Consider the following 64,631-nt stretch of genomic DNA (forward strand, 5'->3'; position numbering starts at 1 on the left):
TCAATAAGCTAAAACTTTATAATATTTAACTGCAGTCATAGACCTGATAAGATTTATAGGGCAAAACAAATCTATCACAAATCATGAGAGACCTAACTTAAACACTGAAAGAATATAAAAAGGAAGAAAAAAGGGTTACCATCAAGATAAATGTGTAATGTACAGTAAGAAAAACGATATATAACAAAAACTCATGCAAAAGATAAAAAAAAGTGTCCTAAAAGTTCAGATGAAAAATTAAATGTGGTAGTCATTATATTTAGGTAAACAACAATAGAAAAAAATGTTATTCAGACTTCAAGAAAGGTTAGACACACCTCAGGACTAGACAGACACGTCGTTTTCGAGCTAAGACAGCCCTGTTATTGCTGGTTCTTATGGAACTTGGTATTTACCAAGTGACATATAGCAATCACAAATTCTGTCGGTCCGTCTGTCGGTCTGTCTGTCGGTCCTGGTTTTGCTACTTTAGGCACTTCCAGGTAAGCTAGGACAATGAAATTTGGCAGGTGTATCAGGGACTGGACCAGATTAAATTAGAAATAGTCATTTTCCCGATTTGACCATCTGGGGGGAGTCGGGGTGATTTTTCAGTAATTCTGAAAAATTAGAAAAAACGAAGTATTTTTTAACTTAAGAACGGGTGATCGAATCTCAATTAAATTTGATATTTAGAAGGATATTGTGTCTCAGAACTCTTATTTTTAAATCCCGACTGGATCTGGTGACATTGGGGGGGGGGAGTTGGGAGGGGGAAACCTAAAATCTTGGAAAACACTTAGAGTGGAGGGATCGCAATGAAACTTGATGGGAAAAATAAGCACAAGTCCTAGATACATGATTGACATAACCGGGATGGATCCGTTCTCTTTGGGGTAGTTGGGGGGGTTAATTTTGAAAAATTAGAAAAAATTAGGTATTTTTAACTTACGAACGGGTGATCGCATCTCAATAAAATTTGATATTTAGAAGGATATCGTGTCTCAAAGCTCTTATTTTAAATCCCTACCGGATCTGGTGACATTGGGGGGAGTTTGGGGTGGGGGAACCTAAAATCATGGAAAATGTTTAGATTTGAGGGATTGGGATGAAACTTGGTTGGAAAAATAAGCAGAAGTCTTAGATACGTGATTTACATAATTGGAACGGATCCGCTCTATTGGGGGGGGGGATAATTCTGATTTTTTTTTCAACTTTTGGTAGTTGGTGTATCTATTATTTGTTTCCGGTGTATTTGATGGTAAGACCAATTCGGTTCCAGTGGTAAGAAATTTTTTTCAACTTTTGGTAGTTGGTGTATCTATTATTTGTTTCCGGTGTATTTGATGGTAAGACCAATTTGGTTCCAGTGGTAAGACATGTAGGGGACTTGTATTCTTCAAGCAATGTTGAGAAGGTGCTGAAATAAACAAAAGACACTCTTTGCATCCAGGCGACCAATAACAAAATCTGTAATTATTTCGGAATGGCTAAGGGTATGAACTTGAAACTTTTAGAGCCATTAATAACACTAATGCTACTATTGCAGCTGCAAGTTGTGACTGCGACTGTGACGATTGAAACAAAATTTACTATATTTTACTGTAGTAAATTATCATAAGTTGCATTTAAGCCAGATCCACCAGCATCTCTCTTTAAAGCCAGGTTCTTTAACAAAAATTTTTCAATCTCAATGGTTTCCGGAAACAATTTATTAAAATGACAAAATGCTCTGGGAAATTTAAAATGCGTTTAAAAATAGCTGACGTGAAACTTTTGGGTTTTTTCTTTAGGGTTGATGAAATAGATTCTTGATGTTGTACAAATCTAATTTTTAATTTTGGTACATAGGTCCAACTATAAGTACAACATAGGTACAACTACATAGTTAAATTTGGTAAACCACATAGTTTCTTCCGCAAGTACATGGGATATGAGAAGCTCCGATTTGAACTCCACAGGACCAAGTTCCACTGAAGCTCGATCTTTAAAGTAAATTTTGTTTAGAAATAAGTTACTGAAGATTATGAATATGATTTTTGAAAAAGGGAAAGTGCCTAGCGATTTTTGGGAAGCCTTAATTAAACCACTGTTTAATTAGAAAAGTGATAAGAATGAGTGTCGTAATTATTGAGGCATTATTCTGGTATCTGTAGGTAGCAAATTACTTAGTAATATGATACTTTTTAGACTTAGAGATGCTGTAGACAAAGTTTCAAGAGAAGAACAGTGCAGTAAAAGAAAAGGTAGAGGATGAGTTGACAAAATTTTCACTCTTATGTTAATAATTGAGAAGTGCTTTAGTAATCAAACACCTTCGGTCGTTAGTTTTATAGATTATGAACAAGCGTTCGATTCAGTTCAGAGAAGATGTTTAGCAAAGGTCTTATCCTTATACGGTATACCAGACAAATACATTAAAGTGATTAGTGCTATGTACGAGAATAATACTGCTGTAGTTAGGGTAGGAAATGAGGTTAAAAGCTGGTTTTGAAGTAAATCAGGAGTTAAGCTGGGTTGTGTTCTATCTTCTTTATATGGATCTTTTTTATGGACTTTTGGTGTGGTTTACGCGAAGCGCTACACTAACAGCAAGTATATATATATATATATATATATATATATATATATATATATATATATATATATATATATATATATATATATATATATATATATATATATATATATATATATATATATATATATATATATATATCTGGTATATTTAATCTGTGCTTATAACTAGTGATAAAATATTCTCTGTTTTTCTTCTATTCCTGGCACGCCCCTAGGACAGCTTGCCTTTATATGTTCATGGGTAGGCTAGAAGGTTTAGTTGAATGACTTTGCGTATCATTTATTATATATATATGAACGCATTTTGTTGAGTTCTATTTTTATTGGCCAGTTTAGTGAAAGCACCTTGGAATTCTTTTTTCTACCCTGTTTTTCTAGTAGTTTGTTTGCAGTCTGAGCTCCTCCAGCACAAAATATGCATGGCAACTAGCTGGATTTATTGCTCAAAGATCAGTCTTAGCAGTTCTAAATTCAGCCACTGTGCGTTCCATCTCATATTAAATTCTTTCTCAGCCACTCTTAATCAAAATAATGTCTTGAATGTTTTTCAAGCATTCTCCGATATTTTTTTTCGCTTCGTCATCTGGTCAGCTTGGGTTTTCCAGTTTCTCAATCTAATGCTTTTTGAAACTTTAATCTCCATTTCAGTCTTCTTTCAGTTACTTTATATACATCTTATCCCCATGTAAATTTTCACCCCCTTCTACATTTCTTTCATTTTGGTTCTTTTTTCCCTTTTTTTTAACTTAAGTTAATTAATGGTTCTTGTATTACTTTCACCAATTACTTTGGAAAATTGTTCCGTAGTTATTTCCAATGATTTAAAAACAAACCTACTTACTTTTATCTTTTTCATCTTTCACTGGACATAGTTCATTTTGTAATTTCTTCAATTCTATTTTCAAAATATTCTCTCTACCTAGGGTTTCTTCGAGTTGGCTCTCAGCTTTTGCCAATTGCATTAAATCACTTTCATTTTTAATTAAAGAAATTTCTAATGAAGACTTCAGTTGACTGGCTTCTGTTTGACTTTGTTCCAACGCAAGAACTGTGGCAGCGTTTTTTTCCTCAAGTGAGGAAATTTCTTCTGCGTGCTGGCTACTGAAAGATAAGATCGTTGTGCAATCTTTAGAATTCAGAAATGTTCAAATGGACAGAAATTAATAAGTTCAGCAGTAAAAAACATGAACATATTATTATTTAAAGTAGTAAAACCAGGTAAATGCCGAGAATCTTAAAGTAAGAGACGGAAGATGATTAACAATTAAGAGACCTTCATAGCCACGAAACAACCGAAAAGCGAGCATTCTTATCATTTTTTTATATCTCTGGGGAGGGGGGGGGGAATTGATATCTGTTAGTCCAAGGACATTAAAAGATTTTGGGAGTAGCACAAAATGGTTTTATAATATCAAACAGGGATAATGCAAATGATTTCGAACTATTTAGGAAATGCAAACCCAGCCCTCGTTATAGCTCGTTTCAATCAATTGGAACTAGGTCTCATTATCGACAGCTAAATAAAAACCTTCTCTTTCAAAAAGAATATACACAAACCTCGTTCTTGCTCGAACACAACTATTGGAATTTAAGGTTAGTGCTTTAGATTAGAAACCTACCTTAAGTCCTGCATTTCACTTCTTTGATTGTCATCTGCTCCTTTGTAGAAATAATAAATGATTATAGCAATCACGCACTTTAGCAAGACTGTAGCAATCACGCATTTTTCTGATGTGTTGCGTCTTCGTTTAATGTAACACCTTAGAAAAAATTGTTGTAATAATTTTATATAGCAAAACAGAGTGTTTCGGTGATTTAACTTTTGAACAATGTAATATACTAAATTACTTCATAAAGCCTCAATGTTATCATTCTGATGTGTATGGCTTTAAACATTGGAAATATATCAATTAACATAAACATATGATTATATTGAGAAATGTACAAGGAATATTCTATGAAAGCTGATAAACATATAAAAAGTGTTTTATTAGGAAGTGTTTTCAACTTTATTACATTCATTTCAGAGGTAGCGCAGCACAGTCTTATTTATTTTGTTCTTTTTTTCTCAGCCACTTTGTATAGGGCGACTGGTCGTAGAAACTTTGGAGGGGGCTCATTCGACTAGAAATTGAAAGTTCTAGTGCCTCTAAGGTTCGAAAATGATTGGTGAGTAACTGACCCCTTTCAATTCACCCTTTTTTGTTTCCCAGGCACCCACAACCGTTTGTTTATGCACAAAACGTTTGTGCATTTGAAATTATTTTTTTCAAAGGAAAAAATATTTTTTAGTCAATGAAACAAATTCTCTTTCAAGAAGAATAGCTTTTACTTACTGTCAGCGACAAAATAGATGCAATTGATTGCATTAAGCTATTTTTCATAGAAAGAGTATTAGAAAGCAGGATATGACGCTAGGTTAAAAAAATAAAAAATAAAATGACTTAAATAAAACTAGCCTTCTCCAACTTCATTATCCTATTTTTCTGTACTTCCGACTTCAGAATTCCTTTCTTATTCTGCATTACACAGGAGGGTTTGTTTTTTGTTTTGTTTTTCTTATCTTTCGTACGTGAAAACTTCTGTTTGAAAAAAAAAAATTCGTTTTTTTATTTACCTTGCGTTTTCAAATTATTTTCATAGGCAACGCTCAAGCGTTGCCTATAGAAAAGAGCCATAAAGCTTAAGTGTATTACTCTTTATTTATTTTTTTTCCAAGTCACTTCATATGAAAGTTGTGATGAAAAAACATTATTTTGAAAAAGGGAACGTTTAAAAACTTGAATCTTTGGCAATTGAAAACGAAAAGATATTAATTAATAAACTTAAAAAAAAAAATATTTTCCATGAATACTTAAGACTCTTATTAAACTTAATACCATTAGAAACAAATTTGTATACAAATTCAAAATAAAATGACCAGAAGGAATACACGAAGCACAAAACAAGCAGAAATTAAATAAACAATCATAGTAAACATTCATATAACAGGTATTTCGATATTTATGTTTAATATTCAATATAAATGAATGAATACATCTTAAATCGAGCTGAACTTAAATTGAATATTCAAATAAAATTAAAACGAAGAAAAATCACTACACTCAAGTGTATAATTACTGAATCCTTCCCTAGCTGTCTAAGTCTAAAATCTACTGCGTCATTGTTGCTTTACTGAAAACTATATGGGTCTTGAACAACTCTTGAAAAGAACTAATAAAATTAAACGGCATATTTGATATACAGAGTATATTACTTAATGAAAACTCAGCAGTTGAAGATATTTTTCACCGTAATTTTATTTTAATTTTCAGTATTGTAAGTACAAAATAAAACATTTGCAATATGAGTTGTTTCCAGTGAAGTGCAAATAACGCAATAGGCTTTATACTTTTGCAGTTAATGAAGGAGCCAGTAGCCAAACTCTTACTTTTAGTGACTTTTGTTTGTTTTAAGTTTTAGTATTCATTTACATTGAATAATTTATATAAATATGGAAATACCTATTGTATGATTGGTTTCTATAATTGTTTATTTGATTCCTGTTCGTTTTGTGTTTCATTTATTCCTTAATAGTAATTTCTGGTCATTTTTAGCTTGAATGATTATAAAAATTTGATTCCACAAGTCTTAAGTTTAATATGGCTCTTTACTATTCTCTGAAAAACCTCTTTTTTGGAAAGTTTTTTTTTGTTTTAACCTAAATCAAAACACACTACATGCGTCCAGGTTATCAACAAGACGTATCTGCAAGATCTTAGGAACAGGTACGGGTATCAATTCGAAACTTTCAAGACCATTACTACTACAACTGCTTCTGTGTTCTTCAAGAACTTACGACTGTGAATAAGATTACTTTCATGGCTACTACCTGCATTCTTGACTACTTTAAACTTCGACTACTTCGACAACGTGACTGCTACTGCGGCTACTTGCAGCAGTGATCAATTAAAAGTTGAAAATTTTAAATTAAAGTTGGGTTGTTCCTTTCTTTAACAGACCGTATTTTCAGTATTTGTCCTCCGAAATTTATAGGGGAGTTGTTGTTTTTTTTACAGAGGAGTATTAATAAGTAACAATTATGCAAGTTGGTTAATTAACCAGGCTCTTTCAAGAAAAAGAAAACAATTTCAGGAGGTTTCTAGGGAAGTGTAAGGCTTCTAAGAGACAACTGGAGCGAAGGATGTTTTTTGTACTTCATCTTATGTTCCAGGACTGAGCGAAGAACTAAAACGAATTTCACAAACTACTGCTTTAAAAGTTGCTTTAAAAAGAAGTAATATTTTAAATAGTTTTTAAGTTCTAAAAGGAAAGATCTTTAGAAGAGCATTAAAGTGGAGTCTCTCTGATCCCATGTATTTACAAAAGCTATGTACAAAGTATGTACAAACGAAAATTTAAAATTAAATTAGCAAAACATCAAGAATCTATTTCGCCGACCCTAAAGAAAAACCCAAACCTGAAAGTTTAACGTCAGCTTTTAATTTTCCAGTTCATTTAATGATTTTCGAAAATATTTCCCTGATTTCTAGGGTTCGGGGCTTAAAACAAATATTTATGGAAACCTTTGAGATGGAAAAAATCTTGTTCAAGAACCTGGCCTTGAAAAGAAAAGCAGGTGATTGGGGTTAAATTCAACTTATGATAATTTACACAATGATAATCACAATGTGATCCTATAGGTAAGAAAGACTATTTATTAAACTAAAAAAAAAATACTAGAAATAGTATTTTTATACTACAAATAGATTTCTTTTAACAGCAATAACCTTTTTGTTATTTTAACTGATAATGAACGTTCACATAAAAATCAAGTCAGTGGCCAGGAAATTAGGAAGTTGAAGAGATATACATCTGTAAATCCTTTGAAGAAAATAAGAGTGTTAAGCAGTATGTAATTAATTTTTTCATTTTTTATACTTATTGATGTTCTATTTATATATATTATTTTAGTTTATCTGCTAAAGACAATCACTCTGTATGTGACAAAAATATCCAGAGATTTCTTTTGGCGTTTCACTGTCAAATTAAAAAATTGTCACTATTGAATTGCTATTTATGCGTCTAATAAGCTACTTTAAATTTGAAAAATCGTCACTATGTTTTCCATTACGGGTAGAAAACAAATTACTTGTGAATAATTTTGATGTTTTAGATACTGTTGCAAAATTCAAAGTTCAATAAATCATCTCATTCAATAAAAAGTGGAATAAGCTATGTTTGTCAGATAGTAGGTATCATCGATCAGTGCAAATCTAGGAATATTGTATCAGCGAATGGATACATCAGTGAATGAATTTAAGCAGCAAAGCGCTATAATTCAGTCTGAAGTGGCTAGCCTACATAAAGAACACTAGCTAACAAAATCAAAATTGATTTGATTTCTGCTTTTAATAGCATTATCCCAAACACACAAATTAAACCCTAGAGATATTAGAGATGCGCTCCGCCTAAAATCAACCCACGGTATTCCCCCTGTCTTAATAAAATTTGGTACTGTATCTGCCAGAGACTTCAATTGAAATCATACGTTTACCTGAGTCAGCCCAAATTATTAGTTAGCCCGCAGTACACAAAACGAGAAATGTTGGCACAAAGCCAACTAGAAATCAAGATGGATAAAATTAGAAACGATGGTCAATCAGACGTGAAGCTACGCCGTTTGAAATTGATTACTAGAAATAAATACTATTGTTGCAATTTTGAAACAGGCAGAACTGAAAAATTAAAGAACCGTGAGACTCTGGGGAAAAAAAGAAGCAAGGAGGTAATTTAGAAAGTGGAACGGCAAATAATGTAGCTAGAGAGAGAAGGGCTTCCCAGGTGTCTCTGGAGAGCGCTAAATCGCAGATCTCGTTTAGTAGTGCACATAGCATTTTCGACGGTAGAAATGAGTTGACTCCATCCGCCACAGGGCACAAAACTCTTTGCCGGCTGCTTCCAGTCAGGCCTCTAAAGGGTTGGATGAGGAGGATATTAGCCCTAATGACCCAACATATAGTGGAAGGAACACTAGACCCTTTTTTCGCGACCGTATAAACTCATTTAGTAATGAAAGGCAACATTTTGTGCCAAGAACTCAGGGATTTAATCAGAGAGAAAATAGTGAAAAAGGAAACTGGAACTAGGAATTAGCGGGCCAGGGTGAAAAAAAAGATATAAATATTGTGCTTAGGAACATTCAAGGTTTTGCAGAAGACAAAATACATGGTATATTGAGTTTAAGTAGTTGCAAGTGGGAATTGATATCAGTGGTTGAGACTTGGTTGGAAAGTCCTACATTTATAGAAGAATACCTATATTTTGGTGTCCACAGAAAAAAATCAAGAAATGGTAGAACGTATCGAAGTGTTGCTCTTCTATTATCAAAGAAATTTTTTACGGAGAGTAAATTTTCAAACCTGAAAAGTGCGTCATGTAATCAGTACTTCCACTTTCCCCGAATTCTCGGGGATTTCCCTGAAAATCTAGAAAAATTCCCGAAAAAAATGACGTTCCCCGAATCCCCGAAAACTCCCCGAATTTCTTTCTTTTCCCTTGATCTACCCAAAAATAGAGTTATTGGAAGGCTCACTGTTCGTTCCACAATTTTAATACTGTTTTGCATCTTTATACTATGGTACGCTGGTGAACGTATAATATTGAAAACTCCATTTTGCAGACCAAAATGGGAATAAAACAATTGGATGCGGATTCCTCCTCTTTTATTGTGAATATAGGAATGGCAAAATTGATGTCATATGTTAAGGCTGATGCAACTGCCAAAGAAGAATCTACAATTATCTCTAGACTTCCAATTTAATAGTAAGCCAATTTTGTCACTCTCTCTTAATTTTTCTAGCTGTTTATCGTTTTTAAATCGCCGAAACCTATTTTGGTTTCGGAACACCAAAAACAAAATACTTTGAAGTGATTTTCATTGCTTTATTTTATATGATAATAGACGAAATATCTGATGATTTTATCTCTATTCTGCATTTAAGGTTCTTTGTAAATATGGCAGTCATCAGATAGTTCATGGTAACAGACTGTAACTAAGGAGCAACGTGGCGCTCTGGTTTGGGACGAAAGTTATTTTTTTTGGAACTGGTTTTTAATAAGTTTTTGATTATTAAGACTGTTTCTTTTTGCAAACAAGTTTGAATCAAGGTTTTAGTCACTTTGTGTGGTCGTTGTTAGATTTTACTAATATTGCATACTGCCAAAAATTATTTAATTAAATTTAGGTTTATCAAGGGAACCTGTCCGTATTACCACAAAAGCCAAATGGGAGGTGAAAATCTTCATTTCGTAATAACAAGGAGGGATTTAAAATCCTAACTACTTTAGGCTGTCGAAATGATATTTCAGTATTGTGCTGTCGCAATGGGGCTGAAAAGCAAAATATTCACTTCTTTTTACTGTCAAAAATATGTTTTCGAATCAAACAGTTGGTGGTAACGAACTATAGTAAGGAGCGACCCGGCTCAATAGTAACCAAAACTCTAAAAAATGGAATTTTGGTATAATAATAATTAATTTATTTCTTACCCACAACAACACTATAAAAGTATTAAAATGTGGAGCAAAAACAATTAAATACACACAAAAAAATCAAAACATACAAAAAATGAAAAGTAATGACAATAGTAATTTTTACGTCAATACAAAAAATTAAATAAACACACAAAATAACGAACTATGAAAAAAAAATGAACATTAGATACACACAAAAAATGAAATTCAAAAAACACAAAGAGAAAAACAAATACATACACAAAGTCAACGAAAAAAAACGGATAAGACGGTGGTGAGGGGAATGGCGAGCAGAAGCTGTACTGGAGAGTTGTCTGTGAAGAATCTCCAACTTTAAAGTTATGTCAGGAACTGAGAATTTTTTAACAAGAGTCCGGTTTTTTGTCCAAGGTGGAAGATACAGAAGAAATTTGCAAAATTCGAAATAATTTATCCGAATTCTTTTTAAATTACCATTATTAAGAAGGGGGAAAAGACCTGAAGCATAAAGGACAGAATGATCACAGAAAGCAGAATAAAGTTTAGCCAGCGCACGTCTATTATACTTCCCTCTATTTGCAACAATTTTTGCATAACCAATCTGAATCTTTTTACTTATATCACAAACAGTACGCTGACGTAAGCTCGAAAGATTGTTAGTAATAGAGATACCAAGCTAACGAATACAATCAACAAGCGGGATAGTGAAGTTATTACAGTGAAGGGGAGTAGCAGTAATACAGTTATAGGGAAGAAACTCACATTTATCTATATTAATTGAAAGGCCAATATCAGAGAAAGCATCAGAAACTATAGAGACCATATTGGAAAGACCCTTTTTGGAACGGTTAATCAGAAGCAAGTCGTCAGCATACGCAAGATAAGAAACATCCGCAAGACCAGAAAGGTATGTACCTGAAATCTTAGCCAGCACACTAGAAATACAAATCTTAAAAAGCGTAGGGGACAGAACACCACCTTGCCTAACACCTCTTCGCATTCTTATAATAGTGTCTGGTGCAGATCCTAATTGAAGAAACGAATTTGAATACCAAAACCTAAGAAGCATTATAATAGAGAGATTGACCCCGGAATTATACAAGGAAAAAATAAGCTGACTATGGACCACACTATCAAACGCTTTCGAAAGATCCAAAGCACAAATATAAAGACCATTTCCCTTGGAAGAATTATCAGCCAATAGAGAAGACAGAATCTTATGCGCAAGCTGACAACCCAACCCAATCCCGAAAACCAAATTGGTTCTCATCCTCAATAATATTTTTAGTCAAAAATGGTAGAAGGATATACTCAAAAACCTTACTAATATTACAAGATGCAGTAATAGGTCGATAGCAAGAACAATCAATCGGTGACTTTCCCCTTTTTAAAATTGGCGAAACAGTGCCACACAGAAAACTCTCAGGTACGTATGAAGTACATAGACACATTTGAAAAAGAAGCTGAAAGTGAGATATAAGGGGGGTGCATTCAATCGGCGTATGTATCTTAGAAATACCATCCTTATCTATTGAATTAGATTTTAAACTTTTAACAGCATTAATTACGGAAGAAAAAGATATGGGCACTATATGGCGTTGCGAAAACGTTGTACTAAAGAAGGGGGTAAGAAGGCGAGTATACACAGAATGCACTGAATAATTAATCACTGAAAAAATTGAAGAATAATGTTTATACCAAGCTGAAGTTGGAAGGCAATTACTTGTCATAGTTTCATCATTTATCTTGTCAGAATTGATCACTTTTCGCCAATCCTCCCTACTTACAGGGAGATCCATACCGCGGTAACGGGCCGACCTAAGATAGCGTTTATAATTGGTTTTAGTTTTACGTTTGATATCAGCGACACATCCAGAACTTGGCCGACCACATTCATTCCATATCTATAGCCAAAATTTTGCTTTATTTTTTATCGACTTTAAACAAGGGGCCATTGACCAGATAGGTTTTTGTGTTCTTTTACGAATACGTTGTCGAGGTACAGCAGCTTCTTCTGCCCTTTTCATACACATCACAAGTTGGTTATAATAACAGTCAATATCGGCTTTACCATTCGTAGGTACCTGGCGCTGAAGAAGATGATATGGAACACGTATGGTAGAAAGAAGGGTTGTCAAGGTAGAGATGTAGTACGGTATATTGGCTTTGCTCCAATTACTTTTTTCAAACCACTTCGATTTTTCTCGCGAGCAATTGGTTTCTGATAGATCAATATCCATCGTAAATGTCGCTGAAATTGGCATGTGGTCGGTATCTTGCTCGTTAACATGAACAGAAGCAGAAGAAGAGATGATACCAGGAGAGCAAATAATATGGTCAATATCACTTGTGCTTCCAGAATGATGAACATATGACAACTTGTGGGATTTGGGCACAACGTGGTGATTTGGGCACAATCACACCATCAGATTCAGCGTATTAGAGAACCCTACTGTAGAAGTTTCAAGCTCCTATCTACAAAAATGTGGAATTTTATATTTTTTGCCACAAGGCAGATCACGGATGCGTGTTTATCTGTTTGTTTGTTTGTTTTTTTTTGTTTTTTTTTTCCAGGGGTGATCGTATCGACCCAGTTGTCCTAGAATGTTGCGACAGGGCTCATTCTAACGGAAATGAAAAGTTCTAATGTCCTTTTAAAGTGACCAAACAAATTGGAGGGCACCTAGGCCCCCTCCCATGCTAATTATTTTCGCAAAGTCAACAAATCAAAATTTTGAGATAGCCATTTTATTCAATTTAGTCAAAAAACCTTATAACCTTGTCTTTGGGGACGAATTACTCCCCCACAGTCCCCGTGGGAGGAGTTACAAGTTCAAAACTTTGACCAGTGCTTACATATACTAATGGTTATTGGGAAGTGTACAGGCGTTTTCAGGAGGATTTTTTTGGTTGGAGGCAGGGGTTGAGAAGAAGGGGATTTGCTGGGGGAACTTTCCATCGAGGAATTTGTCATGGGGGAAGAAAATTTCCATGAAGGGAGCACAGGATTTACTAGCATTACTTAAAAAAAACAATGAAAAAATAAATATGAAAAAAGTAAGCAGCAGCATTAAAACTTAAAACGAAGAGAAATTATTACCCATATGAGGGGCTCACCTCCTCCTAATACCTCGCGCTTTACGCTAAAGTATTTTTAGTAATTTCAACTATTTATTCTGCGGCGTCTGTGATTCAGGGGTCATTCTTAATGAATTGGAACAAAATTTAAGCTTTAGTGTAAAGAGCGAGGTACTGACGAGGGTACGAACCCCCTCATATATGTAATAAAAACATTAGAATACAAAATGTTTTTACGTAGGCTAATTTATAAGTTACGTATATCTTTTACTTATAAAAAAATTCGTAAAGTTCTAGTTGCCTTTTTAATTAACCAAAGGTCAAAGGTTGCCGAAGGTCAATTTAAACCCTTAAGGCTTCTACAAATCACTACCTGCCTGAAAGTTTAAGCCTAGAAAAATACTATCTTTTCTTTCTCACCTTCTGAAAAATAAAACCTTAAAAGTACCCCCCACTCCTGTTATTGACCTGTTTAGAGCTATGGATTCTTATTGAAGTTCGTACTCCCACTCTAGACTAAATAATTTGACTAAGTAATGCTAGGGGGTAAGTAAGGATGATTATTTAATGCTAACTGGCTAGACTAATTAATGCTGAGGGGATTTGTTACTCATGACTATTATGACAAAAACAAGGAACACGGAAGGTACAAAGACATAAACTCAAATTAGAAGAATTAAAAATATGACGATGTAGCAAAAACTAACAACAGATCAAATCAAAATTAGCTGAATTAAAAAGTTAAAAGCCAAAAGATATGATCCCATAAGCAAGCCACTCAGCAATACCCACAACTAACAAAGAACAATGCTCTTGTGCAATACTGTACAAGCATCACTCTGAAAAGGGAAATTGCTGCGCTTGCAAAACACTTGTCTTGTTTTTGTCTAGTATTTTGTTGTCGTGTCAAACCCTATTCGTTTTCTTCATTTTTTTGTTTTTATTCTTTGTTGTGGCAAACCAATGCTGTTTGCAAGATTATCTTCTATAACCTGTAACACATATAGATAAAGGTGGTGGCAGTGGGGAACAAGTTGCTTGGATAGACATTCTCTAGACTTATGTGCTATCTGTACAAATTAACAAAATAAACTACCCCAAATCAAGATCATAAGTTTGTCTTATTTTAAAAAAATGGGTATTCTGTGATAGAGAAAGGTGTCTGTGAAGAAATAAGACACAAAAGCTAAACATATTGAAAATAAATGCTTATATGATCAATACTATAGGAAAAGTATAGGAAACTAAAGGAGAAGAGCGCTAACTCGACTTTACTCACATTTTTGTGATCATTCTGTACTCTTCTGTTCTGGTATTAGGCCACTATTGTTGACTAGTGATCTAAAACGTATTCGCATTAATTATTACCGGTACTGCAAATTTCTTTTATATCTACCATGTTCTTACCGGAATACAAAACTGGTTAAAAAGTATTGTGCGACAGATATTACTGGTGCTTTCGAAAAATTATCTGACAAGCGAGCTATTGAAGCACTTTATAGGCTAGGATGTTTTCATTGCCTTATCCGTCTTTTTTTGAATGTGATTAAATTTGTTTCTTGTTTTGCTTTTGCTGTTTTTCTTTTGTATTTACTTTACTTAACCTCTGTTTTGTGAAGTGGGTGATAAATAAATTATTATTATTATAATGATATTCATAAATACTTGAACCTTCTTGGCATTAGTTGGAAGTTTGACATTAATTCGACACTAGGGAGAAAAACGAGAAGGGAAAAGGGAGATAAAGGTCATTATAGTTTTTTGTGTGGAGGAGGTTTTTCCAAAGAGATGGACAAGTGTATTTCTCATGGGCTCTCATTTGAGTTTCCAACTTTGACTGGTGCATTGTAATGTATCAATGATTGCAAAATAGGAAGACAATTGATGGTCATACATAAATTCCATGAGCTATGACACTACTAAAAACTAAAAAATAAAGACCCTAAAAATTCTATCCAGTACTAAAAACACTTCTGCATTCATTTTAGTCTCATCATAAATTCTGCCAATTCACGAACTTGGGACGAAGGGTAGGGGGTAAAATTTTTCAAGCTATTTTTAATGAAAAAATTGAGGGTAGGGGAATATTTGTTTTCTTTTACTTTTAATGAAAACATTTTTTATCAAAATCTAGGGAGAAATCCTTCCTTTAATTGGCACCCCTGATAACTATCTTGTCATAAACATTCTTATGGTGATCATTTTTAATATAATTGATGTCGATTTTCCTTGGTTCTCTGTTTTCCATTTATTTTCCTCCTGTAATACAGTCGATTCTGTTTACTTTTACATTTGTAATTACTTTCTGCATACTGAAGAATAAACAGTCAGTATAAAGTCTTATGCTTCAGTTTATCCATCAAAGAATGTAAAATTGCATGTTTTTACTTAAATTTGGGTAACCTGTAAATAGTGCTTTGGACGATAATATTTATCTGAATACTGGTGGAAATAGATTTTTTTTCCTATTGATTTAGTTGAACATATGTGGTTCGTTTGATATTTGGCTGTGTCTCTAAACTTTGGAAAAAAACTTGTATATAGGAAACCCGTTTATTTTCATGTGTAAGATATACTAAAAGTGTAAAACCAACTAATCAAGTCCAACCGGCTTAATTGGTTGAGTCCGTGGCCAATCATAGAGTCGGGAATTCGAGCCCTACACTTGAAGTTTTGTTGTTAGTCCAAGGTTCAAATAACGGGAATAAAATTCCTTTTTGGGTGAAAGTTGTATTTGTGGATCAAATATTGGAATTCAACTGTCTTATTTGTGCTAATTGGTTGTGCAGACGGTCGAGCCGAGGTCATAACCGAAATATATGTAAATTTGTCCTTAATTTTTTCACTGGATTAAATTATTTGAGTTTCTTTCTTCTTCACAATTTTTATTTTTACTTTGCACTCGAAGAAGGTGGGTCATCTTTTCTTTTTGTAAATGAGTATTTCCAGTTTTACTTTTGATAAGTTACTTTATCTTGTCTCATGGATGGAGGATCGGTATGAAACTTTCGGTCAATGTTTCTTTTTTGGAGGGAGGAGGACAGTGCAATTTTGAATTTTGTTTAGGAGGGGGGACTCAAATCTTCACAAAAGTGTATGTGCTACAGTTTTTTCTGTTTTATGCATGTTGTCCAATATGATTTGCGGCTAGTTGAGAGTAAACTTTTCAACAATTTTCAATTTTCCACTGAAATTGAGGATAGCGCAAAAAAAGGAAATACTTTACAATTTTACATACAAAAAAGGACAATTATATCAAAGGGAATTTTTAGCGTTCAGTTCGAATTCTTCAAGAAAATATCAAATTTCTATTAAATTTCTCTGGAATATTTGATTGGAATAATTTCATTGGAATATTTCAATATTCTTCTCAGCAAACGTTGGCCAAAATACGGAATTTGGGAAATAGGTAATTTGGCGGAAACTATCAGGTAATTTACTTCTTTTTTTGGGGGGCGGGGTATGGCATTAAAAAATGTAAATCTTGCTTAACACACCGCTAATTCAAGCATTTGTTTTTAAATTCATGTTTCATTTCATACATCAAACCAAAAAGACTCCCAGAATCAAGGCTTCAACCAAATTAAGTAAAATATTGAAAAGAAGTATTATTTTAAATGGTCAGTAATGTCTCGATTTTATGTGCCACTTACACGTTATTCATCTTATTCCAAGCAGAGTGAAAGCCATAAACATTTTTGGAAGCAGTCAAGTGAAAACTTCCTCAATCATGTATATCTTAAAAAAAATTGATACTTTCTTACACAATCATGCACATCTTAAAAGAGAAAAATTGTTACTTTCTTTTTCAGTGGAAAATAGTTTCAGACGCAACTGTAGGGTTTTTGGTTGTAGTGGGCGCCAAATTAAAAAAAAAGGAACTGTGGGTGAAAAAATCTGTAAAATGTAAGCTAAATTATATGATACCAAATAGCTTATGGAAGCTTAATGGAAGTGTTGCTTTCCATTGAAGGCGCAGTTGTCTTTGAGAATCATCAGATTGTTAATTTTGAATTTTTATAGACGAAAAAAGTTGTCAAAATTCACTAATAATTTTATTCATTGGCTCAACGTGACAACACTGTCAAAAAAGTGGCACTGCTCTAAAAACTTCATAACTTTGAAACAGCCAAAAGAAAAATCAAGGAAATCACAGTTTTAAAGCATACTCTTAAACAGGCCCAAGTGAAGAGGGACAAAAATTATTTTGTTTGGATGTCCATCTATTTTTAGGAAAAAGTTAGTCAATTCTGTTATATTCAGTTTTTTGTGTTAATTTCAATATTTTTTCTTTCCTTCAGTTCGCAAGGAGTGAATTGTTCACGAAGACAAGGCACTGGCACTTCAACTGCAAAATCTAGAAAGTAAGTGATTTCAATTAACACCTAAAAATAATTATTATCTTTGTATTTTAGATTTTGTATTTATTAGGTTGGAATTGCCAGCTTGTTTATTGAGCTTTCTATTAGGAAAAGAAGAAAGTTATATTAGCCTTTCTTTGTGTATGTTCCCATTTCGTATTGGAGTGACTCTTGAGTGTTATGCTCAAGAGTTACTCAAGTAATGCTTACGTCTCATGCGATAGAGATACTCTGGAAAGCAAATGGGAGCAATTATAGCAGAAATGAAATAATTATATACTATTAATGCAACACTTGTATGTCTGTGTTTAGTATTTATTTGTCAAAGCCTTAGAAATGAATAATTTCCAACTTTTTTCTGTTTCACTATTATTTGACAAATCATAAGTGCTTTGATGGAAAGCCTAGGAAACCTTTTAAAGCGTTTAACCAATGTTTTATTCGCCATTATAGCTGTCTCAAGGTCAGGCTTCCCTGTATTATAAATGCTTTTCCATTTTTCAAACTCATCCCTTGGATATAAAAATTGGTGAGTTGTAACGTAGCAAAAAGTGGATTTGATTATCTCCTAAGCAAATGAATAAAGCCTATACCCAAATTTCATATTCAAAAATGAAGCTATCCTAAGGGCTGATGAACTTATCCTCCAAGGAATTTCGCGTTTCGGTTTTTCTTTGGTGAAACCCTCATTAGTTGGATCCCTCCTTCTAGATAAATTGAGCATCCCTTGAGTTCTTTCTTTTATGACGCTATTGCCACTCAACTACTTCTTGGGAGTTTTCTATCCGTGCGCCACTGTTTTTCAAGACAACAAAACAAAGACAGAGGCACGCAGCTTGCTATGAGGAGTAGATGCCCTGGTGAGAGAATTCAGATGTATCCATTGTTCCATATTCAGCTGTTGGAGGTGATATCTCATCAACGTCGTCTGAATCCTACGAGTGATACTTTATTTCGCATGCAGGCAATGATCCGCGTGGTGCAGGCATCGATCTCTTGATTTTTTGTCTTCAGCTGGGAGTACTATGGGTAGTTGGAGGGTAAATCGTCAGGAGCTTGCCGTGTCTTCCCGCCTCCCCAGATTTCTCCGGGAACCCATATGAAGGCGGATCGACTATGATTGAGCTTTTAAAGCAAGACTGATGACACCTCTTCCTAACTAAATAATCAGCAACACCCGTGTTCATACCTCCCTATCCTTACAGACTCAGGATTGCGAGGTTCAGCGTGCTAATCACTCGGCTAGTACTGCTCAAACGAGCAAAGGCTTAGCGAATATACTTACCTAGCAGTTTTGTTAATCACTTTTGACGTACCGGACACCTGATGTATCTGGCCTTTCAAGGTATACTAGGTATAGGTTGACCATAATAAGTTTGAAGGCTAAAAATAGTAAGGACTTTTTTTACAGGTCATTTAGAGTTTTGATAATTTTTGGCGGTTTTAGGTCTACACGTTTTTTTTTCATCACCTTCCTCAGTATCATCGGACATTTTTGTCTAAATTTGTATCTAGCGCAATATGGCGTGACCCACTTATTTCTTTCCGCTTTTTGGGCTATATGGTAAAACTGTTATTAGGATCTGATTTTTGTTCACCCTTAGAACGTGTCAAAGCAACCGAAGTCGTTGCTAGACATACTGAGCGTCACATATGCCAAGTTACATAATGGGTAATACACATACTAACCAATGCATATAAAGTAATTGTGAATCAGATCCTTTTAGAACGTTTAGTACCCCCTCCTATTTTTCAATAATATTTTTCGTTAGTATTTTCTTGTGTATCCAATTCCTTTCCTACTTGTCCTCACTTCTACATCGTTCTTCGTTGTGTTCATCCCTATTGGTGAGTTATCATTGTTCTAATGTCAGTTGTGGGAGTTGTCATTGTAATCACTACTGTTGGAGAAGCTATTAGTCAGTAGTTCTACGATATGATATATCTATATTAGCCTCGAATAGATTGTAGATGAGAAGGCTTTTCTTTGTCGTTTTTTGTTGGTTAGTATTTATTATTTTATTTATTTTTTCTGATTTTTATTCCCCTGCTTCTGAAATAGAATTCGCTTATTCACTACAACAGCTGGAGTTAACATGAGCTTGTCAGTGTCAAAAAAAGAAGACACAAAAGTAGGATAAAAAAAAACAAATAAATAGCAACACACAAATTTGAAGCAACAAGTGCTGCTTCAAGGTCAATAGATTAAAATGCGTCATAAAATTTTTTTATATCAAGAGTCACTTTGCACGGTTCATGATTATAATAGTGACCATTCATACAGAATTTATCATTTAAAAATATAAATGGTTGGCATATTCCAAAACACTCACTGCCAAATACCTGAAATAAACTACATCAAACAATAAATATCAAATAGTTGTCAAGGTAATATTATTAAAATGCTGAGTAAAATAAAGGATAAATGATTTGCAATATCTCCTCAGTACTAGAGGTTGCCTAAGTCAATATCGGTGGACAGTTCTTTTTTATTTGTCTGGGTCTAGTTAAGGGTCCATCAGTAGGGGTTCTCTCACTGCCGGGTAATAGATCATGATGAGTTGAGGAATTCAAACAATTCAGTAGAAATCGTTATTTAAAATTATGTCTGTGACTTCAAGTGAATTCAAATGGAGTTGTTTCAGTGCATCATCATATGTTGAGTTTTTTGTGTCCAAGTATAATTTTTATAGCTCTTTATTTGTATCTTCTCAAGTTTATCTGATTTATCTTTCGTCAAATCCTGTTGCCAAGATGGACATGCATGCTCAAGAGAAGTTCTAACGTAGTTGCAGTATACTGACTTTAAAACCTCAATTGGCATACCAAATCTCTTCAGGCTGGTACATGAATGTAAAAATGAGCCGTCTTTTTATGACACTTGGTATTAACCAAGTGACATATAGTGATCGCAAATTCTGTCGGTCGGTCAGTCTGTCTTGGTTTTGCTAGTTTGGGCACTTCCAGATAAGCTAGGACGATGAAATTTGGCAGCCGTATCACGGACCAGACAAGATTAAATTATAAATAGTAGTTTCCCTGATTCGACCATCTGGGGAGGGAGTGGGGGGACGGTTAATTTGGAAAAATTTGAAAAAAAGAGGTATTTTTAACTTACGAACCGGTGATCGGATCTTAATGAAATTCGATATTTAGAAGGATATCGTGTCACAAAGCTCTTATTTTAAATCCTGACAGGATCCGGTGACATTGGGGGGGGGGGAGCTGGAGGGGGAAACCTAAAATATTGGAAAACGCTTAGAGTGGAGGGATCGGATGAAACTTGGTGGAAAAACTAGGCAGAAGTCCTAAATACGTGATTGACTAAGCTGGAACGGATCTGCTCTCTTTGGGGGAGTTGGGGGGAGGGTTAATTCTGAAAAAGTAGAAAAAATTAGGTATTTTTAATTTACGAAGGAGTGATCGGATCATATTGAAATTATTTATTTAGTAGCACCTAGTAACTCAGATCTCTCATCTTAAATACAGACCGGATCCAGTGTCATTGGAGGGAGTTTGGGGGGACCGGAAATCTTGGAAAAGGCTTAGAGTGGAGGGATCGGGATGAAACTTGGTGGGAAAAATAAGAAACAAATCCCAAATATGTGATGGACACAACCGGAATGGATCTACTCTTATTGGGGGAGTTGGGGAGAGGGGATTAATTCTGAAAAATTAGAAAAAATGAGGTGTTTTTAACTTCCGAAGGGGTGGTCGGATCGTAATGAAGTTTCATATTTAGAAGGACCTCTTATGTCAGATTTATTATTTGAATTCTTGACCGGATCCAGTTTCATTGGGGGCAGTTTGGGGGGGGGGGGCGGAAATCTTGGAAAATACCTAGAGTGGAGAGGTCAGGATGAAACTTGGTGGGAAGAATAAGCCCAAGTCCAAGATACGTGACTGACACAACCAGACTGGATCTGCTCTCTTTGGTGGAGTTGGATCTTGTGAATTTAGAAGGATCTTGTGGATTAAAACTCATATTTTAAATTGTGACCAGATCCGGTAACATTTGGGGGAGTTAGGGGTTAACTAGAAATCTTGGAAAACGTGAAAACTGAGGTTTCTTTATCTTACGAATGGTGATCCGATCTTAATGAAACTTGATACATAGAAAGTTCTTATTTCTCGGATGTTCTATTTTCATTTTGAATTGGAACCGGGGACATAGGGGTTGGAGGGGGGAAACAGAAATCTTGGAAACCAGAAATCTTGGAAAACACTTAGAGTGGAGAGATCGGGATGAAACTTGATGGGAAGAATAAGCACAAGTTTTACATACGTGATTGACATAATTGTAATGGATCTTCTCTTTGGGGGAGTTGGGAGGAGGGGGTGTTGATTCGGAAAAATGATAAAAATTGAGGTATTTTTAACTTAAGAACGGGTGACCTGATCTTAATGAAATTTGATATTTAGATGGAACCCATGTCTCAGAGCTCTTATTTTATATCCCAACCAGATCTGGTGACTTTGGGGGGATTTGGAGGGGGAAACCAGAAATCTTGGAAAAGGCTTAGAGTGGATAGATCGGGATGAAACTTGGTGTGTAGAATAAACAAATGCTGTAGATACGTTATTAACGTAACAGAACTAAATCCACTCTAATTGGGGGAGTTAAGGAGGAGGTCCAGTCTTTTGGAGAGTTTGGTGCTTTTGGATGTGCTAGGACTGTGAAAATCGGTAGGCGTGTCATGATTGTTTTCCCTGATTCGACCATCTGGGGGGATTGAAAGGACATTCAAAAGGATAAAGGATAAAGATCCTCCAGAGCCATTTCTGGCGCATAGGGCGTCGAATCAACGTTTCAGTTGCTGGGTGTTTTTTACAGGGACAAGTAGCAAGCTTGTCCCCCAACCTTGCAGCGGCGGGGATCGAACCCTGTGCCTCATATTCCCAAGGAAGAACATCAATCCACTGTGCTACAACAGGTTTAAAGGAGAAGAAAAATGAAAAAAAATGAGAAAACATTTGAATGGGTAATCGGATCTTAATGAATTTTGATATTTAAAAGGACCTTGTGTCTCAGAGCTTTTAATTTAAATCCCGACCGGCATTAAGCCTCTGATTTTCCTTTTAAATCAATATATTGATTCTTAGAATTTTGCTAGAGTTCATGCCATATGAGCTCTTGGCTCTTCCGATCTCGTCACAAGTGCCATATGAGCTCCTAGTTCTTGTTTAGTCAGATAGTCAACGTGCGACTTCCATTTTAAATCTTCGTTCAAAGATATTCCAAATATTTTAACTGTTTTCTTTGTCGGCAGTTGGGAATTACCAATTCCCTAAAAGTAGGCAGTAGGGAAATACCAATTTTGGTTGAAAACAACACCATTTTTGAAACATATACTCACCGTGTTTTGATTTTGGACATCCAACAATTAAACTTAGTTTTGAAATCGATGAAATAAGAAATTTTGGAGAAGTTGAGTTTGGTTCATGCTAGTGAAATAAGACAAAATTATGATGAAAATATAATAATTTAGGAACAAATTTGGGCTATATATTTGTATATTAGGGAGGGGGGGGGGTAAAGCACAGCATATATTAAATACGTAACCTAAACCAACCTAATCTAACATAACCTAACCAAACTACCAACTAAATGTTTAAATAAAATATACCTACAATGTATTTTCCAACCGAGCCAAAGCTAATTGTCTGGTATAAAGAAGTTGCTTGATCAGTTTCTTGACTCGTGTTCGCGTCATTCGTGATCCGAATTCTAGAGTGTTTCTCGTCTAATACAAGAACATTAAAGTATACATAATAAGCATTATTTTTAAAAAATATATTAATAGTGCATACATTGTAATCCCTTAACTTATTTATCATTATTATTATTATTTTTCATTAATGTTATTATTATTATTTAAGGAGCCAAGGAGCAGCTAAAGGGATAAAAAGAAAAAAAAAACCTAACGTATACTGTTTTATGAGGGCCAGTGATTCCCTCTCCCTCCAAAAATAGACCAAATTCCAACTCGATCCCGAGTCGTGAGACAAAACTAGCTACTATATTAAACTACGGAAAAAATTTAACATCTTTTAATCAAACGCGTTGACTGTATACTTTCTCTAGCGTAATATACTCGCTTGCCTTCAGGCCTTAGGGGTAAAAAAGAGACGTCGGCTCTTTTGTAAGCATCCAAAAACGAACAGACTCTGACTGTAATAGTCCCCGAAGAAACTCTTATCTTTCAATAGCAGTACATGACAGTTTTAAGATTAACGATTTGTCTGAGGTTACAGTGACCTTTAAAATTATGGAAAAGTTTTGGGCAAAAAACGGACTTATTTCTTGCTTTTCACTACCCCTTACCCCATCCGCCCTGAAAATTTTTCTAACATTAGTGTCCCAAATTTTCTTTACATATTTAATTTGATAATCTGAAAAAATACTTACACAAAATAGTTAAATTGGAATGTAACAAGGTTCATCCAGGCTCTTATCGAGTCAAATTGTTATAAATATATTAAAAGTCGAAATACTAATTCCGCAGAGAAAGACTGAAATATGAAAAAATATACGTTAAGTAAGGAAAGCTCCTTGATAAACCCTGAATATGATATTCTAAATGAACAGAAATTAAGTTTAAAAACATTTTTTTTTCCAAATATTACAACCCATGGTGCTTATTGGCGAGATTTTTTTTATTGTTTGTTTGATGATAAGATACTCTGTCATTCTTCTCTTTTTCTCAATTAAAAAGAAGAAGAATGGAAATGGTCTTTAATAGAAAGAATAGCAAATACAGACAAATTACAAGAAAAAGAGGAAGAGTAGGGGGGCTGCAGGTCTGTTTTTGTAATAATATACATACCTTTCATTCTCCGTAAAGCTTTGTTATGTTTCTGCCCTGTCATATGTGAGAGCAGGGAGGTAATACCACTCATTTGGGTATTGCATACATTACGCGCAAAATAATTCTTAATCGGCATTCTTGAAAAATAGGATGATGGTGACCGTCCAAAAAACGTACTTGTTCATCCTGTCGCTTGTCACAAAATTCTGCTCCCTAAGAGATAAAACAAAACTGAAGGATTAACGACTAGCAAGAAGAACAAAAAAACTTAATTAAAATATATATTTAGAAGCCCCAAAAATAGAAAAAAAAACGAAGAACAGAAATCCCAAAAATAATTATGTCTCAATAAAATTTATGCAATTAAAAACTTAAACTTTTAAAATGACGTTCCCTTAAAAAAAAAACTAAACTGAGAGAAATCTTAAAGCCCCTGAAAGCAACTTTAAAACAGTTATAAATACAAGCTTACATAGTGCTTATAAATAAATACATAAATACATACTTACATAGTACTTACATAAATAAATACATACTTACATAGTACTTACATAAATAAATACATAAATACATACTTACATAGTACTTACATAAATAAATACATAAATACATACTTACATAGTACTTACATACATAAATACATAAACACATACTTACATAGTACTTACATAAATAAATACATAAATACATACTTACATAGTACTTACATAAATAAATACATAAATACATACTTACATAGTATTTGCATAAATAAATACATAAATACATACTTACATAGTACTTACATAAATAAATACATAAATACATACTTACATAGTACTTACATAAATAAATACATAAATTCATACTTACATAAATAAATACATGCTTACATAGTACTTACATAAATAAATACATAAATACATGCTTACATAGTACTTACATAAATAAATACATAAATACATGCTTACATAGTACTTACATAAATAAATACATAAATACATGTTTACATCATTCCTTATTGCAGATTTCTCCACTTTTGAGCATTTCTTACGCTTGCCCTTTTACCCACTTATATGTTAGTATTAAGTGCTATTTGAACATTTCAAAGCATTTCCCTGTTTTCTATAGAGTTTCCTTCAATTGATCCATTGGTCTTAAATATTACTTAAATTTTGAACAAGGAGAATCCTTGAAGGGGTGATATTTGACGGAGTTAAATGTAATACAGTCCCCAGATAGAATTTGAGAAACCAAATTACACCAATAAGAAATAGAAGAAGCAGATAATTTAACCTAAGAAGAGTGCATTTAGTTCTTGAATGGACTGTTAAAGTAAAAGAAAAGCTACTATAAATAACTGATCATTCTGATAACACGTATATGAAGATAGTAAAGGATAGCTTGACCACCTCCCGCCAATTCAGTCTAAGGACCTCCAATAACATTCAAAGACCTCCAACAACCTGCCCTAAATCACCTGAAAGAAGAGTTCAGAAGAGGAAACAGAAGAAGAAAGAAGAAAAAAGAGGAAACAGAAGAAAAAGAAGACAATATCTAGCATCTAGCATTCAGTCAATGCAGTCGCATTTCGCTAGCTCTGATAATTGGTGACGTGTGATTATTGGCACAAGTATTTTGGATGCTCGGATATTTGGATATTTTTTAAGGATAATTGTAGTCAGTGTATCTGATTTGATCTGAATTGAATGAATTCATTTTTTTGCTCGACTAAGTGAAAAGCATAGTGAGAGCATACAGATTTAAAAACGAAACTGGACGGATTGTTTGGCTCATAATTAAGGAAGACGATTTGGCACGAGATTACGACTAAACGGTCTTAACGATTTTACGATTTTCGGATTTTAATTATCGGAAGAAGAGTTGGAGTATTTTCGGGCCGACAAGAACAATTTTTGGCGGTCTTTCACAATATGGTGGGGGAAGACGCACCACAGTCAGTGCTTGATCAGATTAACGCAAAACTCGGCTTATTGCCACAAGTGATGACTGACGTGAGCTTCATAAAAGGACAGTTGACACAAATAATGCAGAAAACCAAAGGCTTAGTCAAGAACTTGTAGTAACGAGGAAAGAGCTTAGTGAAGCAAACCGCCGTATTTGGTATATAAAAACCGAAGCGAAGAGAATAAACTTGATTATTTACAACTTAGGACAGAGAGACCCACCACTACCTACGCTTAAAGAAGAAGTGTTGTTGTATCTGAATACCCGAATTTCGTCTTTGGAGCTCCATCGTAGCGAGGTAAAGGATGTTTTCCGGATGAGGTCTGGAGCAATTTTGCTGAAATTACAGTGTGCGGACACCCGAAACTTTATTCTGAAAAGCGGCCGTGCCTTTCGGAATGACGGAGTGTTTATGACCCCGGACTACACATTGGAGGAAAGGAATGCACGAAGCCACTTAAAAATAGTCATGAACCAACCAATTGAAGAGGGAAAACCCGTCAGATTACGGGGGACAAAACTTTTTGTCGATGGAACTCTCTTGGTTTATGATGAAGAGAGTAAAAAAGTGAAAGAGGTCACCCGAAATAATGTAACAACGCCTAGGTCCCCCCGTGGTCGAAGTGACTCTCAGAGCTCAATGGATAGTGCCTCCTCAGCCCAGACAGTAGTAAACGCGGCAATCACCGCCGAAATTCACCAGGAACTGAACAGTCAGACTAGTGCTACAGAAGTAAGTGCTGGACAATCTGGGTTAAACCCGAGGCCCGCCAGGAAAGCGGATCAGATGATCAGCCCAGAAGAACGCAATAGGCTGAATAATCGTTCACAAAGACCACAGAGAGAGCCAATTTGGAAAGCGCACGAAAACAGAGGAGGTCCGAGATACGATACCCCCCAATGTCAGAAGAGGCAGAAGCACAGTAGACTACTACAGGATCAATTATCCGGACCCAACCAGAGACCGGTATGATGAAAATATGGAAGATTCGAACTAGCATGCCGACGGCCATGCCAAAACTATGAAAATGATCACTTGGAACGTCCAGGGGCTAAAGAACAAATATAAGCAAATATCGGAAGACGTGAGTGCAATTGACGTTGTGTGTTTAATGGAAACTTGGCATGACCCCAACAAAACGCTACTGTTTGACAGATTTTATGTAGAAAAAGTGTCAAGAAGAGAGTCGTCGAACAGAAGATATTACGGGGGTGTTATTGTCCTGCTAAAGTGTAAAAGTGTGTCAAAATACCAGAGATTAAGTAGTAAGTCGGAAAATATAATTTGGGTCAAAGTTCTTTTTTCTGACAGACGGCAGATAATGATCGGATCAGTTTACTTACCACCACAGAACAGTTCCTACACAAATGAAGATACTTGGGATATTCTGGAAAAAGAGATCGAAGAAATGAAATTTAAATACCATGACCATAGTTTAACGATATTGGGAGACTTTAACGCGTACACCAGCGTGAAAAAAGAAGTAGCGGATACAGTGATTTGTGAGGAAGTGGTTCCAGCTCCTAGGGCTTACGGGATTACAAGAAGTATCATGGATGAAGGTAGGAAGTTGAATATTTGGGGTAAAAGGCTTTTGGATCTTTTTGGAGAAAATGGGCTAGTTATAGGGAATGGGAGGTTTGGGAATGATAAGGGTAAGGGGGACTTTACGTGTTTTACGGGTGCGAAAGGGAGTGTTATTGATTATGTACTGGTGGACATTTCCCTCGCGATGGATGTTAGAAATGTAGAAGTTCTCCCCTTTGTAGGTTCAGATCATTTCCCACTTTTAATAGAAATCTTGCAAAAGTTTCCGACGAATGCTCTACAAACACAGCATAGAGGAAATTTCCAGAGAAAAGAAATTTTAAAAAGAGAAATATCGAAATCAAAAAAACACAAAATGGAAGAAAGATTACTTGATAAAAAGGTTCAAGAGGAACTGAAGGTCTTGAAAGAAGGTAAATTACCAGTCGATCAGATGATCGACGGGCTAAACGGAATTATTCATGAAATAACGCCTAAAGTGTCCCCTGAGGGCGAGCGAAAGGAATTTTTTTATGATGAATGTTTAGCAAGGAAAAAAGAATTGATTCAAATAGTAGAAAAAGTGAAGACCCTCAAAGAAAGCCCCCTAAAAGTGACAGTAGTTCTCCAGATGAAAGCTATCTGGCGAAATTATAAACAATTATTGAAACAGAAAAAAAGAGAAGCGGAAATAAGGGATATAAAACAATTATCGGAGAGTTTTAAAATGAATGACATGAAAGTATTTTGGAGGAAAATTCAAGACCCTGAGAAAAGAAAATCTACCCAACAAAAATGCCCAGAACCTGAAACATGGCCACCATATTTTGAAATAGGAAAGGATACAGCACCTCTTGGAGTGCTAAATTCTATCCCGACGGAGGGAACTTGTTTCCCGCTCCAAGAGCATGACTACAGTTTGCTGGAGGAAACAAAGGAGGAGGAAATAAAAAACATTTTGAAGAGTCAGAAAGGGGGCACAGCGCCGGGGCTGGATGGAATCCCTATCATGGTTTACAAGAAGTTCGCACTGTCATTCGTTCCCATAATGGTCCTCATCTTCAATGCAATTCTTAGCACATGTAAATGTCCCGAAGCATGGAAGACATCAGTAATTTTGCCGCTTTTCAAAAAGGGAAATGCGGAGGAACACTCGAACTATAGATGATGAGTTCCAACGATGAGTAAAATATTTGAGAAAATTTTTGATGTGAGACTGTCAAAATGGCTTGAAGTGTACGAAAAAATTAAAGAAGAGCAAGGAGGCTTCCGGGCCAGATACAATACAGCGGACAGAATGTTTGTACTGCATGCCCTTTCTGAAAAATATGGAAGAGGAAAAAATAAATTTTACGTGGCTTTTTTAGACCTCCAAAAAGCTTTCGATAGCGTGGATAGGGAATTACTGATAATGGAATTAATTAAAATTGGACTACCAGGTCATTTCGCACAGCTGGTAGCTAATATGTATGGAAGTACAAAAGCAGTCGTTAGAGTGTTTGGAAAAGGAGATTCAAGGATATTTGAACAGACAAGAGGTGTTAAACAAGGAAGTGCCCTGTCACCTCGGCTATTCGGAATATTCGTAAACGACATCGTAGAATTCTTGGAGAAAAGATGGGTCCCAACCGTTAAGCTCGGCAACAGAATGATCTCGGCTCTGCTGTTGGCCGACGAAATGGCATTAGTAGCAAAAACAGCTCGTGAACTACAAATTTTAATTGACCTGATGGCAGAATACCTTGAATCGAAGAAACTACGTCTAAACCTTGGGAAGACGGAGATAATGATCTTCAATAAAGGAGGAAGAAGGAATTTAGTCAAGAACGAGAAATTTCGGTTCAAAGGACAAGAGATTAAGGTAGTGAAAAAGGCGAAATATCTGGGATTTACCCTGACACCTAACTGCAGTTGGAAGGAACATGTGAGCGAAATGTCAAAGCGAGGGAAAGCAGCAGTGGGTGCAATATTACGTAATGACCTAGTGAGAAAGTCGAAGTAATTAAAAATGCTTAAGCAAATATTTGATTCGAAAATTAAACCGGCAATCCATTACGGAGCTGAGCTAAGGGGCCTGGAGGCCGCGGAGAAGCTAGAATCAGTCCAGTTTAGATACTACAAAAGACTCTTCAGGCTGCACCAGACAACACATAACCAGCTAATCGAAGGAGACTTCGGCATCTTCTCACTGAAATTGCACCGGCTTTATAGAGTATTTAAGTTTTGGCTGATATTAACCCAACTTCCTGAGGACCGATTGGCTAAACAAGCTTATAATAATTTGCTTCGAATTAATAGGAAAACTACTTGGACTCAACAAATCAAGAAATCTCTTGACAAACTAGGCCTCTCTTATTTGTGGATGGAAGGAAACGGACCCGGAAACACACAATGCCTTCCAGAAATTATGCAGAGATTGAAAGACCAAGAGATACAAGAGTGGGGTTGTTTAGTACGTTCGTCTGAAACACTGAAGGAATATAGTAAAGTAAAAGAAATTTTTGGGGAAGAATATTATTTTAAGTTAAATTTACCTTTTAGATATTTAAAATCATGGATCCAGTTGAGGGGAAACTGCCTTCCAGTACATAGGGGACAGAAATTATAAAATAAGGGTACAAATGGTAAGTGTGGGTATTGCGGAAAAGAGGATAATAATTTAGCCCATTTCCTCATGGAGTGCCAGGAGCTTGAAAGTCTTAGGGATGAAATTTGGGGGGACCATCGGTTGGTGCTGCTTTCTGATATCCTGAGGTCTTCGATGCCTGGAACCATATGCAAAATGCCATGATATGTGGAAAAGAAGGGAGAGGCTCAGTCGAGCCCGAGTGAATGAAAATAAGTATTGTTTTATATTGAGTGTGTGTTCTGTGCAGTGTTGTATTACTAAATCATGCTGTGTATGGCCGTAGGGCTCAAATAAAATTTCTTTCTTTCTTTCAATAACCTGCCCTAAATCACCTGAAAGGAGAGTTACAGCTGGTTGTTGTAGCTGACTTTTTCAAGATGCCTAACTTTCTCTAAAAACAAATGAAAAAAACATTTTGAGTTTAAAAAACTTCCAGAGTAGAAAATAAAATCTCGAAACAAGAAATCTTTTAAAACGCAACTCTCACGCTTACCCTGTCACGTAATTTTATGTTAGTATTGTATGCTATTTGAACATTTTGAAAGAAAGGCTCTTTGATTTTCGATACAAAATTCAGTAAAGAACGGAAATCCCGAAAATAATAATGTATCAATAAATTTATATAATCAAAAACTTAAACTTTTAAATTACATTCCCTTAAAAAAACAAATAAACACATGCACTGAGCTCCAAAGAGGCTCAAAGAGCTGGAAGCTTGAACATCAAGAGGCTTATTTAGACACTTTTGTTGTGTAGTGTTATTAATAAGTTATTAACAAAAGTGCTTAGATTTGTTTGAAATTTGATAGACGAATACTTATGGGCAACAAAAGTTTCCTTAATAACTATAACAGACCAGGACCTATTAGGCTTTCGAAGTTTCGTAGCCTAGGGTATTCCCGACTTTTGAAACTTTGCAGCCTGTTAGCGCCTTGGTCGAAAAAAGCCGGCTACCTAAAATTTAATGAAGAAGTATTCTTGGCTGTGCCTATGCGCTGACCAATTTTCCAGCGGATTCAAGCGTTTTGTGTTATTTAGAAGTATTTGCTGTTTAGTTTGTCGTTGCCAATTTACTTTAGATTAGTATTATGATTTTGTGTTTTTGTATTTTTACGACAAGCGCTGATGCTTACCACTATTTGTAATAATAAATAAATAAATAAATATTAAGTTTAATAAGGTCCTAGTTGTTTAGCATCAGAAGTTAAATACATATTTTTCTTTTCTTTTTTTTCAATGTATTATGCTGAGCATTATGAAAAAAAAACCATCGTACCCCCATCCTCGACGGTTCCTTTATAAGGATCTGTGAATAATAGCCTGATTCTAACTAAATAAGAACAAAAACATAGAGAACTGAAGAAGGTTGACAAAGAAAGAAAGAAAGATAACAAGAAAAGCAAGGAAACTTGTTCAATACACAAAGATGGGAAATTGAGATGAGAAGAAGAAAGGAAAATTTAATAAAAAACAATTATAAAAAGGAAGACACCAGCAGAGGTTATGAACGTGCGGACGAATATGAACGATATCTTTACAGGTTTAAAGAGTAGTGATCAGTGTTGCTAACTGCTGACGTCCAAAAAGAGTGCAAATCAAGGCCAAAAAAGAGTGATTTTGCTAAAAAAAAAAAAATGCAAATAAAAAATTGAGTAAGCATGCCTGCCACTGCTTGTGCATCAACTCTGAGATATAAAAGAGTGAATTTCAAACGAAAAGGGTGCAAGTTCGCAACCATGTTCCTTGGTTTAATTACACTTCCGACTTGGTTTAATTACACTTCCGACGAACGTCAGCAGTTGCCAACTGCTGACGTTCAAAGTGAATGAAAACTGACACTCAAAAGGAGTAATTTTCACTTTTTCATATCCCCTCTGAGGTAAAAAAGAGTGCATTTCAAACGAAAAATGTGCAAGTTGGCAACCCTGGTAGCTGTAAACATTTTTCGCTCTTTTACTGGTTTGATATTTCTGATACAAGGACAATTCAGATTTTTGAAAATCAGAGTAATTACTCTCTCCATAAATAACTAGATTTGTTGAACAATATTAGATAACCGGAAACATCAGTGATCCTGTTTTTTTTTTTTCGTTTTGTTTTCTTTAATCGGGCTATTTTTCTCTCCAGAAACAAGGAACAGGAGGGCGTAAGTGATATAAGGCAGGATTTTACTCCTAAATCCAACATGTTATGTAGCCATGGATACAAAACAATATATTTAAAGTGAACAAATTTAAACTTTACTTCTGGTTTTCAGTTTGATTTCTCTTCTTTTTGCAAACATATATTAATAATATCTATGAACATAAAAAAACAAAACATTTATGAACTCATCTGGTGGTCATAGCAAGGTCCCTGATGCCAGGTTAAATGTGGCAAAGACAAATCCTGAAAAATAGTTCCTAAGACCAGTTGTCTTTGTATGATTAATACAGAAAATAATTTAAAGAGGGCAAGGTTCAATACTAATCCATCCCCCAATAAGTTTTTGGTTGCAGCTCCAAAAAAGTATACATAAAATTTTTTTTTATAAAAAAAAAGTTTAAAAATTTGTTTCGACAAGTGATGAGTTCAGCATGCTGCCTCACAAAAATAGGGTTCTCCAAGGTATCCAAGAAAATTAAAATAAAAAAAAAAAATTAACGAATTGCATTTCATGATAAGGTTCGTAAATTATATCTATTTAAATAGCGATATTCATTCTAATTTGTTTCCCACTGTTTTGCGACAAGAATTTCCTATTGTCCTTCTTATATTTGGTGTTTATGTCTATTTAATCGCATTCTGTCTATTTAATCGCACTTTCGCCCGTTTTAAGTGTCTTGTCGTTTTTAACTTTTTTTTAATATTTTTGCCATGCTTTTGTCTTTTGACCCTAAAATACGAATTTGGCCCTTTGGGACTTGTGATAGTGAGTTTTTGAAATAAATATCTTATGTTGAACCCCAAATTCTCGATGTTCCCCAAGTCTTGCTGACAAAAAATTGTGTTCTCGTGAAATCTCTACAAACATTATTGGTCACGAAAATTAGCGATTTGTATTTCATGTTAATATTCCTGTATTTACGGACGTTAATTTTTGAGTGTATTTCGGGAGTGTAATTCCAAAAAACTCGGGGAGGGTGGAAGAACAGTATTGACAGGAGAAACTAATCTAGCCTATTATTTTTTGATTCTAACACCAAGGAGGAAATTGAAGAAGAATTCCATAGAAACGAAAAAAAGAAGATATAAAAAAAACATTTTTTTTTATTCATGATTACAGGGAAAACACTAGAGAGTCAAAAAGCAGTATATTAGGAAAAGGTAGAATAAAGCATATAGAGGACAGTACAGTTGCATTTTCCTCGATAGGCAACTATGTTAGAAAAGACAATTTGGATTTCCACGCCTACATCACAACTAACACTCTGCTAAGGAGCTTTAACACTTTTTACAAGCACAACACCTAACCACTGGATCGAATTTACATGGGAGAATTTAAATCAGAAATTTGGACAACGTGGAGGTCTAGTATAGAATGGAACACTGGAAGCATAATACATATCAATGGGCTTTTGGTTCATGTCCCCTTCCGAAAACATTGCCATTTACCCTCCCACTTTACTGTAGCTTTTGTATAGTATTCCCTCTATGGCGTTCTAGCCCCTTGACAGACATGAAAAGGGACAGGCATTGTTTGAGAATCACTTGGAACTTATGGTCAGCTCAGAAGGATCAGAAAGATTATATATACATTCTTGAAAAAGATATGAAAACACGAAGAGTGCTTAAAGTACCTGGAAATACTTCGTGAACCATTTACCCTGTTTGAAAATATTTGGAAAAACTACTTCTAATCAAACATTTCTGGGTGAAACCTCCCAGAAGGACTCAGAGTTTGACTCGTATAAATTTAAAGTGGATTCCTAAACTTATTACAATAATTCCAGTCGTTCACCAGAAAAGTTTCAGTTACTTACAATAGAAATATGTTTATCTGAAGAGGTTTCTTGTGTCAACTCTTTGGTAGCTATTTTGTTCGGGCTACTCATCTTTGTAAGATTGGGCATTAGCCAAATTTTTCGAAAAGATTCTTTCTTTATAACCAGACGCTGTAAGAAGAGTACAATTAGTTCTTGAAGGGGCTGCTAACTTAAATAAAGCTACTATAAATAACAGATCGATCTGATAATACATATATAAAGATAGTGGAAGATAGCTTGATTATATCCCGTCAATTCAGTCTAAGGACCTCCAATAACATTCAGAGAAACAATGTGTCAAATGTGTTCATTTGAGTTCCTGGCAAAAATCCTCTATTACAATAACCCTCCAGTCCCTCTCTTTCTCTCTCTCTCTCTCTCTTTCTCTCTCTCTCTCTCTCCCTCTCTCTCTCTTTCTCTCTCTCTTTCTCTCTCTCTCCCCCTCTCTCCCCCCTCTCTCTCTCTTCATTTATCTCTCTTTCTCTTTCTCTCTCTTTTCACTTAGGCTTCTTAAAATATATGTAAGGCAGTTACAATAAAAGAGAAACGCATGATTTTTAGGTTCGCAGGTTTGTTGTACTTTGCCCGCTATGGTCGGACGCTCTGGCCTCCAACCTTCGTATAGGTAATTACTTTTCCTTAAAAGTTCCTTCTTTTGGCTCTGCCTGAAATATTACATAGTGTTTTTATTTTTCATTGGCTCAATTTAAAGAGGAGGAACTAAAATAACGGAGTTCAAGTTTTAGAAGAAAGTGAGCTAGATGTGGAAGCAAAGGCTGTTCATAGCACATTTTCGACGTAACACCTTAGATTAGGTATCACTTTCTCAGACCACACTGCCTTTCTATGACGAACAAATAAACAGCAACTTTGCAATTTAGAAGACACAGATAATACAGAAGCTCATTATTTTGTAAATGACCCGATAGTTAATCATTTTGTTTGGTATAAGTATGTTAGTTTCACTTTTGACACTTTAGTATTGCTTCTGATGACGATCGCTGTATATGTGATCGAAATATTTAGACTTTTGTACTTGTTTTTCTGCTGTCTAAATAAATGGATTTATCCCTATTTGAACGTTTATTTGTTCATGGCATAGTGAATAAGGTATGTATGTATGTATTTCCAAAAAAAGCCGTCAGGCCATAGTAAAAAAAAAAAACAGACCTTAAATATAACAAAACCAATAAGAAAAACACGAATAAATTGAAGATAGTTTCCTTTTGAGTAGGATTAATAGTACACTAATACCCAAAGAATTACTACAAATAAATCGGGTTGTCAGGCTTATCGTGGTCACCTTAGAAATACGCCCTTTTGTCATCTAACCTTATATTTCTTAAAAGTTGGGAAGGGAAGAGGTCGCAAACATCTTATAAGGCCCTAATTGAAATTGAAGCTATATTTCTATAGTTTTGATTCACATAAAAAAACAATTTCCAAGCAACCAAAATACTTCTCTTGTTCGTTAAAAAAATGCTTGGTTTGTATAATGAAGTCATGAACAAATTACTGAAAATAAAAACGAGATCCCAAAGTCGACAAAAGAATAAGGTTAACACGCTACAGTGTTTCCAAACATAATAATCAACACACTTGCAAATGCACCCCCCTCCCCCTGGCAGTCCAATATATAGCCCAACGAATATATAAAAACCATAAGAAAACTCACCCAAAAAATGAAATTCTGAATTTATAATAGGCAAAATGTTTTTATTAATCAGATTTCCTTCCATTATCTTACACTTTTTAAAGTCAGTTCAAAGAATGTTTTGGTAAGTTATTAATTCAATTGCGCGCGAAGATAAATTGCTGTTTGATATCAAAAAGGTCGTATCTGCACTTTTTCAAACTTTCAGAAAAATATATTCGAAAAAAAATCAATTTTCGTGGAGTTGAAGGTAAAGCAGAAAAAAAAAACGAATCAAACACCAGTTCAAAGCTGCTAGTCTCTTTAGCAGAATTTTGGTTCTGTTAGGAGAAATTTGCTTGGTCGAACGGTCAAACAAAAACGGATACGACATTTTTGATCATTTAATTTTGGTGATCACCTAAAAGAAGTGGTCGCCGAATTACGTGAGAGGTCTCATTCAAAAAACATATTCAAACAAAATGCAGTGCACTTTTTAAGAAATAAATAACGACAAAGAAAACACGTCAGCAACAAGAAAGAAGAGGAAAGAACAGTGCAGCCCTTGCAAAAAAGGGATTTTCATTGTTGTTAAAGGTGGGGGACTGTAAGTTTCTTGAACAGGGTTTCCAGTAATGGCAATTCAAATAACATATTTTTTGTTTTGATCCAATGCCATTTTATACTATTTTTCCTGGATCGGCTTCAAATACCTTTTTTTTTCACTTGGCAGAATTTTCAAAACGAGTTGTCTTTCAGTTATTATTGTCTTCACTTTTTTCTTTACTAGGTTGCAGCTTACTACAACCAAGAATAAAAAATATCGTTTCAGTTTCTGCCATTTTGTGTTGCAAATCAAAATGTTGACCAAAACAGGGTCAAAGGGTTGATGTTTGAGGATGCATACTGGTTTGCATACGCTTGTCATTGGATAAGCGTATGCATACGTTTGGCCCAGTTTTTCCAAGCTTGGCAGAGTTCCACATCGCTTGGACCCAGGGTTGCCAAAACTTATTGAGACTAAAGTGTCAAATTCAGCAAAAAAGGGACACTTTTAGTGTCCTCCTAGAAAATTAGCCAATATACTTTAAAAGTTGACAAAAAAGGCTTTAAATGGCTTTCCCACCACTACTCCAGGGCCAGATTTACGTTCTTTTTTTTCAATTAAAAGCAAAGCGGCTCTTCAAATAAGTAAAATCCCATGCAAAACCTCAAATCGCGTAATACGCGAAGAAGAAAAAGAATTCAGTACAATTTCTCGGGTTCTCTCGCACCTTCGGTTGTACTAGTTGCCGCTTTTTGGACGACCGTTTTCATTTTCGTCGTTTTTGACAAAAAATTCGAAAGTGCGGTCTTATTTCAGGAACTCTGAATCATTTGTGCTGCGTTTGCGGTGTTACAGGAACGTAAACAAAAGTTGGAGTAGTACAACTAAGATAAATGAAAAAATGCGTTGTTTAGTTTTTACGTTTTCAGCCAAAATGTCTACTCTGTACAGCGAGAAAACCTGTCTTCACTATGAGCCTCCCCAACCGCCTCGGCCGTAAAAAGCCATAATGAAGACAGGACTTAAAAGATTTGTGCCAACACACCACAGATACGATGTCTGTTGCTGCCGACACTGCTTAATTGCCCTCGCTCCCTCTTTTCCTTCAGTAGCATATCATATCTTCTGCAAAAAGATATTTTTGTCGACCATTTCCCGCAGACTGATATCAAAAAGCATGTGAAACGCGCATGGCCTGGAACGTGCTTCACATCCTTTTCACCTGGCTTTCGCCAATGCGTTTGATAACGCTGCTCTCGCAAGAATAAACAACCACATTATTATTTCACCCAATAATTAGTGTATTCATGAGATCAATTGACTAAGAGATCAAACTTGATAAGGAGAGAAATAATGGCAAGACAAATATCACTTGTTCTGTATAAAGCTAATATAATCTTCAAAAAACAAAGAAAAGTCAAATTCTTTGCAAATAGTGACAAGACAAATATTACATGTGCTTAATCAAATGTTGAAAAAAAAGAAAAAGCTCAGAAAACCAAAGAAAAAGGCCTTTTGGAGTCAAGAATAGCTATGAGGTTTTTCGAGGACCGTTTCTCTCTGCCTACTCTCTTTCTTCTGAGAAGAAGTCAAAGGCGTCTGTAAAAGACAATGGAAAGGCTTATTTAATCACAATCCTTTTCACCAAAAGCAGAATGGTAAACAACAAATGTCTAAGCAAATCCGAAATATTTTGAGCTAGGCCTTTGCCATCCTCGCGGCTCAAGATGGACCAAACCGAAAAACCTAGACAGCATGAAGAGACCTTTACAAGGGAAAGCCTGTGCTGGATTTCACATACGGTGCATTTCATGTTATGAAGGCTTACGAAAAGTGAGCAGATACAAAATGAATCGGATTCCAATTCAGAAGCGTTATACAGAGGTCCAGCTTGGTGGGTTCCAGTAATAGTCTTCTGTTTCTTCTCTAAACAGTCCACCAGGTTACAGCATGTAAAACAAAACATTTTTCACTGCCGTTCTTGCATCCTTTCATCACTTTAGGCAAAAAAGCACATATCGCTAATTAGCACTTAGTACACTGGATGTGATGTTCAGCATAAGACAGTATTACATGATCTTGACAGTTACCAGAGAATTTTCTAGTGGGTTAGACTGTACCCATATGGGGCAGGGTCCACTCTCTCAAATGCATGTGAACCTAAACTGCATATTAACCAAAATCCTAATGTCTTAATCCAGAAAATCAACTGAGGTTCACCCTCGTCCAAAAAATGATTAAGCAGCAGCAAATTAGATCAGGATCAGATAGTTTACTACTAACTACTATCCAGGTCGCACCTTTGCATACTCCTGTAGACTACAAGTCATAAAACACCTTTAGCTTTTACTTACCAGCAGTTATATGCTTGCTTCAGTTCTTTTTATCAATTTTTTTTTCTAACCTCTCTTGAGCAAGTCACATGTTTCACCACGTTTGAATTTTCGCACTTTTGAAAAGTAAAGTAGTGCGGATACGACAAAAAAATCCCTAAGACGAAAACGAGCCTGAAAAGCACAAAGCACAAATTAAAAGCAGTTGCAGTTAAAAAAAAAAAAAAAAAAAAAAAAAAAAACTGAAAATAAATACATATGGTATTGATTTTGAAAAAATGCCAAAAAGTGTCCTTTTTTCAAAAAGTTGCCTTTTTTCACCCAATAGTGGCACGGTGTCACCCAGAGTGAAAAAGTGTCAAAAAAGCACTAAAAGTGTCCCTTTGGCAACCCTGCTTGGACCAGTTCCACCACGCTTGGCACGCTTGGAAGCGCTGAAAGCGCTTCCAAGCGTCGCTTTCAGAAATTATTTACATGAGGTGACGCCTTCCAAGCGTGCCAAGCGTAGCAGAACTGGTCCAAGTGATGTGGAACTCTGCCAAGCTTGGAGAAACTGGCCAAGCCATGTGGAAATGTGCAGAATATGTGGGATTTCCAGATACTGGGTCATTTAAAGTAAAATTAAAAAAAACATTTATTGGAAGTGGGGAAATAAATTTTTTCTTCTTATTATTGTTAGCCTTTATTTATATATATTCTGGTATTAAAGGGTAATTGAGTGAGTGTTTTTGTACTTCTTTATTTTTTGTTTTTTAAATAATTAGGTTGAGAATGAGAGGATTGCAGCCGTCCAACATCAGGCTCTTTGAGCCTTCCCAGGGCGGTTGTATGTATGTATAGTTTTTGTAATTTGGTAGTTAATAAAGAGTTCATTCATTAAAAAAAAAAGAAAAAAATTGAGGAGGAGCATAAAATAAGAACTTTAATGGTACTAGCCTACTTTTACTTTTTTTAAATGTTTCCTTCAAAAGAGCATTAATTCTGCTCTGTACCACCAATCTGGACAACACGCAAAGACGTTCCCACAAAAGCTCGGGAAGAGAGGGAGGGGCATGCATATTATTTAGCATAAGTTACTCCTCTGATTTCTTGAAATCTTTAAAGTAGATGAAAAACGGATGGAACCCAGTAAACACTGAAAATTACAAAAAAAAATCGTAAAATAACAAAAAGGCTTCAGTGGGGGGAGGGGGTATTTCTAACCACTTTCTGGGAAATAGTAGAGGTATAACTCTACTCTTTCTCTATTTTTGATGCTTAGGAAATTGAATAAAAGACAGATCTGTATTTGCCCAGAGAACTACCAGGAGAGAATGAAACATATTAAAAAACATTTCTTACTTAATAATTTGAAGAATAAACATAGCAAGCACATTTTTCATGCAACTCTGCTAGAATTTACCCCAGTAGTGATGCCTCACTGGTTTTAGAAACACCCATAGCCGCTCTTTTCTTCTTTAGTCATTTAAGATCACGAAGAAGTTTAACGGCGATTCTCTCAAGATGTAGGTGTTATTAATTTTCTTCAAGACGCAGGTACTTGTTACATACTAGGGTATGTTTTCTTCAAGATGCAGGTGTCTGTTACAAAATAGGAGTTGCGCGATTTGTTAAAATTATTGAGGGTGACGTAATCTCGCGTGACTTATTGGATTTTACGAATCGCTTCAGTATTATTTCTGCACAGGAAGAATAAAAATCTACATTTAATAAGAAAAAGTGAATATGAAATATTCCAAAAACACGTGCACATAATAGCGTTGAATTAACATTGAATGCCGAGAAAAAGAAATATTTGAATTATGAAACAAGTGCTCATGGTAACACCATTGGGTAACTATGCATGCATAATCATGACAGTAAGGAGCTAAATTTCTTTGGAGCATAACTCAAGTGTTACAGAGGTGGATATGCGGGAGTAGCATCACCAGAGAAGTTAGAATTAAAAATGACGCAAACACAAAACTTTTGATAAAGAAGGTCAAACTCTTGCTACAGCGGCTGGAAAATGTTACCACTTGATAAATCTTATCACCATCGTCCTACTATTACCATTCAAAGAAAGGTAAAAAGAAGAAAAGCATACTAATCTACCAATGTCATGCAACATATCTTGTCTAGGTGCTGAAAAAGCAATATATGTAAAAATAATGTGGTAATAGACATTGAAACCAAAAAATACAAATAAAAAGGGTACTAACGGAGATTATCAGCAAGGAAATTAAGGATGAAATGATGAAAAACGAACCCCGTGCAAAAGCTACTTGCGCCATTGAAATTTACCCACGGATACAATAATTGAACCATGCATCACTATGTAAGAAAAAAATGTTTCGAACAACATTTTTCTCGTTAGATATTATAGTTGGTTACCTCTCCAATCTCTAGGGTGCCAATAGTAACCAGCTAGATCGAGTATTATAGGATAGTGACAAAAAGATAGAAAGAATTTTCATTCTTTGTTAGTCTATAATCGGTAGTCAGCATGCCAGCCTGCCAGGATTAAAAATGAATAGTTCGCATTTAGCAGTCAATGGATAAACATGTCTGACCGCTTTTGCCTGGATACAACGGTTGCTACGCTATTTGCAGACTTATGTGAATAATATCGTGAAAACTGCTTGAATTAATTGCTACAATTGAAATCTTGGATACAAAGGAGTGAGTTCTACGTTCGAGATAGTTCCTGAGGAATCCAGATGTGGGTGATAGCCGACTACACCCCCATCTGGGTTTAGTAAGCTACAACCAACTGCACACTTTAAACTAGTGTGGGTAAAAAATAATTTCTTTTAAAGGCAGGTGACTTACATTATTTTGATAAAGTCAGAATGGGAAAGAAAGGCAGATCCAAACACAACCGGACAAATCTGAGCTCTCAGATCCAGTTATAAACTCTACTAGTAATTCGGATACGAGTGTCAATGCAGGCTACCAGAAAACGAATACAGAGAGTATCATTAAATTTTGGAAATGGTCCAATCTATTAATATGAACATGGAAAACCTAAAGCAGAGTGTACTTGAAATTCAGAATGATTTGGGTACAGTTAACAGTCGTGTTATGGTGTTAGAAAATAAAAGTAGTGCAACGAACAATGAAATTGCAACAGTGAAATTGGCACTTCTAGCTCCGCAAAGTCTTGTAAAAGCCCAGTCACACCTAGTTAAGAAATGCAATGAAGAAATGAATGTGGTTTTGTTTGTCTTTTTTTTGTTTTGTTTTGTTGTGGAAATGAGGCCATATTACTTTGTTGTAAAACTGTATTAATAGGGTTGATGGTGATCGTAGCAGCCCGGGAAACAGCCGTCTTAAGAATTTGGAGGCTTCAATTTCGGATGTTCGTTGTATGTTTACGGAGCAGCTCCACCTGAATTATTTTATTGAGATTGCTGGTCAAATTGTTTCTTGTATTTGGAAGTGCCTATTTAAAGATGGTTTGAGGTCCGGGTATAGTGGTGGTGATTCTTAAGATCCAAGAATTTTTCACCTTAACTGCCAGGGTTTGAATTTATATTTTAATTTTTTAAGCAAGTTATTTGAACTTTCCATGTTTAGATTATTGGGCTCACAGAAACATGGCTAAATGAGCGTAACTCTGCTCTCTTGGATATTCCAGGGTATACACTTTATCATAGGAGTCATCAACTTCAACACCATGGAGGAATTGGTGCATATATACGGAGCAATATGGAGATTTTGGTAAGAAGTGATCTAGTGCTGTATCACGAGATGTTATTTGAGCCACTTATGCTTCACCTTAGACTTAAGCCAAAAGATGTTTAAGTTTTTTACTATATATATACCACCATCTGGGTCTATACCGACCTTTATGGATATTTTGAAGGAAAAGATGGAAAAACTACCTACTGGTTTACACCTATTCTTCATGCTTAAGGACTTTAATATTGACCTAATTGATACGAATTAGAATACTCCTAAGAATTTCCTAAAGCTTTGCATTTCATGTCGTATATTTCCCACTGGAAAAGGCTAATGAGCGTCTATTACAGCTAGAAGTTCGAGACCGTAGACATAACCTGATTCTGCATGGTTTACCAAAAGAAAAGCGTGGGGATTCCTTAAAGATGAAAGTTCGATCTGTTCTAAAAGACAAAGTTGGCCTCAAGGAGGAAATAAAGATTTCTAGGTCTTTTAGACTAAAAGAAAAAAGTGTCTCCGATCGTTCCAGCAGAACTTCAGCCCCGCCTGTTCTCTTCACATGCAGCTCTGATCCTGATATTATTTAGATCATGAAACTTGTAAAAAACTTAAAAGGTTCTGGTCTCCGAAGCTGTACTGATCTACCTCCAGAGTTAAATACTAAGCGGGCCAAGCTCCTTGCAAAGATGAAGGACCTTAAAGCCAGTTATCAATTTATTCGGCTTAAGCAGGCTGGTGCTTCGCTTCGACTAGAACACAGGAACAACGATAATGAATACCGGTCTGAAATCTTCATTAGTGATGATGGTGAGAGCGGCCTTATTAAGAATACTTGAAGTTGATTATCGTGTTCCACCTCCTTTTTTTCTTTCATTGCCATTTGATTATTTTTTTTCTCGCTGTGTCATTGAAAATGACTAAGAATTCTGAAATTTTCCATACATGTTTTTGTTTTTTCTTTCATCTTGTTTCTTTTTTTTTCTTTTTTTTTCTATAGTACAGTGTTCCCCCATTTCACATGTTCTCCTTGTTTTGTGTGTTAGTACTAGTTAAAAAAAATGCAGTTCAAGTTTCTGGCGTATATTTTTTTTTCCAGTGAACCATGAGTGCCAGTCGGGATATTGGTTTCATTTTCGACTGCTTTGTGCCCTAGGAGTACAAGTCTAATTCCACACCTTGCCCACACATTTTTTGGTAAGTTATGTTAATTAATAGTTTTCAGTCTGGCCACAGGGATCCCGCCGGGATGATTTCTAACCTTAAAGTTCTTGAGAAATTATTAAATAGTTCAGAAGGAAGTCTACCAAATAAATATGATATTGGGATTAGTAATTTAGTTAATTGTAGATATAGTTCAACTCCGGGTAATGTTTTAAAACGATCTGATTGTCTACGGACTCTACACCTTAACATCCAAGGCCTTTCGTCATCTCAGGATCAGCTAAAACTTATATGCGAAGATTCTTTACGTCCCGACGTTTTAGGTATTTGCGAAACGTTTGTTACAGAGCAGACGGATTTACTACTGGAACTACCTGGATACAACTGTGAAAAAATAAATAGGAAAAAGTTGAGTAAAGGAGGATTGGCACTGTATATCTCCGACACGATTCTATACACGGTACGACACGATCTTTCTAAGAACATTGAAGGAGTTTTAGAATCCCTTTTTGTTGAAATTAATCCTGGTAGACCTGGTACTTTGATCATTGGAGAGGTATATCATTCCCCTAGTGGCTCTTTGGTGACTTTTCTGCAGATCCTTCGTGAAATCCTTGAAGCTATACAGAACCAGCCATGCGAAATGGTTGTCATGGGTGATTTCAATCATAATATCCTAGACTACGAGGGTTCGTTTCCTGTAGAGTTCTTATCCGATATGCTTGCATCTGGACTACTACCATCAGTCACTATACCCACAAGGGTTACTGAGAAATCATCAGCTCTGATTGATAATATATTTTTGTCACTGACATTTCAGAATAGTTTCGTTATTGATAGTGATACTTCTGACCATTTCCCAGTTTTATCAGATCTTATATTCCCGAATATGCAGGCTCCACGGTTTAGCCCCTCAACATCGCCTTACTTCGTTACGGAGAAGAACCTTGAAGCTTTAAAGACTAAACTACAAAAATGTTCATGGGAATTTATAGATGAAATAGTTGACTTGGACTCTAATTTTGACAAATTTTACTCTAAAGTAAAACCTTGGTTTATAGAATGCTGCACCAGAAGACCTTCTAATCAGCCTTGAAGAAAAAATCAACCTTTTAACCCTTGGATGACAGAAGGAATTCTGAAAAGCTCCAGCCGCAAACTCTACTTATGGAAAAGATACAAAAGTTCTCCTACAGCTCGTCACTTACAAGAATTCAAAACTTATAAGAATTTATTCAAATCATTGATTCGCAGATCGAAAAGCGCGTATTATGCGTCAAAGTTTCTGGAGCGCAAAACGGACATGAGAAAAACTTGGAAAGTCATCAATTCTGTTATTAGACCATCATCTCACAGTCCTGACATTCCAACGAAGCTTGATGTTGTGGGGTACTGATCGAGGGCCCTTGTGAGATTAAGAACTCCCTTGCATCATATTTTGCTTCAGTTGGCGAAAAGACTGTCAAGGGACTTGGTGGAAGCGCGATTTCCCTCACACAACATCAACGCAAGTAATCACGCAAGTAAAATATTCTTGTACGGACTATTTTGACGTCTTTGAAACCAGTCTAGAGTCAAAAGATCTGCTTGCGTTACATAAAGTGGGAAAAAGTTTTCATTTTTCAATAATGATTACCACGAACTCTATGATTTCGATGAAGACTGTAGCTGGGTTCATTCCGTAAATACTCCACCGTTAGCTTCTTTCCAACTCCAGTGACTCGAGCAAGTGTTAGTGGGGACCTTAAGCTCCCCACTTCATCAATATTTTAATAAACACGTTTCAAAGCCATTTTGAACGTAAATACGGTGAGAAGTGTCTGCTACCCTTTTGCATACTAATAGGTGATACACTGATATTGAGACGCGTTCATTTGATACCTTTTAAATACTAAAACTTGGGATGCTAGTGTTTTTCAAAAAGGATTTAATACATCTTTTGACATTTTTCCAAGTTCTCTTAATCAATTTAAAATGTGTTTATTCCCAATAAGACTTTGAAAAATTTGCTGAATTTAAAAATTTATATAAATGACGATCGAACGATTCAAGTCTTACGATTTGCAATTAAATCTAATACCAAATCAATTAAATTGTAACTCTTGCATTGGATAATAACATCACTCTTTTTGTCGTCAATTTGTACATGTTAATTTTAAGCGAGATAGGTTGAGACTGACAGAACCTTAGATAAATATTCTTCTTGTCTTTGGGGTAGCGGTTGTGTTGCTCAAGGTGAATATTAAGGTTGATCAATGACATTTAGTTTGAGTGGCCTTTAATGGTGGGGTTAATGCTGGTCACAATCTCGAAGGGCATTTTGAAGCAAAATTAATTTTTTTTCATCAGTGATTGTCTTATTGTTAATAAATTTATCATGATTGTCTTCAAAGTGCTGTTTTAGTGAAAGAGCGAGTTCTATTGGTGTCAATTTGTAGGGTATAGTCATTTATAGAGTATAATGTTTAAAATTCCCGCGATGACGATATCAGACACACTTTGATATTACTTGATAAAGTTTTATAGTTCATGGGATGAGGGTCCATTTTTTACCCCTACAGTGAGTCTCCAGCTAAGCAGTGTTTTTTATATATATAGTGTTTGTATATGTTTTTATTACTATTTATTTTTTTATAAGGGGGAATCGTTGTATTTAAAAACAGCTCAATACTTTACTATTATTTTTTCTTGCCCTCGCATCGGTCACTTTCCTATAACTTTAAACAAACAAATATATCCCGATGAACCGAAATTTTTCCTCTCAGCACACAATCAAGCTACAAATAAATCCTATGGTTACATTATATTGGATCTCAATCAAAACACGCGCGAGGATTTACATGTGATCACGGATAATTTTGAAAATGAAATTACCGTATATATACCTGTAAATAGTAAAAAAGGTCATTAGTTATCATCATCATTAATCTCCTTCCTGCGGTTTGTTTTAACTGAATTTAACTGAAGGCATTGTTCAATTGACAGAAGTAGTTAAGCAACAGACAAAGCAGCATCGTTCACTTGTACGTGCCCTAGCTTACAAGAAGAAAGGACAGGATTTCTAAAAACAACGGCTTGTTCAAGCGGGTGACAGTTTCTTTTCTCTGTAGCTGCTAGTAATCGCAGGAATTCACTCTTTCACCAATAGAGTACTTTGAAGATAATCTGGATAAATTTATTAACAATGAGACCATTGCCAACAATGACAAATTAATTTTCCTTTAAAATGCCCATCGACGTTTTGACAAGCACAAAACTTACCATGAAAGAACGCTCAAAATAAATGTCATTGATCAGCCTCAAAATTCATTGTCAGTACCACCACCATCACCAGAACAATCAAAGCCCAAAGAAGATTAATCTAAAATTCTATCAAGTGTTGAAGACCCAATGCCTCAATCGTATCGTGAGCAAAGTAAAAGACTCCTAACATATCTTGCTAAAAATGAACAAGTGCAAATTGATGACAAAAAGAGTTAAGTTGTATTCCACGGTAAGACCTACATTCTATTTTATTTCGTGTCAGATTTAATTACAAGTGGTAAAAGACGTGAATCATTTGAGACATTTTGAAACATTTTTAAGGTCATCAAATTTTCCAAAAACTCTTATTAGGAATAAACATATTTTAAATCGATTAAGGGAACATGGAGAATTATCAAAAGATGTTTTTAAATCGTTTTCGGAAGATACTAGCAGGCCAAGAAAAGATGGTGATTTAACAAGTATCAAACGAAGATGTCTTAATATCAGTGCATCATCATTATAATATGATGTAACATATATGTTTGCATCTTGATTGGGCGGGACCTTGAAGGTTTGTCCCTGACCCTCGCGGGTTTTTAAACAATAAAAAAAAATATGATTTGTTGGGACACCCTGAAACTTTTTCCTGGCCCTCGCAAGTTTTTTACAGTTTCGACGAAAAAACAAGCCCAATTATGTAACAAGCACCCGCATCTCTTAGAAAACATTCCCTTTTGCGTAAAATAAACTTGCGTCTTGTAGAAAATTAATAACACCTGCGTCCTGAAGAAACATAGAAAAAAGTTTAAGGACCAGGATTCGAAGGGATGTGGCTCCTTTTCAATTCAAAGGGCGGTCAGTAATTACCCCCATCTTTCATGCCTGATGTGCAAATATGAAGCCCAAATTATTAACTTCCTATCTATTCTCCGAATGCAAATAACTTGTTTCAACCTCTGGTATAGCTAGTTCACACGGATGGGAAGATGATTAGGAAAAACTATCAAGGATCGATGAAAAGCTGTTCATACACATGGGAAAGTGTTTGAATGCACCAAGTGTCATAAAGGGAAGAAAAAATTTCAAATCAATGCAGCATGAATTATTCAGATTCCTAAGTCTTAGCCTTGTTACAATTTTCAGTAGTTTTTGTTAGCTCCAGATTGCTAGAAACTGAGGAATTAGTCCATCAAGAAAAAATAAAAGTAGATTGCATGCCCGCTGATCATTTTCCCTTCATCATTTCTGATTTCAGGAAATTTCCTGCCATGATTGTCTTTTTTTCTTTAGTTTTTTATATTCTTTGTGACAAGTATAAAATAAATATAAATAATTCTCCACTATAGAAATAAGGTTATGGATCTACAGCTGTTTTAATCTCGACGTGATTCTAACTTTTAAATATTTTACCTTGAAACTCTCGTGAAACCCATCGAGATCCAAGCAAAAAAATTGAAAAAAATCCAATAGAAATGATATGACGGGGAAACGATCAATCCTGAAGGGAATTCCTTTGAGGAATAATGGGAATCCTATCTGTATGAACTAGCTATAAAAATAAATTGAATAGACTGTAAGAAAACAAAGAAACTGGAAAAGTAAATTGCGGTTGGCAGAATGCATTGAAAGTATATAATTTGGGCTATATATTTGCATATTAGGGGGGGGGGGTAAAGTGTAACGAGGCTGCATGCAAGATGTGTTATATAACTATTCCGCATATTATAAAGAAAGTTTTGCTTTTTTAACATATTTCCTTATCTCCAGGCCCTTAGCTGTCACTCTTTTCTTTTAGATCGTTAATAACGCAGAGGTTTAACGGTGACCCCTCAAAACACAGGTATTATTAATTTTCTTCAAGATGCGGGTGATTGTTACGTAATAGGGAGTGTTTTCTTCAAGATGCAGGTGTTTATTACAAAAGAAGGAGTGTTGTTCTCCATGATGAAGGTACTTGCTATGTTGATTACTTTAACAATAGACGGCACACACAGGAGTGCTACGTGCTGGCACTGTAAACATGACTGTTACGTAATAATGGTGCACAGGGGGGAAGCTACGTAATACTTTAAGAGATGTTTTTTCTTCAGGATTTCATTTTTTTAAGGTGCTTTCTTTTTTCTGCAAAATTTCTTTTTCTTCAGGGTGATTTTCCTCAGGGAACCTTTATAATCCAAATATTTTTTTCCACTTTTTGGAAGTGAAAGTAAGATCAGAGATTTTCCCCAGATAGAAATATGTCGTAGACATCTGTATCAATAAATAATTGATGCTATTATGATTTGGGAAATAAATCCTACGAAATAACCTATTCCCCGCACGAAATTTTGCTGCACACTTTCTGAATCAACAAGCTATGGATCTCGTGTTACTAATCCATTCCCCTTTGAGAGCGTGCAAGTATGCAAAAGCTATTGATTTTAGATCTATAAGACACACCTGCTTGCTACATCACATTAATTTTCCAATGTGATAGCGCGCTACTGCGCTCATAGTGCGCTATGGTGCCGTGACGGATGCATAAATTGCCACAAAATAATACCAACACAGAATTAACAAAATATAGAATTAAATTACATGGCTTATGCCCCCATGAATTTAATTCTAATAGCTCACCCCCTTCTCGCAATTGATCTAGATTTATTGATTAAAAGTATTGGTTTTCGTGCAGTATTATATTTTTGATGTTGTAGATGTACTTATGACAAATTTATCAGTATTTATGTTGACAATTATGTTGATTGAATGACTTTCTAGTTGAAAATATATACGTCCTATGTGTAAAATGTAAGTTTCAGTCCTCTAAGAGTAATTTGGTTCAATAATGTGTGTGAATTTGTTTATTAATAAAACGTGTATATACAAAAAAGTCTGTGTCTTACAAAGCCATTTTGGTTTCAAGACAGAGTAATGTCTAGCTCACGTTAGAAAATTAATAAAATGTAGCAGGCAGGCGTGTCTAATAGATCAGAAACTATTAGCTTTGGGATACTTGCAGTTCTCAAGGGGAATGGATTGGTAACACGCAATCCATAGGTTGTTGATTCAGAAAGTGTCCAGCAAATTCTCCGTGCGGGGAAAGGCTATTTCGTAGAATTTATTTCCCGAATCATAAGAGAATCAACCACTTGTTAGTCTAGATGTCCAAGGCACCGTTCCATTGGGGAAAATCACTGGTCTTTCATTTGATTCCTAAAGCAAACAAAAATATAAAAGCTCTCTGAGGAAAAACACCTTGAAGAAAATGAAATCTTGAAGAAAAAAAACATATGGTAAAGTATACACAACATCCCACGTATGCACGATCATTACGTAACAGTCACGTGTGCACCATTCTTAATTAACACCCACGTATATGCCTTCCTCAGTTACAAACAAAGGTTCCCCACGGGGTCTTGAAGAGACATTTCACTCGAGAGTACGTCATTCTCCATAAATCTAACATTTTCGCCAGATTACGTCATTCTCACAAGCGGGGGTTTCCCACATGACTAGCGGGCCCCTCGTTAGAATTACTTACTAGGGGTCCAGTGCCATTGGTTACTAGGGCGCCCGGTGCAATTGGATTTTAGGACTCCGGTGGAATTGGATGCTAAGTCCTCGATGGAGTTGCTCTCTGAAGCTCCCATTTGAATTGTTTGCAAGGGCTCCCGCTGGAATTGTATATTAGAGCCCCATTGGAGTTGACTGCTAGGGTTCAAGGTCTTGAAGGTTCCCTGCTTGGTAGGGCCTAAGGCTTTTCCCCTACTTCCTTAGGTTTAAACAGCCAAAATAACTATGACGTAGTGTCTACGTTTGTATCTTGGTTTGGCGGGTCCTGAGGATTTTTTCCTTTTGCTTGCGGGTTTTTTAAGAAAATAATAAAACAATTACCTGCATCATGAAGAAAAACACTCCCTATTAGATAACAATCTTGAAAAAAATTAATAACAGCCACGTCTTGAGGGAATCGCCGTTAAATTTCTTCTTGATTTATGTTCTAGAAGAAAAGAGTAGCGACCATCGGTCATTTTAAAGTGCCTATTGCATCTCTACTCACGTACCCCTTGGGGGTACGCAAAATTTTTAGTGGATGGGTGGCTGGCCAACAAATAAATTAAACAACGCTTTAACTCTAGGACTAGCAATTTTATTAATACTTTAGCTATAGTTTTACTTAGTACCGTTAACTGAGAAGGGGTACCTAAAATTGTTTGTAGGTGAAATGGAGCAGGGGTGAATCTCCAGCATTTTATTTTTTTTTGGGGGGGAAGAGGGGTCTATATCCGGATAGTCAAGGGGCATGGGATATATAATAAGTTTCATCTCCTTAAGTTTCAATACTGGGAAGGGGCAGCTACCCCTTGCCCCCCCTCCCAATCGACAACCCTGAAAAGGGATACAGCGTATAAATAAGTTTTAAAGCCATTGCTCTAGGCAACTACCTCTTTTAATCATAGACAAAAATTTACTTCCATATTTTTGTTTTGTGTTTAGCCTACTTTTATTTGACTCTCAGTTTTTGAAGCACAATTCACATTTTGAACCCCGACTTGATTAGGATTTTAAGCTAGTGTAAAATGGGTTTTTATCCAACTTTAAGACATTTTTTTCAAACTTTCATTTTAAAACTTCAGTTTAGGAAAGGAAAAAAAAGAAGGGGTTTGAAGAAGTTTTGCGGTTCAAAACACAGTCCGATACTTGTGGATTATACGCCAAACACTCAAGTGCTTCATGTAATAAGACCTTGTTTCAATCCTAATAAAATATCACAAAACATGATGAAAATATAATAGGGTACTTGTGACTTATAACCACCACACTCAAGAAGTTAAGTCAGATTAATCCTAATGAAATATATCTAAGTATGATGAAAGTAAAAGACTTTTGTAACAAGATTATGGAGACTACAACAAAAAATTATGGAAATAAGGCCCCCTAGGAAACATTATATTAAATACTGGGTACTTCCTTGTTAAATAGTACATACTCAAGAATTGAAGTGAGGTTAATCATATTGAAATATACCAAAATATCGTGAAAATATTATACTTTAGCATCAAAATTTTGGAATTGCAACAAAGAATTATGGAAGACCACATTTAATTAAATATGTAACGTAACCTAAACTAAACTAACCTAACCAAAATAGCAACTAAATATTTAATTAAAATATAGATACAATGTAGTTTTCCGTCGAGCCAAAGCTAATTGTCTGGTATAAAGACCATTATAACCGGTTGTTGTCTCATGTTTGCAATAAGAACTTGAGTGTGGTGGCTTTAATTCGAGCCAAAGCTAATTGTCTGCTATAAAGACCATGAAAACCGGTTGTTGTCTCATGTTTGCAATAAGAACTTGAGTGTGGTGGCTTTAATTCACAAGTACCTATAATACTCTTGAAACAAATCTTGACTGTATATTTGTACGTTAGGGGTGGGGGGGGGGGGGGGTAAGTAGTAGCGGGTCTGCATGCAAGTTGTGTTAGGTATAAAATTCTGCATATTATGAAGTGAAAACTGTTTTCTAACTCCAAACTGTCCAAATATTTTATTCCCACCTCCTATTGCGCAAATACAAAGCCCAAAGTATATATGTCCCATCCATTTTGTCACTTGTCTTTGTCTTGTCTCATACTAAGCTGAATGAAACTAACAAAGAACCGGTTTGTTCTCAAGTGTTACAGAGTGTAAACTTCAGTGTTTGGTGTATAATACACAAGTACTTAGGGGTAAACGAGTTCATCACTTAAAGCTTTTTCTCGTGCTATTTCTAAATATAGTAAAAAATTCCTCAAACTGCTTAAAATGGCTCGAACTGCTTAAAACTGCTCATAGTAACCAAAAGTTTAAAAATTCATTAGAAAACTTTCTAGTGAGAACAAATTGTCATTCGTAGCTGATTCAGGAGTTGCTATTATCAAGGGCGTATCCAGGGTGGGGGGGGGGGGTTAAACCCCTCCCCCAAATTGTTTGTCTAACTTATAAAATACGTACCAAACCTGAATATAAACAAACTTTGATGCGTTTTTCATTTTTTTTTGTAGCCTCCTACGAAAAAATTCTTTTATAATTGCCCCCCTCCATTCCGGTTCTTAGAGTTTCTTTCACTATTGAGGTGAGAGATACTCCTCCCTAATCAACAAATCCTGGATACGGCCTTGGCATTATTACAACAAATTCTTATTCCAACAAAACTTAAAAGTAGAGTTATTTTGAAATAAAACGAAATTTTTCAGAGAACCCCTTTTGCAGAAACTGCTCGAAAAACGGCACCACAGCAAAACATAAAGCACGCCATTGGAATCGCCATTTTTGAAAACCCTAAACAGGAAACGTATACCTCCGCCTTGAACAACACGGAAAATCAGATTTTTCCATCGGTGTCACTGTTGCATATCTTCTTTTTCCCTTTTTATTCTGTTTTTTTTTTCTTTGTTGATAACAGGACAAACATCAAGTAGAATTGTTTAAGGCCTTGTTTAAAAGATAGGCCTGTTTTCTTAGATCTAATTAGTTTGTAACTGATTTTAAATTTATATTATATTCTTAAAACTATAGACAAGGTAATAGGCCTAAGTTATCTTTTAGGGCTCCATCAAGGGCTCAAAATGGAATTTGTCAGGCGATTATTAAATTTAGAAAATGCTTGAAAAATGCAAAAATTATGTATTCACTTTCTTCCCCGCTAAATTAGGCCTATGTCAATATTTAAATATTTACTACGTATTTTTCCAAATTCTTTAAAAACTTATAGCCTAAATCAGGATTTAGGGAAGTTTTGTGACTCAAACACGTTCCTTGAGCCTTGTTTGTGGTGTAAATATATATTTTTGAATGTTTCACTTTTATAACAGGTTGCACAACCTCATTAAAGGTCAGTGAGCTTGGAATAAGAAAAGGATGACGGTAGATACTTCAGTATTCCAACAAATCTTAAAAGTAGAGTTATTTAAAAAAAAAATCTGAAATTTTTAAGAGAACCCCTCGTTTTCTTTTTTGTTCTGGTTTTTTCTTTGTTGCTAACAGGGCAAACATCAAATAGATTTGCTTAAGGCCTTGTTTAAAAAGTGGCCTATTTTCTTATATCTAATTAGTTTGTAACAAATCTTTAATTTTATATTATACTAGCTGTTGGGGTGGCGCTTCGCGCCACCCCAACACCTAGTTTGTGGAGGCGCTTTGCACCCCCCCAAGCCTCCCCGCGCTCGTAAGTCGTTACGCGCCATATTAGTTACGCGCCATTGTAGTTGTGTCCCTGTGTACCACCTATGAATATAGATAGATTTATATATGTGTTTTGAACTACGCAAGACTTGCGAATATACAACATTCTTGGCTTTCCCATTGTCTGTGCATATACAAAGCCTTATGTACTAATAATGACGTCATATGCAAACGCTCTTTTTACAAACAAACAAACATGCATACACACAACTCGTTTTTATATAGATAGACAGATAGATAGACACAATACAAATTAACTGCGTAAGACTTGCGAATATACAACATTCTTCGCTGTCCAATTGTCGCTGCATATAAATAGATTGTCAGGTTTACCGACCCTCGAACATGCAACGTACAATTGTCCATGGGAAAAACAATCAGAATTAAGATCTATACCACATTTTTATAATGATTGACCTTGAGCTTTGTTGATGGTGATTGCAAATGCTAATCGAATTGGGAATTGCAATCTTTTAAATTGAAAAGGCAGATCCGTTGGAATCATGGGAATGCGAGGAATAAGAACAGCTTCACCCTCAAAAGGCCCTGTCAAGATTGTGGCCTCTATTACGTTTTCCATTGTTTTTTTTTACGGCAAGTCGCGTGCCATTGCAAAGCTTTGGTGGGTTGATATTTCTTAACAATATTATTGGTGCGCCTATTTTTAGTTTTAGCACGTGTGGTGGTAACTCTGAAAGATCCACGGAATTTAAAAATTCAGATGAATAATTAACCGCCTCATTTAGTTCCAAAACTGTGTCGACTGACTTGTAAAGAACTGCCTGGTCTCGAATCTTGGTCAAAACAATACTGTTGATTTCGTGGACGTCTATATTTGTGGGTGCAAGAATCGCTCTTTCACTAAGCCATTTATTATTTTTATAATTGTTTAGAATATTCGGAAATACTTTTTCAATCAATTCATTTTTGGACGTCACTAAATTACAGAATTCAGCAGATAGTTGTATACGTCCTGAAATTGAGTCTACTGGGAGCTTTCCGTTTCCAATTGCCTGCAATTGATCTGTAAATGTTTGACCAGAGTCATCGTTTTGCAATCGGACACGCATATTTGTAGTTAATTTTAATGTTTTTACGTGTGCACATAAATTAGAATTTGTCAGGCAAGCATTCATTTCGTCTGCAGGGGTTGATCTAGGTATTATAGGTAATGTTTGCCTGAAATATCCCGCAAGCAATATTAATGTGCTGCCAAAGGGTTTCGAATTCCCTCGCAAATCTTTCAAACATTGATCCAGAGCCTCGAGCGATTTTGTGTGTGCCATTGTGCACTCGTCCCAAATAATAAGTTTGCATTGCTGCAATACTTAACCCATCTCAGATGATTTGGAAATATTGCACGTGGGAGTTTCTGTAGAATGCAAATTCAGAGGGAATTTCAAAGCTGAATGAGCAGTTCTTCCACCAGGCAGCAACGTTGTGGCTATTCCAGACGACGCAATTGCCAACACTATATCATTTTTTGATCGAATTGATGCCAGAATCAGTTTTATCACAAACGTTCTACCAGTACCTCCTGGCTCATCCAAAAAGAAAATTTCTCCAACGTTGTTATCGACACAATTCATTATCGTATCATAAATGTCTTTTTGTTCCGACGTTAACTTGGAAATGTTATTTTGTACATACGACAATAGATCACTCGTACTGTAACTTTGTTCACGATCCAATTCTACACATGTCGAAACAGCAGCGGTACGATTAGGTGAAGACATTCCCAAATCCTGAAGAGGTTTGTTTGCCATACATACGTACAAATCTTCTATAATAACTAAAGTGTAGTTATAAATTTGTGATATAAAATCAAAAGTCATATCTGACATCTCTAACCGTTTTCGATGGAGTATATCTTCGGACATTTTCGATTTATATTTTTCCCATAACTCTGTAGGAGTTGAAGGAGAGCAAGTTGTTAGTATGATTCCAAACAATGCACGAATTTGACTTCGAGTTGACGTCTCGCACGCGTCATTGATGCAGTTATCCCAGTGTTGGTCATTCTCCGATAAATTCAGAGCTTGGCATGCACTACGGTAAGTGTCATGTATAGTACCGTTTACAGTTCTCAAATACTCAAAGGACGTCGGACCGGGTACATTCACCAAAAGCAGGCGTAGAAAGAAGCATTCATGTTGATTGGGGTGAACAGTGTAGAGTCTTCCTATCAAGGTATCTTTGAAGATGGTAGGTTGGCCGTCGATTGACTTACCCTGTTTTCGACGTTCAAACACTTTATTTTTAGTATTCCACGTGTAATACGAAGGTACTTCAGTATACATCAGTTTTTTTTGCAAAAGAATCATTTTTGCATAGGGAAAAGAAAGCAGTTAACTTGTATCCGGGGGATTCAGGACTCTTTGTTGCACGTTGGATTCCGAAAAATAAACAAGTTGACCATTCTGTAAATGTAACGCTAAGTGAACAACAGTTGGACTACGTTCATGTATCAGAAATGAAAGAATTTGCCAAACAGCATCATTACTGCTTATGTATATTCCAGCCTGATATTGTACAATTTCGTCGATATCTTTGATTTCGGACTGCAAGCCAAAAACTGCCATGTCACTGCCTTTGTTGACGTATTTACATATGTATTTGATTGCCTTTAGGAGTTACAGTATTCAACGTTTATGTGTGCATTAAATGTTTTTGATAATAATGGGGAATATGGAACAACCCACTGGTTATCTACTTCGATGGTGGCACCGTTACGCTTCATTATTATTGCTGTTTTACCGCCATCTTCAGTAGATTTTCTTCTATATTGTGGGTAACCATCATTGCCATTAATTGTGTTGGATACTAAAAGTCGAGGATATTGCTTCATGCACCTTCCTTTGGCCATGCATGGTGAATTTTCGTTCAGTGCATTGCAAGGTCCATGTATCATATTTTTTACAACAATATCATATAACCCCTTATCGACATTTTCATCAGGTATTTCAGCGGAAATTACATCATCAATTTCGTTAGAAGTAATTTTATTATGTAGCCAGAATAGTACATGTGCGTGTGGCAACCCTCGTTTTTGTCATTCCACTGAGTACATCCAGCATCGCACTGACCCAAACACTTCAAGTTTTACTATGTAGTTTATCAGTGATTTCAACTTTTGCCGGTAGACACGGGCCGTAATGTCATGTCTATGAACCGCCGATTGTCCTTGAAGTAAAAGCTGCTATATCTCGTCTCAAGATTGATTACATGTAAATGTAATAAATAAATCTGGACGACCATAGAGACGAAAATACGCAATAGCATCTTGAGCATATTCATGCATATGACGGGGACTGCCAGCATATGATGACGGTAAAATCGTTAATCTTCCAACCTTTGTGGTATTACCGTCATTTACAACTGCATCTCGCAAATGAATGTATTGTTCAGAGCGGAGCTTGGTCTGATTCAGACGGATATATAGCTAACGTTCTGATTCAATTTTTGCATACATATCAACGACGTATTTGTGAAAAAATTGACGGCATTTTAAAATATAATTGTCTTCATCCTGCCAAATCATTAGTCTATAGGAATAATAATGCATTGCACTGCATTTCTTATTCATTTCTTTGTTTGTGGCTGGATTCATCATTTTAATATTAAAGTGATAGCCGTCAGCTCCATCCCAAAAAATGATAGGATATTGTAGGGCATCGTAGCATCGATGAGTTTCAGCAATTCTTACCAACTGAGCGTTTCGATTATGAAGAATAATATCTCGAGGTAAAAACTGATCACCAACCATAACGATTGCCACTTCGTCGATAGTTGAAGCATTGTATCTACGCACATGTTGGCCAGGAGGCGTTTTGTCAGCGGAAATAAAAATTTTATGTGTATCAGTAGGCATCAAATCGATGGCTGTTTTGAACAGACGCACTAAATTATTATTTTCGTCGAAAAGATGTTGCAATTGGGAAACGATTGTCCTTTCAACATTGGGAGAAATTTCGCAACGTGTATTCAATTCAGAATTTCTATCACTGATGAAGTACAATTGTAAAAATTTTTGATTCTCGCCTGAGAATGGTAGAAGGGATCCTGCTCTATGATAAATTTGCCCTTTTACTTTGAAAGTAGGCATAAATTAATCTTGATTTTGGATTTGGGCACCAAACGACGTCATTTGGAAACATGAGTTATATTTTCTGATGTTTGATAAAAAACGCTTAGATTCTGACGTAGTTCCAGTAAGCAAAGTCTTCAATGGCTCTGGGGTTGCAGCCAGTAGAGGAAGTTTAACTACCATTAAATTTCAAGGCCTTGCAATAGGGACAAATTTTAGACATAGTCCCGATTTGAACACATCTACTATAATCATCGACTGGGTTGTACCTGAATGCCATGTGATAATTTTCAGGTTGCTCTTGTGATTCCTCGGCACGCTTTCTTTTCTTACTTTCTCTATCAGCCGCAAGCCTGTTTTCACGTTGCTCTTGTGATTCCTCGACACGCCTTCTTTTTTCACTTTCTCTTTCAGCAGCAAGTCTGGTTTCACGTTGCTCTGGTAGTTCCTCGACATGCCTTCGTTGACGTAAATTGCACATTCCTAATCTAGCATTTTCTCTTGAAGCCGCAAGCCTGTTTTCACGTTGCTCTTCTGATTCCTCGACACGCCTTCTTTTTTACTTTCTCTTTCAGCAGCAAGTCTGGTTTCGCGTTGCTTTGGTAGTTCCTCGACACGCCTTTGTTGACGTAAATTGCACATTCCTAATCTGGCCCTTTCTCTTTGAACAGCAAGCCTGGTTTTGCTTTTTGGTAACATTCTATAACATTGACAGTTGGAGAAATATCAACGTGCCAAGCTTGCTAAGGCTCAACAATCTATATATATATAAATAAGTTGTCTGTCTGTGTGTCTGTCTGTCAGGTGATGTCATGTTTCTGTGTCAACTGACGTCATGAAGTTAGTTGTCGTCATTTTTGCTATGACGGTGACATCATTAAAGATATTTAATCATGAAGTTAGTTGTCGTCATTTTTGCTATGACGGTGACGTCATTAAAGATATTTAAGACATATTTGTTCACGTAGAAATCAATAAATGTTTAAGTTTAAAATGACTGATGAACTTACAATGGCAAAAGCCGATGAAGATACTCAAAGAGTCTATGCCAAAAAACTTCCTGCTGATAGAGAAAGTCAGAAAAGAAAGCGTGCCGAGGAATCAAAAGAACAGCAAGGAAACAGGCTTGAGGCTGATAGAGAAAGAAAGAACAGAAAGCGTGCCGAGGAATCAAAAGAACAGCAAGGAAACAGGCTTGAGGCTGATAGAGAAAGAAAGAACAGAAAGCGTGCCGAGGAACTACCAGAGCAACGCGAAAGCAGACTTGCTGCTAATAGAGAAAGTGAAAAAAGAAGGCGTGCCGAGGAATCACAAGAACAGCAAGAAATCAGGCTTGCTGCTGATAGAGAAAGTAAGAAAAGAAAGCGTGCCGAGGAATCACAAGAACAGCAAGAAATCAGGCTTGCTCCTGATAGAGAAAGTAGAAAAGAAAGCGTGCCGAGGGAATCAGAGCAACCTGAAAGTTATCGCCTGGCATTCAGGTACAGCCCAGTCTATGATTATAGCTTGAGTAGATGTGTTCAAATCGGGACAATGTCTAAAATTTGTCCCTATTGCAAGGCCTTGAAATTCAATGGTGAAACAATGGGAATGTGTCGCACCTCAGGAAAAGTTAAACTTCCTCTATTGGCTGCACCACCAGAGCCATTGAAGGCTTTCCTTACTGGAACTACGTCAGAATCTAAGGGTTTTTTTGTCAAAAATCAGAAAATACAACTCATGTTTCCAAATGACGTCGTTTGGAGCCCATATCATAAGCGAAACGCTCAGTTGTTAAGAATTGCTGAAACTCATCGATGCTAAGATGCCCTACAATATCCTATCATTTTTTGGGATGGAGCCGACGATAATCACTTTAATATTAAATTGATGAATCCAGCCACTAACAAAGAAATGAATAAAAAATGCAGTGCAATGCATTATTATTCCTATAGACTAATGATTCGACAGGATGAAGAAAATTATATTTTAAAATGCCTTGAATTATTTCACCAATTTGTCGTTGATATGTATGCTAAAATTGAATCAGAACGTTTGCTATATATCCGCCTGAATCAGACCAAGCTCCACTCTGAACAATACATTCATTTGCGAGATGCAGTTATAAATGACGGTAATACCACAAACGTTGGAAGATTAACAATTTTACCTTCGTCATATGCTGGCAGTCCCCGTCATATGCATGAATATGCTCAAGATGCTATTGCGTATGTTCGTCTCTACGGTCGTCCAGATTTATTTATTACATTTACATGTAATCAATCTTGGGACGAGATATTGCAGCTTTTACTTCAAGGACAATCGGTGGTTCATAGGCATGACATTACGGCCCGTGTCTTCCGGCAAAAGTTGAAATCACTGATAAACTACATAGTAAAACTTGAAGTGTTTGGGTCAGTGCGATGCTGGATGTACTCAGTGGAATGGCAAAAACGAGGTTTGCCACACGCACATATACTAATCTGACTACATTAAAAAAATTACTTCGAACGAAATTACTGATGTGATTTCTGCTGAAATACCTAATAAAAATGTCGATAAGGGGTTACATGATATTATTGTAAAAAATATGATACATGGACCTTGCGGTGCACTGAACGAAAATTCACCATGCATGGCCAAAGGAAGGTGCACAAAGCAATATCCTCGACTTTTAGTATCAAACACAATTACTGGCAATGATGGTTACCCACAATATAGAAGAAGATCTACTGAAGATGGCGGTAAAACAGCAATAATAAAGAAGCGTAATAGTACCACCATCGAAGTAGATAACCAGTGGGTTGTTCCATATTCCCCATTATTATCAAAAACATTTAATGCACACATAAACGTTGAATACTGTAACTCCGTAAAGGCAATCAAATGCATATGTAAATACGTCAACAAAGGCAGTGACATGGCAGTTTTTGGCTTGCAGCCCGAAATCAAAGATTTCGACAAATTCGTACAATATCAGGCTGGAAGATACATAAGCAGTAATGAAGCTGTTTGGTGAATTCTTTCATTTCCGATACATGAACGTAGTCCAGCTGTTGTTCACTTAGCGGTACATTTACAGAATGGTCAACGTGTTTTTTTCACGGAAACCAACGTGCAACAAAGAGCCCTGAATCCACCGGATACAAAATTAACAGCTTTTTTTTCGCTTTGCAAAAATGATTCTTTTGCAAAAAAACTGCTGTATACTGAAGTGCCTTCGTATTACACGTGGAATACTAAAAATAAAGTATTTGGACGTCGAAAACAGGGTAAGTCAGTCGACGGCCAACCTACCATCTTCAAAGATATCACGATAGGAAGACTCTACACCGTTCACCCCAATCAACATGAATGCTTCTTTCTACGCCTGCTTTTGGTGAATGTACCCGGTCCGACATCCTTTGAGTATTTGAGAACTGTAAACGGTACTATACATGACACTTACCGTAGTGCATGCCAAGCTCTGAATTTATTGGAGAATGACCAACACTGGGATAACTGCATCAATGACGCGTGCAAAACGTCAACCCCAAGTCAAATTCGTGCATTGTTTGGCATCATTTTAACAACTTGCTCTCCATCAGCTCCTACAGAGTTATAGTAAAAATATAGTCAAAAATGTCCGAAGATATACTCCATCGAAAACGGTTAGAGACGTCAGATATGACTTTTGATTTTACATCAGAAATTTATAACTACACTTTAGTTATTATAGAAGATTTGTGCGTACGTATGGCAAACAAACCTCTTCAGGATTTGGGAATGCCTTCACCTAACCGTATCGCTGCTGTTTTGACATGTGTAGAATTGGATCGTGAACAAAGTTACAGTAAGATTGATCTATTGTCGTATGTACAAAATAACATTTCCAAGTTAACGTCGGAACAAAAAGACATTTATGATACGATAATGCATTGTGTCGATAACAACGTTGGAGAAATTTTCTTTTTGGATGCGCCAGGAGGTACTGGTAAAACGTTTGTGATAAATCTGATTCTGGCATCAATTCGATCAAAAAATGATATAGCGTTGGCAATTGCGTCGTCCGGAATAGCTGCAACATTGCTGCATGGTGGAAGAACTGCTCATTCCGCTTTGAAATTGCCTCTGAATTTGTATTCTACAGAAACTCCCACGTGCAATATTTCCAAATCATCTGGGATGGGTTAAGTATTGCAGCAATGCAAACTTATTACTTGGGATGAGTGCACAATTGCACACAAAAAATCGCTCGAGGCTCTGGATCAATGCTTGAAAGATTTGAGAGGGAAGTCGAAACCCTTTGGCAGCACATTAATATTGCTTGCGGGAGATTTCAGGCAAACATTACCTATAATACCTAGATCAACTCCTGCAGACAAAATGAATGCTTGATGAAAAATTCTAATTTATGGGCACACGTAAAAATATTAAAATTAACTACAAATATGCGTGTCCGATTGCAAAACGTTGACTCTGGTCAAACATTTTCAGATCAATTGCTGGCAATTTGAAACGGAAAGCTCCCAGTAGACTCAATTTCAGGACGTATACAACTACCTGCTGATTTCTGTAATTTAGTGACGTCCAAAAATGAATTGATTGAAAAAGTATTTCCGAATATTCTAAGAAATTATAAAAATAATAAATGACTAAGTGAAAGAGCGATTCTCGCACCCAAAAATATAGACGTCCACGAAATCAACAATATTGTTTTGACTAAGATTCGAGACCAGGCAGTCCTTTACAAGTCAGTCGACACAGTTTTGGAACTAAATGAAGCGGTTAATTATCCATCTGAATTTTTAAATTCCATAGATCTTTCAGGGTTTCCACCACACGTGCTACAACTAAAAATAGGCGTACCAATAATACTTTTAAGAAATATCAACCCACCAAAGCTTTGCAATGGCACGCGACTTGCCGTAAAAAAACAATGAAAAACCTAATAGAGGCCACAATCTTGACAGGGCCTTTTGAGGGTGAGGCTGTTCTTATTCCTCGCATTCCCATGATTCCAACGGATCTGCCTTTTCAATTTAAAAGATTGCAATTCCCAATTCGATTAGCATTTGCAATCACCATTAACAAAGCTCAAGGTCAATCATTAGAAAAATGTGGTATAGATCTTAATACTGATTGTTTTTCCCATGGACAATTGTACGTTGCATGTTCGAGGGTCGGTAAACCTGACAATCTATTTATATGCAGCGTCAATTGGACAGCGAAGAATGTTGTATATTCGCAAGTTTTACGCAGTTAATTTGTATTGTATCTATCTATCTATCTATCTATATAAAAACGAGTTGTGTGTATGCATGTTTTTTTGTTTGTAAAAAGAGCGTTTGCATATGAGGTCATTATTAGTACATACGGCTTTGTATATGCACAGACAATGGGAAAGCCAAGAATGTTGTATATTCGCAATTTTTACGTAGTTTGAAACACATATATAAATCTATCTATATTCACAGGTGGGACACAGGGACACAACTACAATGGCGCGTAACTAATATGGCGCGTAACGACTTACGCGCGCGGGGGGGCTTGGGGGGGCGCGAAGTGCCCCACCAACTAGGTGTTGGGGTGGCGCAAAGCGCCACCCCAACAGCTAGTTTATAATAAACCTCAGAATTTTAAGTATCTTTTTTAAGGTTTTCAAATTACATTAATCTATTGTCAAAATATTTCGAAATATTTATGCAATTCCCAGTTTTTACATTTAAACCCTCAACACAAAAATACATACAACTTATTTTTATATATATAGAGGATATAATCTGGCGTAACAGACAAAGTGTAACAGACATAACCCACAGACAACTTATTTTTATATATATAGATTCTTAAAACTATAGACAAGTTAATAGGCCTACTTTTGGGGCTCCATCAAGGGCTCAAAATGGAATTTGCTAGGCGATTATTAAATTTGGAAAATGCATGAAAAATGGTTAAAATTACGTACTCACTTCCTTCTCAGCTAACTTAGGCCTATGTCAATATTTTAATATCTATAACGTATTTTTCCAAATTTTTTAGAAACTTATAGCCCAAATCCGGATTTAGGGAAGTTTCGAGACTCAAACAAATTCTTTGATTCTTGTTTGTGCTTTAGATATATTTATTTTTAATATTAATTCTTTTTTTTTGGCTAAATGGCCTTCTCTTAGTTTTGATCAGACGATTTTGAGAAATAAGGGATGGGGAAGGAGGCCTAGTTACCTTCCAATTTTTCGGTTACTTAAAAAGGCAACTAGAACTTTTAATTTTTAACGAAGATTTTTATTATTAAAAAATATACGTAACTTAAGAATTAACTTACGTAACAAACTTCTATATTCTTATATTTTTATTATGCAAATGAGGGGGTTCTATTTAATTTCAATTGAAAAAAAACTTTTCATGTTTATTTTTTCTTCTTTTTT

The 64,631-nt window shown here is 35.8% G+C and overlaps 1 long non-coding RNA gene across 1 annotated transcript; it reads left to right on the forward strand.

Moving 5' to 3' along the window:
• The first annotated feature begins 9,147 nt into the window (after window positions 1-9,147).
• On the forward strand, window positions 9,148-43,742 carry LOC136042679 (uncharacterized). Its single transcript, XR_010621387.1, has 3 exons — window positions 9,148-9,363; window positions 17,433-17,495; window positions 43,643-43,742. It is a non-coding gene; the product is annotated as an uncharacterized LOC136042679 (long non-coding RNA).
• The last annotated feature ends 20,889 nt before the right edge of the window (window positions 43,743-64,631 follow it).

Source organism: Artemia franciscana, unplaced genomic scaffold, assembly GCF_032884065.1.
Source record: "Artemia franciscana unplaced genomic scaffold, ASM3288406v1 Scaffold_1726, whole genome shotgun sequence".
Classification (NCBI taxonomy): domain Eukaryota; kingdom Metazoa; phylum Arthropoda; class Branchiopoda; order Anostraca; family Artemiidae; genus Artemia; species Artemia franciscana.